This window comes from Arachis ipaensis, chromosome B9 (assembly GCF_059453495.1).
Source record: "Arachis ipaensis isolate K30076 ecotype BB chromosome B9, ASM5945349v1, whole genome shotgun sequence".
Taxonomy (NCBI): domain Eukaryota; kingdom Viridiplantae; phylum Streptophyta; class Magnoliopsida; order Fabales; family Fabaceae; genus Arachis; species Arachis ipaensis.
In genome coordinates this window covers 79,586,394-79,658,482 of record NC_142444.1, presented here as the reverse complement: position 1 = coordinate 79,658,482, position 72,089 = coordinate 79,586,394, and positions in this window count along the sequence as shown.

Sequence of the window (72,089 nt, the reverse complement as noted above, 5' to 3'; positions counted from 1 at the left end):
GTCAGTGAAACTGGCCAAGATGCCCTAGCATCAGACCTTTTTTTGAAGCAAGTCAGAATGGGTCTGTATTGGTATTTCCATGCAGCTTCAGGAGAACGTAGCATTCTCAAAGAGAGCACAGCGTTCATTCATCGACGCGTACGTGTCTCTCACGCGTGTACGTCGTTCTTTATTTTGGCTCTAGCGACGCGTACGCATCACCTATGCGTGCACGTCGTTTCTCTCTGCAAACCTTGTCACGTGTACGCGTGATACACGCTTTCGCATCCCTTGGTAGCGTTCTCTTTGAGAAGCCAAGAACGCTACCCCACACGTACGCGTCTTTCATGCGTACGCGTTGAAGTCAAATTATCAACTCCCCACTTCCGCGCCATCCACGCGTATGCGTGCTTCTTCAAAGATTCTACACCCACGCGTACGCGTCCCTTATTCATAGATGTCGATGGCCAAAGTTGAGTTTCAGATTTTGAAATTGTTGCAGGCATTCTTTGAAAGCGAACGTAGCATTCTTTTGTAACGAATGTTAATCACACCCACGTGTACGCGTGGATCTTCCAAAATCCATGTTCTACGTGTGCGCGTCTTGTACACGTATGCGTCGCAGCTCAGAAGCTAGAGAACGTAACGTTCTCCAAATGAACGTAGCATTCCTCTGCCCTGCTTCTCTCTCTGTTTCTTCCTTGCATCTTTTCATCTGTCATCAATCAAACATGCAATCAAGGCCTTGCTAAAATCATAAAATTTTGCATCATTCATAATAATCACATAATTCTTGCATAAATTTTGTGATAATGCACAAAAGTCATAATGTTTGATTGAATCCATACAAGCATAAAATTCCAATCCAATCACTTACTTATTGCCTAAGAAATGCATGAAACCTAATGAAAACAAGTAAAAATTGCTAAGAAAATATGCACAACATGACTTGTCATCACAACACCAAACTTAAATCTTGCTTGTCCCCAAGCAAGTAGTAGAAAGATGTAAGAAAACAGAAAAACATATTTGTTCTTATTTGAGAGCACTCAGTCTAGGTGCATGGGGTTTCATGCAGACTGTAATTGAAGCTCTACTTTTATTAGTTTTCAGGTTTGAGATATCCTTTAAGTGCTAACTAAGGTGCTACTGTGAAAACCTTTATTTATTGATCCTTGATGTTCAATTTTTTTTGTTTTTCTTCTGTTGAGAGGCTTACACTTTTATTTGCAGCTAAGTGTTATGTGTTGTAGTAGCTTTTTAGCTTTGTTTTTCAATCAACACATACCCACCACAGACACTTGGCTTACAATTTGTTCTTAAGACCATTGGTGCCCAGCACCTCTTTGGATTGCTAAATACCTTGTAGCTAGGCTGCTCTTGATAGTAGACTTTCGGTTGGTAATCCCGGATTAGTTAATCAAAGTTACCAAGTTTTAAAATACTCATCAGAACCTACTTGTCCAAGCAGATCCCAGTACAATAGCACCACAGGCATATATCTTAAGGTCCAAGCCGTTGGGGTCTAGCTTTATTATTTGTTTCTTTCATTTTTGTTGCCAATTCTTGGATTTTCTTCCTTTCCTTCTTACTCTTTCTTTCTCCAAGAGTCTTTTACCAAGATTTCACAGATAGTTCTAAGTTCAGACTTAAAAAGAATACTCTACCCTTCTTCTTTATTAGTGAGCTTACTTGAACAATCTAGCATATACCACCACTGAACTTTATTCTCATTCCTATCAAATTGGACAATTTCATTTTCTGTTTTAACACTTTATTTTATTTATGCAAAAGGAAACAAGACATAAATTCAAGCAAATGCAAATGAGGAAGACATTCCAGCTTGACCACTTAATTGTAGAATAAAAGGACAGTAAACAAAACAGATTGCAAACAACTTAGACTAATCAGCAGGGGTACATTTAGACTTCCAACTAAAGCATTTCAAATCAGAGGGAATTAAGTAACAATACAACTGATGAGTGGATAATTTATACGCTTTTTGGTATTATTTTTACATAGTTTTTAGTATGATTTAGTTAGTTTTTAGTATATTTTTATTAGCTTTTAAATAAAATTCACATTTCTGGACTTTACTATGAGTTTGTGTGTTTTTCTGTGATTTCAGGTAATTTCTGGCTGAAATTGAGGGACTTGAGCAAAAATCAGATTCAGAGGTTGAAGAAGGACTGCAGATGCTGTTGGATTCTGACCTCCCTGCACTCAAGTGGATTTTCTGGAGCTACAGAAGTCCAAATGGTGCGCTCTCAATTGCGTTGAAAGGTAGACATCCAGGGCTTTCCAGCAATATATAATAGTCCATACTTTGCTCGAGTTTAGATGATGCAAACTGGCGTTCAACGCCAGCTCTCTGCCCTATTCTGGAGTTAAACGCCAGAAACAGGTTGCAAAGCAGAGTTAAACGCCAAAAACAGGTTACAAACTGGCGTTTAACTCCAAGAAAGACCTCTACACGTGTAAGCTTCAATTTTCAGCCCAAGCACACACCAAGTGAGCCCCGAAAGTAGATTTCTGCATCATTTACTCATTTCTGTAACCCTAGTAACTAGTTTAGTATAGATAGAACTTTTTACTATTGTATTCAGAGTCTTTGGGGGCTGATCTTTGATTAGTCTTATGCGATCTTAGACATTTATGGGGGCTGGCCATTCGGCCATGCCTAGACCTTGTTCTTATGTATTTTCAATGGTAAAGTTTCTACACACCATAGATTAAGGTGTGGAGCTCTGCTGTTCCTTATGAATTAATGCAAAATACTACTATTTTTCTATTCAATTCAAGCCTATTTCTTCTCTAAGATATCCATTCGCACACAAGAACATGATGAATGTGATGATTATGTGACGCTCATCATCATTCTCACTTATGAACGCGTGCCTGATGAACACTTCCGTTCTACATGCAAACAAGCTTGAATGTGTATCTCTTAGCCTTCTGATCGTGAGGTCAGAGTCTTCGTGGTATAGGCTAGAATTATTGGCGGCCATTCTTGAGATCTGGAAAGTCTAAACCTTGTCTGTGGTATTCCGAGTAGGATCCAGGAAGGGATGGCTGTGACGAGCTTCAAACTCGCGAGTGCTGCGCGTAGTGACAGACGCAAAAGGATTACTGAATCCTATTCAAGTATGATCGAGAACCGAAAGATGAATAGCCGTGCGGTGACAGTGCATCTTGGACCATTTTCACTGAGAGGATGGAAAGTAGCCATTGACAATGGTGATGCCCTACACAAAGCTTGCCATGGAAAGGAGTATGAAGGATTGGATGAAGACAGCAGGAAAGCAGAGGTTCAGGGGGAACGAAAGCATCTCTATACACTTATCTGAAATTCTCACCAATGAATTACATAAGTATCTCTATCTTTATTTTACGTTTTATTTGTCTTTTAATTATTAAAACTCTATAACCATTTGAATCCGCCTGACTGAGATATACAAGGTGACCATAGCTTGCTTTAAGCTGACAATCTCCGTGGGATCGACCCTTACTCACGTAAGGTTTATTACTTGGACGACCCAGTGCACTTGCTGGTTAGTTGTGCGAAGTTGTGACAAAGTGTGTGAATTACGTTCCGAGCACCAAATTTTTGGCGCCATTGTTAAGGATCACAATTTCGTGCACCAACAACCTCTTGGTGATGTCTCCTAGCTCTCCCTTTATCATCATCATCCATAGCTTTGTCTTCTTCTTTGTGTCCTTGGATGATGGTGCCTAGTTATTCCAAGAGATTGATTGAATTCTTGCAAAGTTGTTAGAAGCTGCTTGTTCCCCAAGCACTTGAAAGATGGTTAGCATGCATGATTGATTGTAGGCTTTTGAACTTACTTTGGTGTGTGAACACCAAACTTAGTTCCTTGCCAATGTCTCTTATGCAGCAGATTAACACACACATGAAACCTTGTGCATTTATTAAATAAAACAACTATGAACTAGAAAGCAAACAATGGTTATGTAGCTTCCCTGATTGTTTGGAGCCAGTGACCATTTATCCAGAGGGTTGAAATGTGTTTTTAATGAAATTTTTTGTGGAACACTAAACTTACCATCCTACATTCACCCTTAAATTGTTTTGGTGTGTAACACCAAACTTAGCTCCTTGCAATACAGATAAACTTACTTAACTCTTCTATTGAAATAGCTAGAAAAAGAAAACTACCCCTAGTTGGGTTGCCTCTCAACAAGCGCTCTTTTATTGTCACTAGCTTGACATCCTTCATTCTTGTTCATCCCAGCTCATGGATGCTCTCTTCTTTGTTCCAAGATCCTCCCAGATAATGTTAACTCTGTGACCATTTGCTATGAATGTGTCCTTTGTAGCTTTATTTAGAAGTTCAAGGCTTCCATATGGAGAAACTTTGGTCACCAGATAAGGGCCAGTCCATTTAGACTTGAGTTTCCCATGAAAAATTTTGAGCCTAGAGTTGTACAATAACACATGTTGCCCTCGCTCAAATTCTTTTCTTGTGATCTTCTTGTCATGCCATCTTTTAGCTCTCTCCTTGTATATCTTAGCATTCTCATAAGCTTCCAATCTAAACTCATCCTGCTCATTGAGTTACAAGAGCCTTTTCTCTCCTGCTGTTTGAGAGTCAATATTGAGAAGCTTAGTGGCCCATAAAGCTTCATGTTCGAGCTCAATAGGAAGGTGATTTGCCATAGATTAGCTGAAAGGGTGACTTTCTAATTAGAGTTTTGAATTCTGTTCTATATGCCCATAGAGCATCATCCAATTTTCTTGCCCAGTCTTTTCTAGTGATTCCTACTGTCTTCTCCAAGATTCTCTTTGGCTCCCTATTTTCCAATTTAGCTTGCCCATTAGTTTGAGGGTGGTATGGTGTGGCCACTTATGAATTACCCCATAGTTATGGAGCAACTTTCTCATGTGTTTATTACAAAAGTGGCTACCATCATCACTAATAAGACCCTTAGGCACCCCATATCTAGTGAAGATGTGTCTCTTAAGAAATTGAAGGACTATTGGTGCATCACAAGCAGTTGTTGCTATGGCTTCTACCCACTTGGAGACATATTCCACTGCTACCAGAATGTATTTAAAGGAATAGGAAGGGGAAAAGGGCCCCATGAAATCTATACCCCAGAGATTAAATAGTTCCACTTCCAAAAAGAAGCTTTGAGGCATTTTATTCCTCTTTGTTAGCCCTCCAGCTCTTTGACATTCATTTCATTGGTGCAAAAATTCTCTGGCATCTTTGAATATAGTTGGCCAATAAAATCCACTTTGAAGTACTTTAGCAGTTGTTCTTTCTGGCTTAAAGTGTCTACCATACGCTGAACCATGATAATGCTACAGTATGCCTCTCATCTCATTTTCAGGAATACGCCTTTTGATCATTCCATCTGGAAATCTCTTGAATAGGAAGGGCTCATCCCACAAAAATTTCTTGGCTTCATTAAGCAGCTTTCTCAGTTGTTGCCTGGTGAATTCTTGGGGAATCTTCCTTCCAACCTTGTAGTTTCCGATATCAGCAAACCAAGGTGCTTGTTGGACTTGAAGAAGATGTTCATCTGGGAACTTCTCATTCACTAGTTGTGGTGTATCTTGGCTGATCTCTTGTGGTAATCTTGATAAATGGTCTGTAACTTGGTTTTCACTTCCTTTCCTATCTCTCACTTCAATGTCAAATTCTTGTAGCAACAGCACCCACCTGATAGGTCTTGGCTTGGAATCCTGTTTAGACATGAGATACTTGAGAGCAGCATGATCAGTATACATTACAACTTTTGAACTAGTCATGTATTGTCTAAATTTGTCAAATGCATATACAATTTCCAAGAGTTCTTTCTCTATGGTGGTATAATTCGTTTGTGCCTCATTTTTAATCATGAGAGTTATTCTTTTTCTTGTCATCTAAGCAATTATGGCACAAAACTCATGAAAATGCATCAATTCATCCATGGTTGATTGAATTTAAGGAAACATGAAATTCCACCCAAATGGCTTACTTGTGACCCAAGAAAGTGCATAAAACCTATTGAAAATCAAAGAAAAAGACTAGTAAAATTAGGCTAAGATGACTTGTCATCACAACACCAAACTTAAAACTTGCTTGTCCTCAAGCAAGAAGATAATTATGCTCAAAAGTTATTTCCATCAGGATGGATTGAAGAATAACTTGTAATTTCCTGTGAGTGAAGTGATTAAGTGACAGTGGGGTGAACTCTAAATTATATGCTCATGCAAGGGCTTCAGTGCTTACTAGTCCCTATATCTTGGAAGTCTTAGGTCTTAGGACTTTCATCCAAATGATATCATGGAGATCTCTCTATAGGTAATCACCTTGAAGCAGCTTATGATTTCTATATCTTGGCCTTGACTCTAAGTGTCATGTCTCAAAGCGGCTTTTTAGATAAGCTTTCAATCAATACTCCTAAACCAGTTGGTTTTAAGGTATTAGGTGTTAAAGCACCCCTAAGGATTTACTTGCTCAAGCCTCTCTCTTTGACACAATTCGACCACAAGCATTTACTAGGATAACAACTCTTTGAGTTTTTGTTTCTTCCTTCTTTTCTGCCTAGTAATTGATGCTCAGAGCCTTGGGCCATGTTCTTTCATTTTTGTGTTTTCTTTCTTTTGTTTGCTGCTTCTTGGATCAATAAATGTTTGAGAATCTCCACAATACTTCTTTGAACTCTATGTCCTGCCTATGAGCTCCCAGGCAAGTTTTCATAAGCATGCAACCTCAATACATAATTATACAACTAGAACCACCACTTCTCCTAATCTTTTGCTTGCCTCAAAATGGTTTAATTCCTCAATCCTTCTTTTCAAAGAACTATCATGTGGTGCCTTTTTTTTTTTTGAAATCTTGAGTGCACGCCAGTTTGAAAAGTGTAGTGTTGTGAATAATCAAGCATCTTAGTTATTGAATTACAGAAAAACTATACTATGCAGACAGGCAGGGGTATTATATCACTTTCAATCATAGCAGTATCTGATATAAAATAGTCACTGAACAATACAACCTTTTGAAATTTACTTGCTGTCCTCCTCCTCATCATCATCATTGCTGGTCTTCACATTCCTCTTTCATCTCTTTGATTGATGATGCTTAATCTTTCCAAAAGTTTGTATGGTGCTCTGCAGTGATATTGAAAGTTGCTTGTTCTCCAAGCACTTAAAAAAAATGGTTAGCATGCATGATTTATTTGTGGGACTTTGAACTTACTTTGGTGTGGGAACACCAAACTTAGTACCTTGCCAATGGTTCTCATGCATCAGATTAACCATGTGTGAAACTCTTTTTTCTTTTTCAAAAGCAATAAAACTGAAAACTTAGGAAATAACAGAATAGTTAACTAGTTTATCTAAATGCTTGAAGCTAGCATTATGCAGAAAGTGAGAATGCGTTTTATGATAAAATTTTGGTGGAACACCAAACTTAGAATCCTTCGTTCTCCCTTACATTGTTTTGGTGTGTAACACCAAACTTAGCTCGTTGCAGTATAGACAAAACTAATTGACCCTTTTTTATTAAACTCGCTATGAAAAGATAACTACCTCACGTTGGGTTGCCTCCCAACAAGCGCTCTTTTATTCTCATTAGCTTGACATCCTTCATCCTCTGATCATGGAAGTTGAGGCTTCTGTTGCCTTTGGTTTCCTCCTCTTACTGTGGGCTTTTCCTTGATGATTGTTTCTTTTCCTGTAGCCCTCTCACCTTCCTCCATGACTGCTTTCCCTTTTTTCAACCTAGCAGCTTTTTCGCTGTTCTTTGGGTCGTCTTCGGTGGCCCTGAGAGACATATTTGCCATCCGCTCGCTTGTTTCTGCAAGGTTCTTAGCCAGTTGTTCCATTTGCCTCTCAATTTTTTTGAGTGAGGCTTCTTGGTTTCTGCTTATCATTTTTTGTTTTTTTCTTGCTTCTTCCTGTTCTATTATTGCCATCTCTTGAGCTTTCACGAATCTCTCCATCATCATTTCTAGAACATAGATTCTTTGAAAGTTTAGAGTTGGTTGTGGTTGTGTCAACTGTGATGGTTGATGAGAGTCGTTTTGGGCGAGTTGTGAGGTATGATGGGGTTGGGATTGTGTGCATTGGGGTGGTGCGTGATGGTTGTTGTTGTGAAAGTGGTTTTTATGCTGGTTTTTGAAGTTGGGGTAGTTGCAGTTAAAGTCCCTTGGTCTTTGATTTTGGTGTTTGATAAACAACTATTTCATGGTTTATCTTGTGCTCAATTGAGTGGTTTTTATTAACTCTTTACCCACTTATTCATACTATTTGCATGGTTTTATATTTCCTTCCTAATTATGTGCTTTAATTGAAAACATGCTTCTTTGGACTAATATTTGCTTATTATTAATCCTCTATTATTACCATTAGATGCCTTGATATGTGTGTTAAGTGTTTTCAGATATTATAAGGCAGGAATGGCTTGGAGAATGGGAAGAAAGCATGCAAAAGTGGAAGGAATGCAAGAAGTTGGAGAAATTGCTAAGCTGTCCAGCCTGACCTCTCTGCACTCAAAGGGCTATAACTTTGGCTACAGAGGTCCAAACGACGCGGTTCTAGTTGTGTTGGAAAGCTAACGTCTGGGGCTTCGATTTGATATATAATATGCTATAGTTCCCCTGACGCTAGGTGACGCGACCGCATGATCCATGCGGCCACGTCGCAGTGACGGAAATCAGCGCATTTAAATTCGAGACCAGCGATTTCTGGGCTGTTTCTGACCCAGTTCTCGGCCCAAAAAACACATATTAGAGTCTATAAAGTGGAGGAATGCATCTATTCATAAGAAGGCTTTCATATTCACAATTTTAGGAGTAGATGTAGTTTTTTAGAGAGAGAGGTTATCTCCTCTCTCTTAGGATTAGGATTTAGGATTTCTCTTAGTTTTAGATTGACTTTCAATCCCAAGTTCAATGTTCTTCAGTTATTATTTCTCTTCTACTTTTAGATACTCTAATACTTTTATTTGTTAATTACTTATGTTGCCCATTTGATTCATAAATCTTTCATGTTAGATTGGATTGCTTTTATTAATATAATTTGAGGAATTTTCAGATTTAATTTTGCTTTGCTTTATTTATATTGATGCTATTTAATTTAGATATTTTCTTCCTTTTGGCTTTGGTTAAGTAATTGGTAACGCTTGAGCTGTCAAATAAAGGAGTGGTTGAAATTGGAAGTTGCTCCAATAACTCTAGTCTTTCCATCGGAATTGACTAGGACCTGAGGATTAAGCTGATTAATCCACTTGATCTACCTTCATAGTTAGAGGTTAACAAAGTGAGATTAAAATCCAAATTTCATCACAATTGATAAGGATAGGACCTCCAGTTCTTATACCTTGCCAAGAGATTTTATTTTATTATTATTATTTTATTTTATTTGTCATATAACATATTCCCACCTTACTTCCTAAACCCCAATTTACAAACTCATAACCAATAATAAGAACATACTTCCCTGCAATTCCTTGAGAAGACGACCCGAGGTTTGAATACTCGGTTATCAATTTCAAAGGGGTTTGTTACTTGTGACAACCAAAACGTTTGTACGAAGGGATTTTTGTCGGTTTAGAGACTATATCTACAACGCGACTGTTTTTATGACATTCTTTACTGGCAAAAATCTTAACGTCAAAATGGCACCGTTGCCGGGGAATTGCAAATGTGTGCCTTATTATTGGTTATTGTAAATATTTTTTTGATTTTTGCTTGTTTATTTGTTTTTATTTTTGTTTTTATTTTTGCTTTTTCATAAATTAAGAGGTTATTTGTTTTTATTTAGTTATAAAAATTTTTTTTTTTAAATTTGTTCTTAGTGTTCATCTTGATCTTCAAGTTGTTCTTCGCGTTCATCTTGACCTTCAAGCTGTTCTTATTTGTTTTCTTCATTTTGATCTAAAAATTTGAAATTTGGTGTCATTTTATTGTTTTTCTCTTTCTTCATTAAATTCAAAAATATTTTTAATTAATTTTTTCGAAAAAAAAAATTTCAGATTTTTATTTTTAAAATTTTTATCTTATCTTATCTTATTTCAAAAATCAAATTTCAAAATTTAATTTTCAAATTCAAAATTTAAATAACCTTTTAATTTAAATTTGTTTTTATTTTTTTATTTGTTACATGAACTCTCACCCCTTTGGCTATGAGCGTGGTTACAATAATGTTGCAGGAAGAAGAAATTACAATGAGAACAGGCATCAAGGTTGGAACAATCAAAGATGGGAGGAGCCACAAGGATTTGATCAACCCTCATGGCAACAACCACCTCCAATGGACTATCAACAACCACCACCATATGCCTATGAACCCTTTCCTCAACATGACTTTGGACCACCATACTCACAAGCCCCTTTTCCGCCATTCACCTCCATAAGACCCTAACCCTCAACCACCATACCAACCACCTTATGAGCCATATGAACCATATATAGAACCACCCCAATTCCAATCCAATCACTCCCAACCACCACCACTTTCTTTTGTATCATGTCCAAGTCCGGCAACCTGAGAAGCAGAGGATCGCCTAAGGGAAACAGTAATTAAATTTCAGGCAACCGTTCAACAACTGGGGCAAGTATTAATTCAATGGGCTTCTAGATGCTTAAATACACAAGGATCAGCCACAGCCCCATGTGGACAGTCTAGTGAAGAGCATAGCGTGAAGGAGATACCAGAAACCCCAGTGGACAAGACAGAGAATGAATTCGTACTAGAACAAGTAGAAGAAGCTGTCATTGTTCAAGAAGAAGAAGAAGTGGTTGAAGACTTAGGAGATGCAGAACCTCCATGGGAAAGTCCAGTCATAGAGCCTCCTTCCGAGACTGAAATTGATGCTGAGGAGGGTGTACAACCTCCAAAGCATATCATAGTTGAAGACTTAGAAGAGGTTGATCAAGAGATGGAGATTCAAGAAGAAGAAGCACAACCTCCCATGCCCTTGGAAAGCAATGAAGAGGAGATTGAATTGATAGAGAGCTACCAAGAGGAAGAGGTTGAAATTGAAGAAGCTTGCAAAGAAGTGGTAGTTATCAGAAAAGAGCACAAGGGAGTGGAGCTTGCAATTTCATTAAAAATACCTCCCCCTAAGTTGCCATCATCCTTCACAACATTCAAGTGGGTAAAATTCATATCCCATAGCTTTCTAATCCCACCTGAATATGGGCTACTGGAGACGGATGGTCAACTTAGAGCTCTTTGTGGCATTAAGAGTAAGAGGAAGATAGCCAGTGACAAGAATTGTCAAGCAAGGTTCAACATGGTTGTGTGCTCAAAGTTTAAATGCAAAGGTTGGTGTAAAGCTCAACTGAATGGGTCTAGGACGCTGTTTGGTAGCTACAGTGAGAATTCAAATCACTTATCACCGAGTTGGAAAAATACAGATCCCGACATGGATGGGTATAAAAGCAAGATTTGGGATCCTGGAATCTGCTTTGACACTTGTTATCCCGGGAGCCTAAGAATCTGTTTGAAGCTTCTTAAGGGCTTTACATGCTTAGTTTGGGACCCCGGAGGTTACTGGAATCACAAACACTGGTGGGGATTCCTGGATGAATTCAAGCATAAGCCACCATAATAGGAAGCTCATCAAATGTCCAACTTAAGGACTTTAACTAAAAGTGCTAGGTGGGAGACAACCCACCATGGTATGATCGTCCTTTTTCATTTTTATTTAGTTTTATTTGTTTTTGAATTTTATTTTATTTTGTTATATTGAACCTGGAGTTTTGCATCACATTCATATTAACACTGCATTCTGCATTTTTTAGATTACAAAAAAAAAAAAAAAGAGAGCGAGCACGCGACGCAGCTGCATCAGCGACGCGTCCGCGTCGCAAGGAGATGGGAGACAATATTAATATAAACAGAGAGTTTCGCAGGAGAAGCGCTGGAGGTGTGCCAATGGCACAAATCACCCCACGCGACCGTGTCGCTGACGCGACCGCGTCATATGGGAATAATGGCCTCCCACGCAACCGCATCACCCACGTAGCTGCGTTACCTGAAATCGGCGAAAAAAGGGTGTATGGCAGAAAGTTGAGATGGAATTGGGCTGGACCCGTGCTAGTAGCACAAGCCCTGCCACGCGAACGCGTCACCCACGCGTCCGCGTCACATTGGAAATAAGGCCACCCGCGCGATCGCGTCGACCACACGATCGCATCACCCTGGATTTTGGCAATACTGAGAGTTGAACAGAAAGTTGTGCGACCGCGAGGCTGCACTCGCGCTACTAACACAAATCAAGTCACGCGATCGCGTGCCCCACGCGTCCGCGTCACCCAACCTTATCGCGCACCATGCGACTGCGTCACCCACGCGACCGCGTCGCCAGCGTGCACAACCTATCCAGATTGGTGCCAATTTTCTTATCTTCTCTTTTCTAATCCTAATTTCTTCCTTCTCTCTCCTTTCTCACTTTCTTTTTCTTCTTCTCATCCCTTTTCCCTCTCATTTTATTTTACTTCATTTATTTGCATATTTCATTCATTGCATTATTCTCATTGGTGTTGGAGTTTTATTTGGATAAGTGCCTTATTTTATTTGAGCACGTGGCTACTCGGAGAAGAGATTTGACAATTAACATTTACTTATGGCTCTCATATACATTTGGATTACATTATTTTCATCCCTATTTTAACTTGCACACCCAATGTATTTGGGATTATCATTCACAATTGTCATCATTACACATGCTCTTTAATTTGGCACATTTATTACTTGATGCTTGAGCTATGCTTCTCATGCCTATTATTTGCATGTTTTACCCTCTTGCATCTAATTATTTTGAATTGCCCTTTTTAATCTTTATTTTTGTCTTACCTACATGTTGTAGCTACCATGTAGATGGACTATCATCTTTCCTTTGGCATTCCTTATCACTTGGAATTTCCTCCCTTCCGGTCTTAGTTTTCTATATTTCACACTCTTTCTTTTTCTTCTTCCTTAGGCATGGGTACCAAGAAAGGAAAAGAGAAGGCCACTGACAAGACACCAGCAAGGAAAGGAACTAAGAGATCTCCAACTAAGGCGCCTCCATCTACAAGGGTCAATTGGAGCAACCCGTCCACCTGCACATCTCAGCATGCACCAAGGACGGTGCAATCTTTAAGTGTGGGGAGGTCGATACCGATCTCCATGGGTTAGTACTTTCTTGTCTCAAACACCAATGTTTAAATTTTCTTTGTAGATTAGTTGTTGCATTTGCATGTTTGTTTGATTTTTGCATATTTTACCACTTGGTTGAAGTAATATTTTCTTTTTCAAGAAACCTTTTAGAGCATTTCACTAATTTGAATAAAATTTAATATTACACTTGTTTGAAGAAATATTATACTGGAACATGGTTTAGAGCTCGAACACACAAAACCTGCGAGATTTTTGAGCCTATTTGAATTGGTTGCATTTTACCAACCAATATTTTATTTTTTGATGTGTGTTTTTCTCTCTAAAATTGTGATCTTTTCTTGCTTAATTCTATATTTCCATGGTTTAATGTATGCATGCACTTACATGATTGAGGTCTTTGTTTCACTAAGCTTACATACCCATATGGCCTTACCTTTCATTATCCCTTGCAAACCAATGTTGAGCCTATTTTATCCCTTTGTTCTTTACTTTAGCTCATCACTAACTCTAAGCGAAAAAATAATAATGTCCTTAATTTGAATCCTTAGTTAGCTTAGACTAATGAAAATAATTATGATTTAAGTGTGGAAAAAGTGGGTTTGAAAATGTTAGGTTTAAGAATTGGGTGTTATATATCTTTATGAAAATGTGAAAGAAATAGGACATGTTCATGCATTCAATAAATTAATCATATGCATTGAGAAAAACAAAAGAAAAAATAATAATAATAATAATAAAAAGAAGAAAAAGAAGAAAAAGAGAGAGAAAAAGAAAAGAAAAAGAGCAATTAATAAAAGGGGACAAAATGCCCCAAAGTAAGTAGTGAAAGCAATGCATATGAGTTGTACTTGAAATTAGAATGCATGAATATGTGGAAAACATGGTTAATGGATGGTTAGATGTTGTATTATGATTACATGAATTGTTTAAGTTAGGTGGGAAAAGTTTAAGTTAATTAAGGATTCAGATTTTAGTCCACTTGACCAAATACAATCCTACCTTGACCCTAACCCCATTACAACCCTTAAAAGACCTCATGATTTGTGTATTTATGCATTAAATTTATGTTGATTGTTAGATGAAGAGCAAGCCTTAGAAAGTAAGGTTAGTAGAGAATTGAGAGAATCGAACCTAAAACACTTGAGTGATTAGAGTGTATACACTACCAGTGAGGGTTCGATGCTCAATTCCTTGTTCCCTACTTTCATGAGCTATTTTCTTCTTGAAAGTCTATTTGTACTTCATTTTTTTTATTTGAATTAGTGAAATCCAGTTCATATTTATTCTTGGAGAACTTATTTACTCTTAACCAAGTAAGTAAAAGCATTTAGCATGTAGTTGCATTCATAGGTTGCATTTCATACATTCTACCATTCCTCTTCATTTCTTTATAGCTTCTCTTGAGCTTAGCATGAGGACATGCTAGTGTTTAAGTGTGGGGAGGTTGATAACCCACTATTTCATGGTTTATCTTGTGCTCAATTGAGTGGTTTTTATTAACTCTTTACCCACTTATTCATACTATTTGCATGGTTTTATATTTCCTTCCTAATTATGTGCTTTGATTGAAAACATGCTTCTTTGGACTTATATTTGCTTATTATTAATCCTCTCTTATTACCATTAGATGCCTTGATATGTGTGTTAAGTGTTTTCAGATATTATAAGGCAGGAATGGCTTGGAGGATGGGAAGAAAGCATGCAAAAGTGGAAGGAATGCAAGAAGTTGGAGAAATTGCTAAGCTGTCCAGCCTGACCTCTCTGCACGCAAACGGCTAGAACTTTAGCTACAGAGGTCCAAACGTCCGGGGCTTCGATTTGATATATAATATGTTATAGTTCTCCTGACGCTAGGAGACGCGACCGCGTGATCCATGCGGCCGCGTCGCAGTGACGGAAATCAGCGCACTAAAATTCGAACCCAGCAAATTCTGGACTGTTTCTGACCCAGTTTGCGGCCCAGAAAACACAGATTAGAGGCTATAAAGTGGGGGAATGCATCCATTCATGAGGAAGGCTCTCACAATTCACAATATTTAGGAGTAGATGTAGTTTTTAGAGAGAGGTTCTCTCCTCTCTCTTAGGATTAAGATTTAGGATTTCTCTTAGTTTTAGAGTGACTCTCAATCCCAGGTTCAATGTTCTTCAGTTATTATTTCTCTTCTACTTTTAGATACTCTAATACTTTTATTTGTTAATTACTTATGTTGCCCATTTGATTCATAAATCTTTCATGTTAGATTGGATTGCTTTTATTAATATAATTTGAGGAATTTTCAGATTTAATTTTGCTTTACTTTATTTATATTGATGCTATTTAATTTAGATATTTTCTTCCTTTTGGCTTTGGTTAAGTAATTGGTAACGCTTGAGCTGTCAAATAAAGGAGTGGTTGAAATTGGGAGTTGCTCCAATAACTCTAGTCTTTCCATCGTAATTGACTAGGACCTGAGGATTAAGCTGATTAATCCACTTGATCTACCTTCATAGTTAGAGGTTAACAAAGTGAGATTAAAATCTAAATTTCATCACAATTGATAAGGATAGGACCTCCAGTTCTTATACCTTGCCAAGAGATTTTATTTTATTATTATTATTTTATTTTATTTGTCATATAACATATTCCCACCTTACTTCCTAAACCCCAATTTACAAACTCATAACCAATAATAAGAACATACTTCCCTGCAATTCCTTGAGAAGATGACCCGAGGTTTGAATACTCGGTTATCATTTCAAAGGGGTTTGTTACTTGTGACAACCAAAACATTTGTACGAAGGGATTTTTGTCAGTTTAGAGACTATATCTACAACGCGACTGTTTCTATGACATTCTTTACTAGCAAAAATCTTAACGTCAGTGTTCGACCCCACTCCAATTAGAATGAGTTCTCCAGGGTGGGCTGTACACATCATTCTGAGACTTATGTTGGAACATGCTAGAGGAACTATTTGGAGAGTGTGATTGCTCATAACTTTGTTGCTCATGGTTAATTGCTCCAAAACTTTGTTCAGATTGATTCCAACCGTATGAGTTTTGAGTTAGGTTGTATGCATGTACTACAGCAGTTCGCAGCTCATTGATTTTTATGACCATCATATCTTGGTGTTGTAGAGTCTGCTGATGCATCTACTTGTTTTGGTTCATGACTGCACGGACACCTTCAATTTCCTTCTCTTGTGTGAATGGTTGCACTTCTGCCTCTGGTTTAACAATTCCCTGACGTGGTTTCAACCTGGCCAGGAGTTCACTCATTAGTTCTTCCCATCCGATGATGCTTCCTTGTGGGAAAGCTTCAAACCATTGAGCAACATCGTTCATGGTGATGAGTGGGTGCTTCAAGTTATGGGTTGCATTATCATCTAAGGTGGGGACATTACTCCCATGATTACTGGAATTCGTTGAGTTCCCCTCCATGATCTGCACAATCACAAACGGTCCAGATGAAGATAGAGTATATTCATGCCAGAATATGATTGGAGAATTAGTTGACACAATGTGTCAAACAGTTGATAAACTTGAAAAATAAATAGAAGAAAATTGCTTCTCTCGTATATTCAATAAGCACAAGCATGAAAATCACACAAAGCCAGAGAATACCAAGAAAACTTCACTCTATTGCTAAAGTAAAGTTTCAGTTAGCTCAAGCAAAAATTCAAACAGTTAGTGGGTTAGTAAATAAAAATAAAGAAACAAAAAAGAAAAAGTGCTTGATCTAGATCTCCACTTCACTTAATCATTGTCAATCTATTTCAATCCCCGGCAACGGCACCAAAAACTTGATGTGTGGAAAATGATCCAACACAAAACTCAGCGGAAAGTGTACCAGGTCGCATCAAGTAATAATAACTCACGTGAGTGAGGTCGATCCCATAGAGATTGAAGGATTGAGCAATTTTAGTTTAGTGGTTGATTTAGTCAAGCAAATCAAGTATTGGTTGAGTGATTTGTAATTGACAGAAGCTAAATTGCATGAATTGTAAAGGGGAAGGGGAAATTGCAGTAAATTAAAGAGAAAAGCAAATAAAAGTGCTAAATCTTAAAGAGCAAGAAATTAAATTGCAGAAACTTAGATTGCAAGAAATGTAAATGACTGAAACTTAAAGTGCAAAAAATGTAAATTGCTTGAATTATAAAGGGAATTGGGAATTGGATTTGCAGAAATTAAACAAGGATAAGTAAATTGCAACAATCAGGGAAGTAAAAGATGAATTTAATTGCAGTAGATCTCAAACAGAAAATGTAAATTGACTTGAAGAAACGTTCAACAGAAGAATTAAAAGGAAGTTTTAGATCTCAGGGGTCAAGAGACTAGAAAACTAAGTCTAGATCTCACTACCTTCTTTGATCCAATTCATAAATCAATTGCAACAAATTAAAGATCAAAACAGTAAGAAAACTTGAATTCAAATCTCAATTCTGCAATAGTGCAGTGAAAGAAACAAAAAGAGATCTCAAGGTGAGATTGAAACAGAATTTCCTCAATTCTCCACACCCAAGACTCAAGTAAGATTTGCGGTAAAGAAAACAAGAAAATCAAAGAGGAAGAGAATTCAATTCTCCTCCCAGATCCAGGTAAGAAAAATCCTCCAAAAGGTGTAAATTCAAAAGTAAAAGTTGATGTGTTTTCCTAAATCAAACTAACTTCTATTTATACACTTTCTTCTAATGGTCTTAGAGCCTTGAGTTTAGGCCTTGGCCTTGATGAAATTGGATTGAAGATAGCCTCCATTGATTGCTCTTGGTGTTGGGAAGAAATCCACTTGTGAACCGGACCATGAACCATTCACGTTTGAGTCAATGTTTGAGGAAAACGTTGACTCAAACGTCTTCGTGTGTGACATTATGCAGCTCGGCCAAGTTGCTGTCATCCATGTTTGAGCCAACGTTTGAGGTCAAACGTGAGCTCAAACATGGCTTCTCCCATGCTACTCCTTTGGCCAACGTTTGGCCTAACGTTTGAGGCAAACGTTGGTGCAAACGTGGCTCACTCAATGCATCAAACAGAAGTGCTCTTCTTTGCTTTTATGGCGCCAACATTTGACCTCAAGTTTGATGCAAACGTTGGCGCAAACGTTGCTTCTTATGGGTGAAGAATCTTCAAGCCAACGTTTGACCTCAAGTTTGAGGCAAACGTTGGCGCAAACATGGTGTGCCTCCAGGGTGTGGTTGCTCTCTTCCTCACGTTTGAGTCCAAGTTTAAGGCAAACTTGAGTCCAAGTATGGTCACTGATTATACCATATGCATTTCCCAAATCAAGTGTTGAGAGGATTATAGTCACATATCCATCCAAACTCAATTTGGTCCAGCATGAGAAAGCATTTCTAGCATGATCTCTTCATTCCTCTTTCAAGGTTCAGAAGAGATCCAAGTATGAATAGCTTCTTTTCCAAGATAACTACCCAATTGGATGAAGATCAAAAGCTTTCAAGTAAAATCAAGAGAAAAGATAGAAGAAGAATAATGAAAACTAGTACTGATCCATCAAATTACAACAGAGCTTCCTAACCCAATGAAAGGGGTTTAGTTGTTCATAGCTCTGGAAAATGAAAACAAAGATGGAGAATACATGATGAAACTAGAAGTGCAGAGAAAGTAAATACAGAGAGTAATTCTATGCCCAGAGGCTCCCTATAATTTCCAACTCCTTTTTTAATTCAAAGCTACAACTATATATACTACTCTTCTGTTCTTCTACTTGGCTCTTCAAGTCTTGGGTATGGGCCTTTGGATCTTGAGTTTGAAGCAGTTCTCTTCTTCATTAGGCTTGGCTTTACTTGCAGAGAGAAAGTGTGAAGTTGGCAGATACTTTAGCTCCGGGCGTTAGTGGTGTTAACGTTCAGTGAAAATATGGGTTCGAGAACGTTAGTGACAATCACCTTTTTCACTAACGTTACTCACCCAAGTAAGAGCCACGTTAACTTCAACGTTAGTGGCACAAACATTGCCACTAATGTCGTCTCTATGCCCTTCGCACACGTTACTGGGACTTACCTTTCCCAGTAACGTTCAGAAGTCCCCCCCTTCCCTATGTTAGAGTCCACGTTAACTTAGTTAACGTGGCTCTTTTAACGTAGGCTTGCCAATCTTTGAGAGCGTTAGTGACCCTTACCATTGTCACTAACGTTCCAATGTGCCCCTATTTCTCACGTTAGAGTCCACGTTAACTAGGTTAACGTGGCTTCTAACGTGGCCATGCTAGCCATCTCCAACATTAGTGACAAATTTGAGTGTCACTAACGTTGGCTCATCATTCCCTTATCCACGTTAGCTTCCACGTTAACTAAGTTAACGTGGGAGTTAACGTGGCTCATGGTGGCTTGTGTGGGCTCCTTCCAACGTTAGTGACAATGTTGGGTGTCACTAACGTTGGCGTCACCTCCCTTCTTCATGTTAACTTCCACGTTAACTAAGTTAACGTGGGAGTTAACGTGGCTTATTAGGGCTTGTGTGGGGTCCTTCCAACGTTAGTGACAATGTTTGGTGTCACTAACGTTGTCGAACACTTTGTCTTCTCACGTTAGCTTCCACGTTAACTAGGTTAACATGGGAGTTAACGTGGCTCAATGTGACTTGGCCAACGTTAGTGATAATGTTGAATGTCACTAACGTTGGCTTCCCCCCTTTCTTCTTAACGTTAGAGGCCACGTTAACTAAGTTTACATGGTGACTAACGTGGCCACTTATGAGCTTGGTCCAACGTTAGTGATAATGTTTAGTGACACTAACGTTGGCTCGATTTCCTTTCTTCCACGTTAGAGTTCACGTTAACTTAGTTAACGTGACTCTTAACGTGGGCAATGATGGCTTCGAGAGCGTTATTGGCAATCACTTTTTCTCATTAACTTTGCAAGTTACTCCCATTCCACGTTAGTGTTAACGTTAGTGTAACTAACGTAGCCACTAATGTGGTTCTTCTTTGCTTCCTTTGTCCTGAAATCAAGCAATAAAGTGCATCAAAGTTCTAGTCCAAGTCATGAGAAATGCAACATCCAATTTGTCCTTAAATTCATGCAAAATCCTCATAAAATCATGTAAAGTGCACAATGTATCCTTGAATCAAGATGTAAGTGAATATCTACCCAAAACTAGCTTATTTCTTAAGGAAATACATTAAACTACCCTAAAAACAGTAAAAAAAAAGGTCAGTGAAACTGGCCAAAATGCCCTGGCATCACAACACCAAACTTAAAGCTTGCTTATCCCTAAGCAAGTACTGGAACAAGAGAATGATGAATGGAATGCCAAGAGAAATGAGTCATTCTTGTGGAAGTCATGTCCCTGGTTTTATGGTGGTTTCATGCATAGCAACTTAGGTTCATTCCTGGCTTTCAGACCTTTATCATGTCCTAGAATACTCACTGTGATTGCATCCCATGAGACTTTTATTCATTGATCCTTTTGTTGTCATTTCAGGGCTTATTTTTGTTCTTAAGCTAGGTGCTCTGTAAGGGGGCAACTCTTTAAAATAAGCTTTCAGCCAACACTCCCGAACCAGTTGGTTCAAGGTGCTAGGTGTTGAAGCACCCCTAAGGACTTACTTGCTCAAGTCTCTCCCCCATACATACACACCACAGGAATAAAGTTTATTTATTTTCTTTTCTTGAGACCTTGGTGTCCAGCACCTCTTTGGGTTACTAAATGCTCTGTATTGAGGGTTACTCTTGATAGTGGACTTTCAGCTGATAATCCGAAGTTAGTTAACCCAAGTTACCAAGTGATAAGGCACCCCTAAGAGCTTATTCATCCAAGTAGATCCCTCACACAGGAGCACCACAGACACATGCCTCAAGATTAAAAACCATTGGTGCCTAGCCTTATTGCTTGTTCTTTTTCTTTTATTCCTCAACTTTGATTGTTCTTTCCCTTTTTCTTATTAGGATCTTCTTAGGGTAAAGTATACTTTTTGTCCCTGAAGTTTGACAAAAATTTAAAAAATATCCCTAAGTTTTATTTTGTTTCAATTTTGTCCCAAAAATTTTCGATTTGTATCAAATATACCCTTGGCGGCTAATTTTTCAAAAAATTTAAGACCAATTCAACAACAATTTCATAAGAACAACCCTACAACATAAGCAAATCAAGCATCATTTTCATACATTATTGTTAGATTGGTCTTAAATTTTTTGAAAATTTAGCCGTCGGGGGTATATTTGATGCAAATCGAAAACTTCTAGGACAAAATTGAAACAAAATAAAACTTAAGGGTATTTTTGAAACTTTTGCCAAACTTCAGGGACAAAAAATATACTTTACCCGATCTTCTTATTTAGCTAGTCTCATGGGGTGTGTCTCAAGCATAGTATTCATGACAGATAGTTGTCCTCCCACCTTATGGTTGAACCAACTTAGCTAACTTATGACTATACCATAAACTCATGAACTTATTCCATAGTATGAACTCCTCTCTGGTCTTTAAAAATACTCATTCTCTTTTCATTTAATTTAAAGGGACAAGCATACAAGTAAGCAAAGTAAGGATGCGGTGACATAAAGACCAGCACACAGAGACCTCTTCAACACAAAAACTTAAGAGACAGAATTGAAAAAGGTTCCAACTACGAGTAACTATTAATCAAAAGTGCATTCGGACTTCCAATTTTCAACAATTCTGAGTATAATGGAATTAAGTAACAATGCAACCTTCGGGTGATGATTTCTAGTTGCCCTCTTTCTTTGTCATCATCCTAGTCCTTGCTACTTCACTTCCTTGGGTGAAGGTGCACCATTTCCTCATAAGATTCCTGCAAAGTTATTGAAAGTTGCTTGTTCCCAAAGCACTTGAGACATAGTTAGCTTGCATGTATGCTTCTGGCTTTTGAACTTAATTTGGTGTGTGAACACCAAACTTAGTTCCTTACCCAGTACAAACATTGCATATATGCAGAGAACCTCATATCTTGTTGTTAACAAAACAATTATTACTAAAGTCTAACTACATCTAAGTGGTTTCCCTTGATTGGTTGGAGCTAGCAATGTGTTTTGGGAGTGGGGTGTAATTCTAACTAATGTCTTTGGTGGAACACCAAACTTAGAATCACACTTTCACTCTTAAATTGTTTTGGTGTGGAACACCAAACTTAGCTCCTCGCAATACAGGGGAAACAACTTGTGATCCTTATTGAAATAAAGATGAAAAGGAAACTACCTGAGGTTGGGTTGCCTCCCAACAGAGCGCTCTTTTATTGTCGCTAGCTCGACGGTTCCTCCTTTACTTGAGATGGTGATTTACTCTGGGGTTTTCCCCCATGTTGCCTAGATAATGCTTGAGTCTTTGTCTTTTCACTGTAAAAGTCCTCTCTGAACCTTCATCCATGATTTCGATGTGTCCATATGGCGAAACTTTTGTGACAAGAAAAGGTCCGGATCACCTTGATTTGAGTTTTCCTGGGAATAGTCTCAATTTGGAATTGTAAAGGAGTACTTGCTGCCCCTTTTCAAAACTCCTGGTGCAAGATGCAGGTCATGTCTTCTCTTTGCTTTCTCTTTATACATCTTGGTATTTTCATAGGCTTGTGACCTGAATTCCTCCATCCCTTGCAGCTGCAAGATCCTCTTTGCACCAGCAGCAATACTGTCAAAATTTAGTATCTTGATAGCCCAGAGAGCTTTGTGTTCCAGCTCCAATGGTAAATGACAAGCTTTCCCATACACTAGTTGATATGGGGACATTCCAAGTGGTGTTTTGAATGCTGCTCTGTATGCCCAAAGAGCATCATCCAGCTTCTTCGACCAATCCTTTCTTGATGCACCCACAGTCTTTTCCAGAATCCTCTTTAGCTCTCTGTTGGATATCTCAGTTTGTCCACTTGTTTGGGGATGGTAAGGTGTGGCTACCTTGTGTTTTACCCCATATCGTAGGAGAAGAGCTTCTAGTGGTCTGTTACAAAAATGGCTCCCTCCATCACTGATGGTGCTCGTGGGACTCCAAACTGGCTAAAGATATTCTTCCTGAGGAAGTTCATGACTACCTTGTTATCATTCGTTGGGGTTGCAATAGCCTCTACCCACTTGGAAACATAATCCACTGCTACCAAGATGTACTTGTTTGCATATGAGGTTGGGAATGGTCCCATGAAATCGATTCCCCACACATCAAATAATTCCAGTTCCAAGATGAAATTTTGTGGCATCTCATTTCTTTTGGGCAAGTTTCCAGATCTTTGGCATTCATTGCAGCTCTTTATTAGTTCTTTGGCATCCTTGAAAAGGGTGGGCCAAAAGAATCCACTTTGTAACACCTTATCTGCAGTTCTATCCCCTCCAAAGTGGCCTCCATAGCATGAGCCGTGACAATTCCATAGGACCTCTCGTCCTTCTTCTTCCGAAACACATCTTCTAAGGATTCCATCTGAATACTTCTTGAATAGATATGGCTCATCCCAGACAAAGTACTTTGCATCATTCATGAGCTTCCTTTTTTGATGTTTATTGGTCTCTGGAGGCAATGCCCCAGTTGCCTTGAAGTTGGCAATGTCTGCGAACCATAGTGCTTTGTGAACTATCATCAACTGCTCATCAGGGAAGAACTCGTTCACACTTGTATCTGGTGTTCCATCTTTATCATGCGGAATCCTGGATAGGTGATCTGCTACCTTGTTCTCCACTCCTTTCTTGTCTTTGACTTCAATATTGAATTCCTACAGCAATAAGATCCATCTTATTAGTCTTGGTTTTGATTCTTGCTTGGCAAACAAATATTTAAGTGCTGTGTGATCTGTAAAAACAATCACTTTAGCACTAATGAGGTATGATCTAAATTTGTCAAAAGCAAAAACTATTGCTAGTAACTCCTTTTCGATAGTGGTATAATTTCTTTGAGTATCATTAAGGACTTTGCTAGCATAGTATATCACATGGACTAAGTTGTCTTTCCTCTATCCTAACACTGCCCCAACTGCAAAATCAGATGCATCAGACGTCAATTCAAACGGTAAATTCCAATCAGGTGGGGAAATGATAGGAGCAGAAGACAACCTCATTTTTAAATTTTCAAAGGCTAACATGCATGTTTCATCAAAGATAAATGGTGTATCATATACAAGGAGATTGCTTAAGGGCTTGGCTATCTTTGAAAAATCTTTAATAAACCTTCTGTAAAAACCAGCATGCCCCAAAAAGCTCCTAATTGCCCTGACATCACTGGGTGGAGGTAGTTTTTCAATAAGTTCTACTTTAGCTCTGTCAACCTCAATGCCTTGGTTAGAAACTTTGTGACCAAGGACTATTCCTCCTGTCACCATAAAGTGACATTTCTCCCAGTTCGAGACCAAATTGGTTTCTTGGCATCTTTTCAATACCAAGGCGAGGTGATGTAGGCAACTAGAGAAGGAATCTCCGAATACCGAGAAATCATCCATAAAAACTTCAATGAATTTTTCTATCATATCTGAAAAGATAGAAAGCATGCAGCGTTGGAAAGTCACAGGTGCATTACATAGCCCAAATGGCATGTGCCTGTAAGCAAACACTCCATATGGGCAAGTGAATGAGGTTTTCTCTTGATCTCTGGGATCAACCACTATTTGGTTATATCTTGAATAACCGTCGAGAAAACAATAATATGCGTGCCCTGCAAGTCTTTCCAACATCTGATCCATGAATGGAAGGGGGAAATGATCTTTTCGTGTAGCTTCGTTGAGCTTCTTGTAGTCTATGCACATCCGCCATCCTGTGACTGTCCTTGTAGGAATTAGTTCGTTTTTCTCATTGGGAACCACGGTAATTCCTCCCTTTTTTGGGACGACATACACTGGGCTAACCCAGGGGCTGTCTGAGATTGGGTAAATTACCCCCCTTGCCATAACTTCATAACTTCCTTCTGTACCACTTCCTTCATGATTGGGTTCAGCCTCCTTTGGGATTGAATGGATGGGTTGGCATCATCTTCCAACAGTATCTTGTGCATGCATATGGCCGAACTTATCCCCTTCAGGTCAGCAAGTGTCCAACCAATGGCATCCTTGTGTTGTCGCAGTACTTTGATCAGTTTATCCTCTTGATCTTTGCTGAGGTATGAGCTTATGATCACTGGGTAATTTTCATTTTCTCCTCAGTATGCATAATTGAGAGTGGGTGGCAGTGCTTTGAGTTCAAGTTTAGGTGCTTCTGACTTTTCGTTCTCTTCCTTTGGTGCACCTGGTGTGCCAATTTCTATTGTTGCAACCTCTTCACTTGATGTACATTGTTCTTTTATTACTCTTTCGGGTTCTTCACACTCTTCTTCTTCAAAACTTTCTTGCACCTCCTCTTCAAGTGAGTCCAACCTCATACATTCCCCCAGTTGTTCTTGTGGGTAACTCATGGCTTTGAACACATTGATCGTCATCTTTTCATTGTGTAATCTCAGGGTGAGATCTCCTTTTTGTACATCAATGACAGCTCCACCAGTGGCCAAGAATGGCCTTCCCAGGATGATGGAAGCCTTGGCTTCCTCCTGCATGTCCAGCACTACAAAGTCTGCTGGGAAGATAAAATCTCCCACTTTCACCAGCAAATCTTCTACGACGCCATGCGGGAACTTGAACTATCGGTCTGCCAATTGTAAGGCCATCTTTGTTGGTTTAGCTTCCTCAATCTTCATCTTTCTCATCATAGCTACCGACATCAAATTGATGCTGGCTCCTAAGTCACAAAGAGCCTTTTCCACTGTGATTTCCCCTATAATACAAAGGATCTGAAAACTCCCGGGATCCTTCAATTTCTGGGGTAGTTTGTGCTGAATGATAGCACTACATTCTTCGGTTAATATCACAGTCTCGTTGTCCTTCCAGCTTCTTTTCTTAGTCATTAGCTCCTTTAAAAACTTGGCGTAGAGTGGCATTTGTTCTATTGCTTCAGCAAAGGGTATGTTGATTTGTAGTTTCTTGAAGATTTCCAAAAATCTCGAAAACTGGTTGTCATCCCCCTTCTTCTTTAATTGCTGAGGATATGGGACTCTTGGTATGTCTGGCTTCAGTACTCCTTTCCCTTTTTGTGAACTCAGATTAGGAACTTGAGTTCCATCCTGCTCTTCTTCCTCTTTATCTGAGTCCTTTTCTTGTGGTTTCTGGGGGGTTTCCTTCAGTTCCTTCCCACTCCGAAGGGTGATAGCCTGACACTCCTCCCTTTGTGTTGAGCTAGTCTTGTTGTGAAGGTTGTGGCTTGGAATTTGCTTGAATAAGTAGCCAATTTGTGTCTCCAGTTTTTTGATGGCAGCATCCTGATTCTGTATATTGGACATTATTTCTTCTCGGAACGCTTTACTATCTTGAATCTCCTTGCCTATGCCTTCAAGTAGATTCTCAATCTTTGAGAGTCTGTCATCCAAAGATTTTAGATTGGGATCAGAGGTGGAAGAATGAGGTAAGTTATTTTGGTTTTGATGTGGATGTGGAGAGGTGTTGTTATGGGAGTGTTGATATGGCCTAGATGTGAAATGTTGGTGAGCTGCATTGTTGGGATTTGGGCGTCTTTGATCAAGGCTTTGGTCTTGTTGATTTTCCTACCCAAAGTTTGGGTGATTCCTCCATCCAGGGTTGTAGGTCTTGGAGTATGGATCATGGTTTTGCCTAGGTGAATTCCCAATGTAGTTGACTTGCTCCTGACTTCCCTCTGCTTCTTCATTCACTCCTTCTTGGGTTGTTGATGAAGTGGTGATTGCTGCTACTTGGTTCCTCTCCATCTTCTTGGTGAGGTCAGCCAACTGCTGGGTAATGAGCTTGTTCTGAGCCAGCAGAGCATCTACATTGTTTAGCTCCATCACTCCTCTTGTGTTCCCTCTTTCGGAAGCATAGAAGTAGTTGTTCTCTACTACTGTTTCAATGACATCTATGGCCTCCTCAATGGTCTTCTTCTTGTTCAAAGATCTTTCGGATGAATGGTCTACGGCCTTCTTTGACTCATAAGAGAGCCCTTCATAGAAAATGTGCAGCTGCACCCATTCATTGAACATATCTGGTGGACACCTCCTTGTTAGGTCCTTAAACCTCTCCCATGCTTCATATAGAGTCTCACCATCTTGTTGCCTGAAAGTTTGGACCTCAGCTTTCAGCCTATTGATTCGTTGAGGGGGTAAAATCTTGCTAAGAATTTGTTCACCACATATTCCCAAGTTGTCAAGCTCTCCTTCGGGAAAGACTCCAGCCACTTGGCTGCCTTATCCTTGGGTGAGAATGGAAATAAGAGCAGTCTATAGGCGTTAGGATGAACACCATTAGACTTCACTGTGTCACATATTCTCAGGAAGGTGGTTAAATATTGATTGGGGTCTTCTTGGACACTTCCTCCGAACGAACAGTTGTTCTGAACAAGGGTGATGAGCTGTGGTTTTAGTTCAAAATTGTTGGCATGGATGGTTGGCTTTTGAATGCTACTTCCACAGTTTCCTGGGTTTGGATTGATGTAAGAGCCTAAAACTGTTCTATCCTCCCCAGCATGATTTGCTCGTCCTCTTCCGCCATGGTTGTGAGCTTCTTCTTCACGATGGTTTTCCATGTTTTCTTCCATGTTTGGTTCAAAGTATTCCTCAAGGTGTTCCTCCACTTCTTCAGCACCAACTACACATTCTTGTCTTACCTCCCTCCTTAGTCTAAGGAAGGTTCTCTCAGGTTCAGAATCAAAGGAAGTTGAAGCCCCACTTCTTCTCCCTGTCATACAACCAACAAGTACAAGCAAAGAGAATAGGTGCAGAAAGTATATCTGTTAGAATTACTATTAGTGTGAGTGATGCAATATATCAAACAGTTAGTGGGTTAGTGAAATGAATGGTAAGTAACAAAGAAAAAGTAGGGGGAAGGGAAGAAATTAACTAAAACAGAAAGTAAATGACTCAAACAGAAAATTAAATAAAACAAAAAATAAAATGCTCAATCTAGTTATCCTTCAATTTAATCATTGTTGATGCACAATCAATCTCCGGCAACGGCGCCATAAACTTGATGCAAGAAAAACTTGTCTCATAATAAATTTCCTTCGGCAAGTGTACCGAATTTGTCGTCAAGTAAGAACTCACAATAGAGTGAGGTCGAATCCCACAAGGATTGATTGATCAAGCCACTTTAATTAGAGGAATGTTCTAGTTGAGCGAATCAGAATTTGAGTTGAGAATTGCAAAAAATTAAATGGCGGGAAAGTAAATAACAGAAAAGTAAATGCTAGAAATTGAGCTGAACGTAAATGACGGAAAGTAAATTGCAGAATCTTAAATGGGGATGGGTAATTGCTCATAAAAGTAAATGACAGATATTAAAGAGAATGGGTAAGATCAGAAATGGGGAGTTCATTGGGCTTAGGAGTTGTTGCATTCTCCGGATCAATTTCATTTTCATCTCTTCCTTAATCAATGCACTCATTGATCTCCTTGGCAATCTTAAGTAATTGAATTACAATTTCTTGTAATTCAATCTCTCAAATCTTGATCAATAGCCAATTCCTTGGTCAATTGCTCATGAGAAGAGATGAAGTATGGTCACTGATTATACCACATGCATTTCCCAAATCAAGTGTTGAGAGGATTATAGTCACATATCCATCCAAACCCAATTTGGTCCAGCATGAGAAAGCATTTCTAGCATTATCTCTTCATTCCTCTTTCAAGGTTCAGAAGAGATCCAAGTATGAATAGCTTTTTTTCCAAGATAACTACCCAATTGGATGAAGATCGAAAGCTTTCAAGTAAAATCAAGAGAAAAGATAGAAGAAGAATAATGAAAACTAGTATTGATCTATCAAATTACAACAGAGCTCCCTAACCCAACGAAAGGGGTTTAGTTGTTCATAGTTCTAGAAAATGAAAACAAAGATGGAGAATACATGATGAAACTAGAAGTGCAGAGAAAGTAAATACAGAGAGTAATTCTATGCTCAGAGGCTCCCTATAATTTCCAACTCCCTTTTTAATTCAAAGCTACTCCTATATATACTATTCTTCTATTCTTCTAGTTGGCTCTTCAAGTCTTGGGTATGGGCCGTTGGATCTTGAGTTTGAAGCAGTTCTTTTCTTCATTAGGCTTGGCTTTACTTGCAGAGAGAAAGTGTGAAGTGGGCAGAGACTTTAGCTCCGGGCGTTAGTGGTGTTAAAGTTCAGTGAAAATATAGGTTCGAGAACGTTAGTGACAATCACCTTTTTCACTAACGTTCCTCACCCAAGTAAGAGCCACGTTAACTTCAACGTTAGTGGCACAAACGTTGCCACTAACATTGCCTCTATACCCTTCGCACACGTTACTGGGACTTACCTTTCCCAGTAATGTTGAGAAGTCTCCCCCCTTCCCTACGTTAGAGTCCACGTTAACTTAGTTAACGTGGCTCTTTTAACATAGGCTTGCCAATCTTCGAGAGCGTTAGTGACACTTACCATTGTCACTAACGTTCCAATGTGCCCCTATTTCTTACGTTAGAGTCCACGTTAACTAGGTTAACGTGGCTTCTAACGTGGCCATGCTAGCCATCTCCAACGTTAGTGACAAAGTTGAGTGTCACTAACGTTGGCTCATCATTCCCTTATCCATGTTAGCTTCCACGTTAACTAAGTTAACGTGGGAGTTAACGTGGCTCATGGTGGCATGTGTGGGCTCCTTCCAACGTTAGTGACAATGTTGGGTGTCACTAACATTGGCGTCACCTCCCTTCTTCACGTTAACTTCCACGTTAACTAAGTTAACGTGGGAGTTAACGTGGCTTATTGGGGCTTGTGTGGGTTCCTTCCAACGTTAGTGACAATGTTTGGTGTCACTAACGTTGTCAAACACTTTGTCTTCCCACGTTAGCTTCCACGTTAACTAGGTTAACGTAGGAGTTAACGTGGCTTAATGTGACTTGGCCAACGTTAGTGATAATGTTGAATGTCACTAACGTTGGCTTCCCCCCTTTCTTCTTAACATTAGAGGCCACGCTAACTAAGTTAACGTGGTGACTAACGTGGCCACTTATGAGCTTGGTCCAACGTTAGTGATAATGTTAAGTGTCACTAACGTTGGCTCCATTTCCTTTCTTCCACGCTAGAGTTCACGTTAACTTAGTTAACGTGACTCTTAACGTGAGCAATGATGGCTTCGAGAGCGTTATTGGCAATCACTTTTTCGCATTAAGTTTGCAAGTTACTCCCATTCCACGTTAGTTTTAACGTTAGTGTAACTAACATAGCCACTAACGTGGTTCTTCTTTGCTTCCTTTGTCCTGAAATCAAGCAATAAAGTGCATCAAAGTTCTAGTCCAAGTCATGGGAAATGCAACATCCAATTTGTCTTTAAATTTATGCGAAATTCTCATGAAATCATGTAAAATACACAATGTATGCTTGAATCAAGATGTAAGTGAATATCTACCCAAAACTAGCTTATTTCCTAAGGAAATGCATTAAACTACCCTAAAAATAGTAAAGAAAAGGTCAGTGAAACTGGCCAAAATGCCCTGGCATCACTTCTCTCTTGAAATTGAAACTAAAACCCATTAGTAATGACAAAAGAACCCCTTCACATTTCTTCTCATCAAGAGTAGTTTAGATTGCAACTGATGGGTGTCCCTTGGACACCAAACTTAATCATTTGGCATCTTAATAAATTGGTTCCATCATTGTGTATTTAACGTGTTCATAAGAATGGAATAACACCAATCTTTTCATTTTCTTTTGATTCCAATTCCTCTGAACTCATTAGACCACGTTCATGTTCTTACCCAAAACATTAAGTGCTTTCAAATTGAGTAACTTGGGCTTGCTAGGTGATCTTTGGTGGTGGCCACACCAAACTTAACCTCTGGACTTACTCTTCAAAATCATGCTACTAATTGGTTGTAAGCCTAGATTAAGTGGGTGAATGGCCACACCAAACTTAGCAATTTAGCTAGTTCTCATCCCATTTACTCATCATTGGTCATGCCTTCATCAAGTTGCAATTCCAGAATAGAGAGAAATAGAAGAGTGTAAGAATATTCTAACTACCAAAGCTAATATCAAACTTTCTAACCTACTATTGCAATCTAATCCTAATTTGGTAATGTAACACAAATGTGAGACTGAAAATTAAACTATCTAAAGCAATAGATTTTAAACTACTTCTAAGAAAAGCAATAATTCAAAAAGGATAAGGTGTTGGGGTGCCTCCCAACTAACGCTTCTTTATTGTCACTAGCTTGACATTCCTTCATCTTTAGTTGAGCTTGTAGCTTACTCTCTGCTCCTCTAAGGAGCCTCCCAAGTAGTGTTTGAGTCTATAGCCATTGATAGTAAAAATTCTCTGAGTCTTGTCCTCCATGAGCTCTACATGACCATAGGAAAACACCTTGAGTATGGTGAAAGGTCCTGACCATCGAGACTTAAGTTTCCCCGGGAAGAACTTGAGTCTTGAGTTATAGAGTAGCACCTTCTGTCCTTCAGAGAACTCCCTTCTTGATATCTTTTGGTCATCCCACCTTTTTGTGTTCTCTTTGTAGATTTTTGCATTCTCATATGCTTGATTTCTACACTCCTCCAGCTCATTGAGTTGCATTAATCTCTTTTCTGTAGCAGCTTGCTCATCATAGTTTAACATTTTTAGAGCCCAAAATGCTCTATGCTCAAGTTCAACTGGTAAGTGATAAGCCTTGCCATATACCTGTTGGTATGGAGACATCCCAATGGGAGTCTTATAGGCTATCCTGTAGGCCCATAGTGCATCATCTATCTTCTTAGACCAATCTTTTCTTGAGCTTCCAACAGTTTTTTCAAGGGTTCGTTTTAGCTCTCTGTTAGAAATTTCAGCTTGCCCGTTGGTCTATAGGTGGTATGGAGTTACCACTTTGTGCTTGACTCCATATCTGAGAAGGAGTGTCTCAAGTTGTTTGTTACAGAAGTGTATCCCTCCATCACTAATGAGAGCTCTGGAAACTCCAAATCTGCTGAAGTTGTTCCTTCTCAAGAAGCTTATCACAATTTTGTTGTCATTTGTTGCAGTGGCTATGGCTTCTACCCACCTTGAGACATAATCAACAGCCACCAATATGTAGCTATTTGAGTAGGAGGTTGGGAAGGATCCCATGAACTCAATCCCCCATACATCAAATAATTTCAGCTCTAGTATGAATTGCTGTGGCATTTCATTTCTCTTGGTTAGATTACCAGCTCTTTGGCATTCATCATACCTTGACACCAATTCCTTAGCATCCTTAAACATTGTTGGCCAGTAAAATCCAGATTGAAGCACTTTTGTTGCTGTTCTTTCTCTACTGAAATGACCTCCATATGCAGATCCATGGCACTGCCATAATACTTCCTGCCCTTCTTCATAGGATATACACCTTCTTAGGATTCTATCAACACACTTCTTGAACAAATAGGGGTCATCCCAGATGTAGTGTTTGGCATCCTTGATTAGCTTCCTCCTCATGTGCTTATTGATGTTAGTTGGTAGTTCTCCAATAGCCTTGAAGTTAGCTATGTCTGCAAACCAAGGGGCTACTCGAATCATCATCAATTGTTCATCAGGAAAGCTCTCATTTACTGCTACTTGATGTATTTCTTCTTCTTGTGGGATCCTTGAGAGGTGGTCAGCTACCTTGTTCTCTGCTCCGCTTCTATCTTTAATCTCAATGTCAAATTCTTGGAGCAGCAGAATCCATCTTATTAGTCTGGGCTTAGATTCTTGTTTGGTAAGCAAGTTTTTGAGTGCTGCATGATCAGTGAACACAATTACTTTTGAGCCAATAAGATATGATCTAAACTTATCAAAAACAAAAACTATGGCTAAAAGTTCTTTCTCCGTGGTGGTATAGTTCCTTTGATTCTCATTAAGGACCTTGCTAGCATAGTAAATAACATGTACTAGCTTGTCTTTCCTCTGTCCTAGAACAGCACCAACAACAAAATCAGATGCATCACACATTAGTTCAAAGGGAAGATCCCAGTTTTGTGGTGCTATAATAGGTGCAGAGGAGAGTTTCTTCTTAAGTTCAGCAAAGGCTACCTTGCATTCTCTATCAAAAACAAAGGGAGTATTTGAGACAAGTAGGTTACTAAGGGGTTTTGCAATCCTTGAAAAATCTTTGATAAACCTCCTATAGAACCCAGCGTGTCCCAAAAAACTTCTGATTGCTTTGACATTGCAAAGTGGAGGTAATTTCTCAATTACTTCCACTTTTTCCTTGTCCACTTCTATGCCATCTTTTGAGATCTTGTGACCAAGAACCACCCCTTCAGTTACCATAAAATGGCACTTCTCCCAGTTCAAAACCGGGTTGATTTCTTGGCACCTTTTTAGCACAAGAGCAAGATGGAATAGGCAATCAAAATATGAGTTCCCAAATACAGAAAAGTCGTCCATGAATATTTCTATGAACTTCTCAATCATGTCTGAAAAAATGGAGAGCATGCACCTTTGGAATGTTGCAGGTGCATTGCACAATCCAAAGGGCATTCTCCTATAAGCAAAGACACCATATGCACAAATAAATGAAGTTTTTTCTTGATCCTTGGTGTCTACAACAATTTGATTGTAGCCCGAATACCCATCCAGGAAGCAATAATACTCATGTCCTGCCAATCTTTCAAGCATCTGGTCCATGAAAGGTAGGGGAAAGTGATCTTTCCGGGTGGCTTCATTGAGTTTCCGGTAGTTGATGCACATACACCATCCAGTCACTATCCTTGTGGGTATCAATTCATTCTTCTCATTTACCACAACAATGATCCCTCCCTTCTTTGGGACTACTTACACCGGGCTTACCCAAGGGCTGTCTGAGATGGGGTAGATCACCCCTGCTTGCCACAATTTCAACACTTCTTTCTGAACCACTTCATTCATAGTTGGGTTCAGCCTCCTTTTTTACTACCTTGAAGGTTTGGCATCTTCTTCAAGTAGGATTTTGTGCATGCACATTAAAGGGTTGATCATTTTTAAATCTGCAAGTGTCTAGCCTATGGCATCCTTGTGTTGTCTCAGCACTTGGATAAGCTCCTCTTCCTGTTCCTTACTCAAACTTGAATTTATGATCACTGGGTGAGTGTTGTTGGCACCCAAATATGCATATTTCAAGCTGGGTGGTAAGGGTTTCAGCTCTAGTTTTGGTGCCTCTGCATCTTTGTTGTCTATGGTAGTTGGCATGATTGAATATCTCATGGTTTCTTGTGGTGGTTCTCCATCTGGTGCTTGTTCCATCTCAATGGTTCCTTCACATTGTTCTTCTTCCAAGACTTCTTGAACTATCTGTTCCATGGTGTCTACCAGCATGCATTCTCCTATGGATTCTTTGGGGTAACTCATTGCTTTAAAGACGTTGAAGACCATTTTCTCTTCATGCAATTTCAAGACTAGTTCTCCTTTTTGCACATCAATGATGGCTTCAGCAGTAGCTAGAAATGGCCTTCCTAGGATGATTGACGTGTTGGCCTCTTCTTCCATGTCCAGCACAACGAAATCAGCAGGGAAAATGAAATTCCCCACTTTCACTAGCAAGTCTTCCACCACCCCATGTGGAAACTTAAATGTTCTGTCAGCCAATTGAAGTGCCATTCTTGTTGGCTTAACTTCCTCAATCTTCATCCTTCTCATCATGGTTAGGGACATGAGATTTATACTAGCTCCCAAGTCACACAAAGCTTTCTCAGTAGTGATATCCACTATGATGTAGGGGATTTGAAAGCTCCCTGGGTCTTTCAGCTTTTGAGGCAGCTTCTTCTGTATGATGGCGCTGCATTTCTCAGTCAATACTATGGTCTCTTTTGCCTCCCAGTTCCTCTTTCTTGTTATAAGCTCCTTCAAAAATTTTGCACAAAGTGGTATTTGTTCTAATGCCTCAGCAAATGGTATGTTGATTTGGAGCTTCTTGAAGATCTCTAGGAACTTAGAGAATTGGCCATCCTTCCCACCTTTTCCCAGTCTTTGTGGGTATGGTGCTTTTGGCACATAAGGCTTCAAGACTAGTTTTGGTGGAGGTGGAGCAGGGATCTCTTCTTCATCCTTATTCCCATGCTTTTTTGCAACTTCTTCTTCATGGTTGTCTTTGTTTGGGGTTCCTTCCTCCACAACCTTTCCACTTCTTAGTGTAATGGCCTTGCATTCCCCTCTTGGATTAGCCATGGTGTCACTGGGAAATGTGTGTGTGGAAAGTGGGATTTGCTTGGATAAAATCCCACTTGTGCTTCCAACTTTGAGATTGCTACGCCTTGATTTTTCAGATTTGACCTGTATTCTTCTAGATTAGCGTCTATCGTTCTTTCAGTTTGTGCTTGTCTGTCCATGAGGGTGGAGACTACCCCTGTAATCTATAATGATAGTTGTGCTATTGCGGCCTCCATCCTTTCAAAGTTGCTCTTGATTTCACAAGGTTGCATAGTTGAGGGTGGTGTGTCTTGATTGAGGTTGTTGTGTATGGGTTGGTTGCTATGGTATGATGTGTTTTGTGAGTTAGTAGGGTTTATGGTTCCCTGTTTGATGGTTGGGGTTATGGGTGGAATCCTAATTTGATGGATAAGTTTTGTTGTGGTCCTGGTTGTGGTTTTGTTGGTTTTCCCACCCAAAATTTTGGTGGTTCTTCCAACCTGGGTTGTATGTCTTAGAGTGTGGGTCATATGGTGGTCTGGATGAGTTATTCACATAATTAGCTTGTTCCCAGTCACCTTTAGATTCTGGTGCATTCCCTTCTTGTTGAGGAGTTTGGTCTTGAATGACTGAGGCTTGATTGGCCTCCATCCTCTTGGTTAAGGCTGCTATTTGAGCTGCAATTGCCTTGTTCTGAGCTAACAAGGAATCTACAGAGTTTAGTTCTAGCACTCCTTTCTTCTGAGTCCTTTCTGAAGCATAGAAATACTCATATTCAGCTATAGTCTCAATGACATCTATGGCTTCTTCAATGGTTTTCTTTTTGTTGAGTGAGCCTCCTGAAGAATGATCCACGGCCTTCTTTGATTCATAGGATAGCCCCTCATAGAAGATATGTAGTTGTACCCACTCATTGAACATTTCTGGTGGGCATCTTCTTGTCAGATCTTTGAATCTCTCCCATGCCTCATAGAGTGTTTCTCCATCTTGTTGTTTGAAGGTTTACACCTCAGCTCTCAGCCTGTTGATTCTTTGTAGAGGGTAAAATCTTGCAAGGAATTTGTTCACGACCTCCTCCCATGTAGTTAGGCTATCCTTGAGAAATGATTTCAACCACTTTGCTACCTTATCTCTGAGTGAGAAAGGGAACAAGAGTAGTTTGTAGATGTCAGGGGGTACCCCATTGGACTTTACAGTATCACATATCCTCAAGAATGTGTTGAGATGTTGATTAGGGTCTTCTTGGGCACTTTCTCCATATGAGCAATTATTCTGAACAAGTGTGATGAGTTGAGGCTTCAGGTCAAAATTATTAGCATGAATTGTTGGTTTTAAGATGCTGCTGCCACAATTTCCTAGGTTTGGGTTGATGTAGGAGCCTAAGACTCTCCTTTCTTACCCAGCATGATTTCCAGCTTCCTCTTCAACATGGTTATGTGCTTCTTCTTCCATGGTGGTTTCTAGATTTTTCTCCACTAGTTCCTCTCCAATTATGCCTTTGTCTCTTGCTTCTCTCCTTCGCCTAAGGAGGGTCATCTCAATTTCACTATCAAAGGGAGATGAAGTCTCTCCTCTTCTATCTGTCATACAATTGGCAAATAACCAGCAGAGAATAAGTGCAGTATGAAAAATCTTGTTGAGATTAGTGATTAGCTTTGTTGATGCAATTAATCGAACAGTTAGAAGATTGAAAATATGGATGATGAATAACTAAAATAATCAAAGAAGAAAGAAATAAAACTCTGAGTAGAGATAGAAGAAAAGAATAAAAGATGCTAAATAAAAGAAAATAAAATAACAAGAAATTTAAATTGCTTAATCTAGTTCTCCAATCAATTTAATCACTGTCAAATTTAAGCCAATCCCCGGCAACGGCGCCATAAAACTTGAGGAGTCGACTTCACACCCCATTCAAAAAATTGGTAAATCCGTTCTTTGGCAAGCGCACCAAATATTATCTTCAAGTAATAACCCACAGTGGAGTGGGATCGTATCCACAGAGATTGGTAAATTCAAGCAGTTTTAATTGATTGATGAATTAGTCAAGCGGAACAAATAGATTGTGAATTTATCGAATTATAAATGACATAAACGTAAATGGCTAGAATATAAAGAAAAGCAATAAAGTCCAGAAATGGAAATGGCAGAATGTAAAGTGCAGAATCATAATTGACTTGAATGTAAATGGGAATGGAGAATTGCTGAATGTAAAATTAAGCTATAAAGAAAAGGGATAGATAAGAATGGGGAAATTCATTGAGATCAGGAGATGTTGTCTCTTTGGATCAAATCTAGCCTATATCCTCTTCAATCATGCAACTCATTGACCTCTTGGCAATCATGATTGATTGAGCCCCAATCCCTTGGTGACCTAATCTCTCAGATCTTGATCAACAGCCAATTCCTTGGTCTAATTGCTCATGAAGAGAGATATGCTTGGTCCCTGATTATACCACACACCATCATAGGTCCAAGTAGAAGGAGGATTATATGTCACATATCCAAACACCAAAACCCAGATTCTACTCAAGTGTGAGAAGGGATTTCAAGCATGGTTTCATGTTTCCTTTCCCAAGGTTCCCATGAAACCCATTTTGCATTCAATCTCTTTTCAAAGATAATTGAACACTAAGCATTAAGAACAAAATTCCTTCTAGCAAATCAAAGAGAAGATGAAGAGAAGAAGAATTTCACTATTATCAATCCATCAAGTACAACAGAGATCCCTCTCTCAATGAGAGGGAAGTTAGCTACTCATAGCTCAAAGAAAAGTACTCAAAAGTGAAGTGTAAAAGTAGATCTAAAACTAACTGCTTAACCCCCTCTTCAGTACTCCTTGGGGGTATTTATACTACTCCTAATAAAAATAAAAGAATTAAAAAAGTGAAAAAGGAAAATTACATTTTGGAGGGAAAAGAAGCTCAATAAGCGTGACTTCCCAGTTGGCGTGTGGTTGGCGCTCCAGTGGTGTGTCACGTGCTCTTCAATTCTAGCTTGGCATGCCACGCCCAGCCCTTCAAGTGGCACGCTCGTCTTCACTAACAACCTTGGCGTGCCACGCCTTCGAGCTCAAGTGGCACACCCTAGCCTTTTTTCATTTCTCTTTGCCTCTGGAAACTTGAACTAGCGTGGCATGCCCAGGGTCTGGCGTGCCACGCCCTTGCTGTATGCTTGGCCAAGCTTCTTTGGAAAGTTGAACTAGCGTGGTGCGCCCAGGGTCTGGCGTGCCACGCCCCTTTGTGAATAAATGGTCCTCTGTTTGGCGTGCCACGCCACGAACTCAAGTGGCAGGCCCCAATGCTTCTTTGCTCTCTGAATGACACTGGCGTGCCACGCCTGCGATCCAAGTGGCACGCCCAAGTGAGGAATAGTGGATGGCGTGCCATGCATTCGACACCAAGTAGCACGCCTCATGTATTTGGCCTTCTTCACCCTCTCTGGAAATTTATACCAGCGTGCCACGCCTAGAGGCTGGCATGCCACGCCCGTGATTTTGCCTTGGTTCCAGCAGCTGGCGTGCTACGCCTCAGCCTTCAAGTGGCACGCCATAGTGAGATGCTTGGGTTGGTGTGCCACGCATTCGACACCAAGTAGCACACCCAGCCCTTGCTTTGGTCTCTTTGTTCACTGGCGTGCCACGCCTGGTTGCTCAGGTGGCACACCTAAGTGAGATTGAGAGGTTATCGTGCCACGCCTTCGACCTCAGGTGGCACGCCCAGTCCTCAATTGCCTTCAGCCCCTTCTCTGGATTATTGTACTAGCGTGCCACGCCATGCTGCTCAAGTGGCACGCCCATACATTTGTGAACTCCTCAAGCATGGCATGCAACGCCTGGGTTCTTGAGTGGCACGCCTAAGTGACTTCTTGGAGCTAGCGTGCCACGCCTTCGATACCAAGTGGCATGCCATAGTGAAGGTTCTTCCTGGAGTGGTCAGTTGGCGTGCCACGCCCCTTTACTCAAGTGGCACGCCCATAGTGGCTGATGGGTTAGGCGTGCCACGCCCAACCTGGCGTGCCATGCCCAATCCCTGGCGTGCCACGCCCACATGCATGCTTAGAGTTTTCCCCTGAATTCAATACTGGCATGCCACGCCTAGCTCCTGGCGTACCACGCCAGTGCATTTTTGTGGCGTTTTCTCCCAAGTGGCATGCCAGTTTCACACGCCCAGCTTCTGGTTGTCTTCTACCCATTTTTGATGCCTTTTTCACCTGAAATTCAGCACAACTCATCTCAAAGTAATGTATCATAATATCCATCGAATAATGCATGAATTGTACTGAGCAAATGAGATTTATGCTCTTTTATGGTCTTTTTTATGCAAGAAAGAAGGGTAGATGATGCAAGTCATCAAAGACCTGGCGTTAAACGCCACCAGGGAGGTACCCTGGGGGTTCAATGCCGAATGAGGAATAGAGTCCTGGCATTGAACGCCACCAAGGGAGCACCCTGAGTGTTCAACGCCCAATGAAGGGCAAGGAGCTGGCGTTGAACACCACCAAGGGGGTTCCTGATTAGGGAAAATTGATTCCACACAAAATAACAGAAAGTGAGGTCGATCCCACAAGTAGTAAAACTCACGAAAGTGAGGTCGATCCCACCGGGATTGATGGATTAAGAAACTTTAGTATGGTGATGAATTTAGTTAAGCTAATATTGATGAATTGACTGAAATTTGGCTTAACAGAAAGTAAATTACAAGAAATCTAAATGCCGATTGTAAAGAACTTGGAAGGTAATTGGCAGGAAGCTTAAATAACTGAAACTTAAAGTGCAAGAAATTTAAAAGGACTAAATCTTAAATTGCAAGGAATGTAAATAGCTGAATCTTAAAGTACAGAAAAGTAAAAGTGCAGAAACTTAAATGGCAAGGAAGCTTAAACTTCGTGAATTATAAAGGGAATTGGGTGTTGGGACTCAAAACAGAAATGAACAACGTAAATTGCAGTGAAATTAGAGAGATCTAAGTTGAAGAAATTCAAAGAAAGTGATTCATCAGGGATTGGAGATATCATAATCCTTCATAAATCAAATAGATCTCAACTCCTTTCTCAATCATATGGGTAGATCTATAGCAGATTGAAATTGATTGGATCCCAATTCCTTGGTAATCCAATCTCTCTAATCACAATCAATCTTGCCAATTTCTTGATCTAATTGTCATGAGAAGAGGTTGAGTGCATGTCTCTCATCCATAAGCCACACTAACTCTCAGGATCTCAATTCCTCCCGAATGGTGTTGATCAAGAGAGTAGTGAAGGATAGAGCTCCAATTCTAATACAAGTGATTCCTCTTGCAAGGCTCACACAAGTATTCAATGGAATTTAACCCCCTTCCAGAGTGAGAAATTCACAATCAAAATAGAAGTTATCCTATAGCTACACAAATAAATTGAGAAGAAGAAGAATTTCATTGATTCATTGGAATTATAATAGAGCTCCTCCTCCTAATGAAGTTGGGGTTTAGTTCATCATTGCTCTAGTACAAAACAGAAATGAAAAAAAATGCAGAACATGAAGAACAGAAGGAAAATGAAAATGAAATTCAGTGCAGAGTTTCCCGATCTGCTAGCTAACCCGCTAATTAAAATCAAATTCTCCTCTATCTATACACTTTCCAATTCAGTCTTCAAGTGCTTGGATTAGGCTTTTTGACCTTGATGCACGGAAAACTTGTCTCTCAACAAATCTCCTTTTGGCAAGTGAACCGAATTTGTCGTCAAGTAAAAACTCACAATAGAGTGATGTCGAATCCCACAGGGATTGATTGATCAAGCAACTTTAATTAGAAGAATGTTCTAGTTGAACGAATCCAGAATTTGGTTTGAGAGTTACAGAAAATAAAATGGCGGGAATGTAAATAACAGAAAAGTAAATGCTAGAATTAAAGGACTGGAAGTAAATGACTGAAAATAAATTGCAGAATTGTAAATGGGAATGGGGGATTTGCTCATAAAAGTAAATGGAAGAAATTAAAGAGAATGGGTAAGATCAGAGATGGGGAGTTCATTGGGCTTAGGAGATGTTGCAATTCTCCGGATCAAGTTCATTTTCATCTCTTCCTCAATCAATGCACTCATTGATCTCCTTGGCAATCTTAAGTGATTGAATTACAATTTCTTGCAATTCAATCTCTCAAATCTTGATCAATAGCCAATTCCTTGGTCAATTGCTCATGAGAAGAGATGAAGTATGGTCACTGATTATACCACATGCATTTCCCAAATCAAGTATTGAGAGGGTTATAGTCAAATACCCATCCAAACCCAATTTGGTCCAGCATGAGAAAGCATTTCTAGCTTGATCTCTTCATTCCTCTTTCAAGGTTCAAAAGAGATCCAAGTTTGAATAGCTTCTCTTCCAAGATAACTACTCAATGGGATGAAGATCGAAAGCTTTCAAGTAAAATCAAGAGAAAAGATAGAAGAAGAATCATGAAAATTAGTATTGATCCATCAAATTACAACAAAGCTCCCTAACCCAATGAAAGGGGTTTAGTTGTTCATAGCTCTTGAAAATGAAAATAAAGATGGAGAATACATCATAGAACTAGAAATTGCAGAGAAAGTAAAATACAGAGAGTAATTCTCTTTTTCCAACTTTCCGAACTCCCTTTAACAATTCAAAGCTACTCCTATATATACTACTCTTCTCAGCTTCTAGTTTGCTTTTCAAGTCTTGGGCCTTTGGATCTTGAGTTTGAAGCAGTTCTTTTCTTCATTTGGGCTTGGCTTTACTTGCAGAGAGAAAGTACTAAGTGGGTAGAGACTTTAGCTCAGGGCATTAGGGGTGTTAATATTTAGTGAAAGTATAAGTTCGAGAACGTTAGTGACACTTAACATTTTCACTAACGTTCCAATGTACCCCTTTGCCTCACGTTAGAGCCCACGTTAACTAGGTTAACGTGGCTTCTAACGTTGCCTTGCCAAACTTCGAGAACGTTAGTGACACTCAACATTGTCACTAACGTTCCAGTGTGCCCCTATTTGCTTCACGTTAAAGCTCGCGTTAACTAGGTTAACGTGGCTTCTAACGTGGCCTTGCCAAACTTCGAAAACATTAGTGACACTCAACATTGTCACTAACGTTCCAATGTGCCCCTAGATCTCACGTTAGAGTCTACGTTAACTAGGTTAACATGGCTTCTAACGTGGCCATTCTTAGCCATCCCAACGTTAGTGACAATGTTGAGTGTCACTAACGTTGGCTCATCATTCATTCCTCATCGTTAGCTTCCACGTTAACTATGTTAACGTGGAAGTTAACGTGGCTCCTTGGGGGGTTGTGTGGTTGCTTCCAACGTTAGTGACAATGTTGAGTGTCACTAATGTTGTCGACAACTCTCACTTCTCACGTTAGCTCCCACGTTAACCAAGTTAACGTGGGAGTTAACGTGGTGTGTTGCATCCTTAGGCCAACGTTAGTGACAATGTTGAATGTCACTAACGTTGGCTTCTCTTCCCCCTTTAACGTTAGAGGCCACGTTAACTAGGTTAACTAGTTAACGTGGGCTCTAACGTGGCCACTCATGAGTGTTTGCCAACGTTAGTGACAATGTTAAGTGTCACTAACGTTGGCTCAACTTCCCTTCTCCACGTTAGAGTGCATGTTAACTTAGTTAACGTGACTCTTAACGTGGGAAATGATGGCTTTGAGAGTGTTATTGGCAATCACTTTTCTCATTAACCTTGCAAGTTACCTCCCTTTCCTTGCTTCCTTTGGTCCTGAAATCAAGCAACAGAGTGCATCAAAGTTCTAGTCCAAGTCATGGGTAATGCAGCATACAATTTGTCACTAAATTCATGCAAAATTCTCATGAAATAATGTAAAATGCACAATGTATGCTTGAATCAAGGTGTAGGTGAATATCTACCCAAAACTAGCTTATTTCCTAAAGAAATGCATGAAACTACCCTAAAAACAGTAAAAAAAAGGTCAGTAAAACTGGCCAAGATGCCCTAGCATCAGACCTTTTTTTGAAGCAAGTCAGAATGGGTCTGTATTGGTATTTCCATGCAGCTTCAGAAGAACGTAGCGTTCTCAAAGAGAGCACAGCGTTCATTCATCGACGCGTACGTGTCTCTCACGCGTGTGTGTCGTTCTTTATTTTGGCTCTAGCGACGCGTACGCATCACCTATGCGTGCAGGTCGTTTCTCTCTGCAAACCTTGTCACGTGTACGCGTGATACACGCTTGCGCATCCCTTGGTAGCGTTCTCTTTGAGAAGCCAAGAACGCTACCCCACACGTACGCGTCTTTCATGCGTACGCGTTGAAGTCAAATTATCAACTCCCCACTTCCGCGCCATCCACGCGTATGCGTGCTTCTTCAAAGATTCTACACCCACGCGTACGCGTCCCTTATTCATAGATGTCGATGGCCAAAGTTGAGTTTCAGATTTTGAAATTGTTGCAGGCATTCTTTGAAAGTGAACGTAGCGTTCTTTTGTAACGAACGTTAATCACACCCACGTGTACGCGTGGATCTTCCAAAATCCATGTTCTACGTGTGCGCGTCCTGTACGCGTATGCGTCGCAGCTCAAAAGCTAGAGAACGTAACGTTCTCCAAATGAACGTAGCGTTCCTCTGCCCTGCTTCTCTCTCTGTTTCTTCCTTGCATCTTTTCATCTGTCATCAATCAAACATGCAATCAAAGCCTTGCTAAAATCATAAAATTTTGCATCATTCATAATAATCACATAATTCTTGCATAAATTTTGTGATAATGCACAAAAGTCATAATGTTTGATTGAATCCATACAAGCATAAAATTCCAATCCAATCACTTACTTATTGCCTAAGAAATGCATGAAACCTAATGAAAACAAGTAAAAATTGCTAAGAAAATATGCACAACATGACTTGTCATCACAACACCAAACTTAAATCTTGCTTGTCCCCAAGCAAGCAGTAGAAAGATGTAAGAAAACAGAAAAATATATTTGTTCTTATTTGAGAGCACTCAGTCTAGGTGCATGGGGTTTCATGCAGACTGTAATTGAAGCTCTACTTTTATTAGTTTTCAGGTTTGAGATATCCTTTAAGTGCTAACTAAGGTGCTACTGTGAAAACCTTTATTTATTGATCCTTGATGTTCAATTTTTTTTGTTTTTCTTCTGTTGAGAGGCTTACACTTTTATTTGCAGCTAAGTGTTATGTGTTGTAGTAGCTTTTTAGCTTTGTTTTTCAATCAACACATACCCACCACAGACACTTGGCTTACAATTTGTTCTTAAGACCATTGGTGCCCAGCACCTCTTTGGGTTGCTAAATGCCTTGTAGCTAGGCTGCTCTTGATAGTAGACTTTCGGTTGGTAATCCCGGATTAGTTAATCAAAGTTACCAAGTTTTAAAATACTCATCAGAACCTACTTGTCCAAGCAGATCCCAGTACAATAGCACCACAGGCATATATCTTAAGGTCGAAGCCGTTGGGGTCTAGCTTTATTATTTGTTTCTTTCATTTTTGTTGCCAATTCTTGGCTTTTCTTCCTTTCCTTCTTACTCTTTCTTTCTCCAAGAGTCTTTTACCAAGATTTCACAGATAGTTCTAAGTTCAGACTTAAAAAGAATACTCTACCCTTCTTCTTTATTAGTGAGCTTACTTGAACAATCTAGCATATACCACCACTGAACTTTATTCTCATTCCTATCAAATTGGACAATTTCATTTTCTGTTTTAACACTTTCTTTTATTTATGCAAAAGGAAACAAGACATAAATTCAAGCAAATGCAAATGAGGAAGACATTCCAGCTTGACCAATTAATTGTAGAATAAAAGGACAGTAAACAAAACAGATTGCAAACAACTTAGACTAATCAGCAGGGGTACATTTAGACTTCCAACTAAAGCATTTCAAATCAGAGGGAATTAAGTAACAATACAACTGATGAGCGGATAATTTATACGCTTTTTGGTATTGTTTTTACATAGTTTTTAGTATGATTTAGTTAGTTTTTAGTATATTTTTATTAGCTTTTAAATAAAATTCACATTTCTGGACTTTACTATGAGTGATGAGTATTTTAGTGGAAAAATAAATTTCTCCCAAAACACACAAATCTAACCGGCAAGTGTACCGGGTCGCATCAAGTAATAAAAACTCACGGGAGTGAGGTCGATCCCACAGGGATTGAAGGATTGAGCAATTTTAGTTTGGTGGTTGATTTGGTCAAGCGAATCAAGATTTGGTTGGGTGATTTGTGATTTGCAGAATTTAAATTGCATGAAATTAAAGAGAGCAGGAAATTAAATTGCTGAATCTTAAAGAACAAGAAATTAAATGGCAGAAACTTAGAGCGCAAGAAATGTAAATTGCGGAATCTTAAAGTGCAAGAAATGTAAATGGCTCGAAATGTAAAGGGTATTGGGAGTTGGATTTGTGGAAATTAAACAAAGAAAAGTAACTTGCATCAAACAGAAAAGTAAAAGAGTGTTTGGGTTGAATCGGATCTTGAAGCAGTAAAGTAAATGAACATTAAAAGCAAGAAACAAAATGTAAATTGGGAAATCAGATCTCAGGATCTAGAGACTAGAAAACCAAGTCTAGATCTCAATTCCTTCCTAGATCCAACAAGAACAATCACAAGGGAATTGTAAATTGCAAGGAAAGTAGACGAAGAGCAATTAACAGAAATTAAATTCAATCAAGCAGTAAATAAAACAGAGAGATCCAAGGATGAGATTGAAACAGAATTTCTTCAATTCTCCAACCCAAGATCCAAGACAATTGTAATTGAAATTGAAAGCAATAAAACTAAGAGGAAGAGAAGTGAATTCTCCTTCCCCCAGACTAAGAAATTAAAGATCACTCAATATCCAAAGCTCTCCGAAAACTATTATGAAAATTCAAAAAGAAAGCTCCCTGAAGAACTTGAATTCTATCCTATTTATACACTTTCTTCAAATGATCTTCAAGCCTTGAGTTGGGCCTTTGCTCTTGGTGGAATTGGGTTGAAAGAGGCCTTGGTTGATTGCTCTTGAAGTTTGGAGAAGAACCAAAGTGAACCAATTGAACCGGGTTGGAGTTTTGCAAAAGTTGGACCAAAAGTTGGAGCAAAAGTTAGGGTCTAACTTTTGGTCCAACTTTTCATATCAGCCAACATAACTTGCTGATACTCACGTTGGTGCAAAAGTTAGGGGTCTAACTTTTGCACCAACGTTGGCCTTCCTTGGTGCACTTGTGGCGCCAACGTTAGCCCAAAAGTTAGGGGCTAACGTTGGCGCAAACTTTTGCTCCTCCCCTTGTAGTTTTCATGTGCCAACGTTAGCCTCAAAGTTAGGGGCTAACGTTGGCGCAAACTTTTGGTGCCCAGGGAGTGTTTTTCTCATGCCAACGTTAGCCTCAAAGTTAGGGGCTAACGTTGGCGCAAACTTTTGGTGCCCAGGGGTGATTTTCATGTGCCAACGTTAGCCTCAAAGTTAGGGGCTAACGTTGGCGCAAACTTTTGGTACCCAGGGAGTGATTTTCAAGTTCCAACGTTAGCCCAAAAGTTAGGGGCTAACATTGGGGCTAACTTTTCACCCAAAAGTTTGTGCAAAAGTTTGAGGCTAACTTTAGGTCCAGCTTTTTGCTTCCTGGTTCAATTTCACTTATTCCATTGTCCTCTCTTTACTCCTAGCTATTCCTTCTTGCTTCAACCTTTCTCCAAGCTTTCTTCACCTATCATTAATCAACCAAACACATCAAAGCTATGCTTAAAATCATGAGATATTCATTCTTTCATAATATGTGACAATTATAGTATAAAACCTCATGAAATAGCATGAATTCATACATGGTTGATTAAATCAAAGGAAACATGAAAATCTACCTAATTGGCTTGCTTGTAGCTCAAGAAAGTGCATAATTCTAATGAAAACAAAAGAAAAAGACTAGTTAAAATAGGCTAAGATGACTTGTCATCACAACACCAAACTTAAAGCTTGCTTGTCCCTAAGCAAGAAAAGTTTTATTGAGAAGAAAGAATGAAATGGAAGAGGATGTTCATGCTAGCAGAGTATTATTGATAGTTCATGGGATTTTGTGTGGATATGTAAATACTCACTTCTTATTGACTCCTAGGCCTAGAAAGTCTCCTTCAAGCTTCAAGTAACATACTGCTGTGACCTCTCATTATTCCTTTATCCTTGGCAATTACTTTGTTTATAAGCTTTATTTGAGTGTCATGTGTAGCAAGTTCATTTCCTTTTCTTTATACTTGACACATTATTCACCATAGACACTTGGCTCACATTCCTTCTTAAAACATTGATGCCCAGCACCTCTTTGGGTTACTAAATGCCTTGTAGTTAGGTTTCTCTTGATAGTGGACTTTCAGCTGATGATCCCGGATTAGTTAACCCAAGTCACCGAGTGTTGATGCACTCCTAAGAGCTTACTAATCCAAGCAGATCCTAGTACAAAGACACCACAGGCATATATTTTAAAGTTCAAGCTATTGGTGTCCAGCTTTGTTTCTTTTTGTTTCCTTTTGTTCTGCCACTTTTTGGCTATCTCTTTTCTTTCTTTCTTTTTGTTTTTCTTTCTAACCAAGGAATTTTTTTTTATTTAATTGAGATTCATAGACAGTAGGCCACTCTTTACTTAGAATGAGATATCCTAGCTCTTTATTCACTAAAAGTGAGCTATTATACAACCACACACATACCACCATTTACTTTTATTCTACTTCTATCTAACAGAGACTATCTTGCTTCACATTCAAACATTTCTTTTATTGAACTTAAAGATGCAGGGGACAAAACATGCTTCTTGTCAAGTGAAAGTAAACACACAAGCACACACATAAACTAGCCTACTTATTTTAAAAGAAACAAACATAATGCAAAGACTATTAATTAAAAAGAACTACTTAAAGATGCAAAGACAACTTAGAACAGACAGAATGCATGCTTTTTTCTTTGTAGTGATGAACAAGGAGCAAGTCCACCTTTCATTTGTCATGCTTTTTCTTTCTCCTTTCATACACTTGGTTGCTAGTGTTCCCACCATCCGTGTTTGTTGCCTGTTGACCTCGCCAAAATCCAGCCTTATTCGTAGCCTCCTCTACTCTATCTTCAAGTCTCATAGCATTGCTTACCTCTACCTCACTTCTCTTTTTAAAGAATTCATCAAAAGTTGGGAAAACCGGATCCATGTTGTGCAAATGTTCTCCAATATAGTTCAGTTTGATTTAGCTATTGATGTTGTAATCGGCTTGTACTTCATACCTTGCATCTTGGAGTGTTGTGAACTCTTTGAGAGCCCTCAAATTTTCAGCTTGCATTTGTTCCAACTTTCCAAAAGATTCATGAGATTGAAAAGCATGTTCTTCTTGCATCACAAGGAATCTTGACTCGAATTCACTTTGTTTGTTCATTATTCTTAGCTCCCTTTCTTCTTGTGCTTGTTGGTTTTTCATGTATAGAGAATGGTATTCCTCTTGCCTTTCTTGAATTCTCATGTACTGTTGTGACAATCTTCCTATTGCTTCTTGCATTTGAGTCATATCTATATTGCCATGTGGGAAAAAGTGTGGCTGTTCCTCCTCCTCTTGTGGCTCTTCTTCTATGTGTGGCTCATCTTCTTCCATTGGTTCTTCTCTTTCCCTTCTTCCATGTGGTCTTCGGCCTTGATGTGCTTCAAGGGGCATCATCATTCGTTCAATGGTTATGGGCATGCCTTGGCTTAACCACATTGGATTCTCCTCTTCCATTGGAACTTTGGCCTTTGCACACAACCTCCAAATGGTACTCGGATAGTACAACCAAGATCCGGCCGAATTCTTCTCAGCCAGCTTTTGAATGTCTTTTGCAAGGATTTCATGAACTCTTATCTCTCCTCCCACAATGATGCAATGCAGCATCACGGCTCTCTCCTTGTTAACTTCTGAGGTGTTCAGTGTGCCCAGAATTGATCTTTTCATCAACTCATACCATCCTTTTGCTTCCGGGGTGAGGTTACATCTCTTCAGATACTTATATTTGTTCTTGTCATCTCCTTCCCACTCTGAGTTCTCCATACAAATGTCTCTTGCAATCTCATCATAATCCTGATCCTCATTCAATCTTTGTTGGTATCCCGGTTCACTAAAGCGGACTGACTTTAGTTTCAAGACTTTCTTGATTGCATCCGGGCTAAAGTCTACTTCCACCCCCCGCACATAGCTCTTGTACGTTGGGGGCTCACGCATGTCAAGCCTTGAGACATTTGCATAGAACTCTCTTATGATATTGGCATTGATTCGGGTGGCTGGTGATGCAAGTTCCTCCCACCTCCTCTTTCGAATTTTGTCCTTCATTTCTTGGCATCCATCATCCGGCAACAAGAGTGGAATTTCAGGATAGATCCTTTTCTCGTTCATCCATTCAATTTGCATTTGATGGTACCGAGAGTTGAATCTCCATTGGTCATATCCATGTGTGTCTTCCTCCACCATGGGGTCTTTCCCTTTTCTTCGTTTGGTTCTTGAGGAAGAGGCCATGATTACTTGATTGGTTGAGTTTTGTGAGGTTAGAGAGAGTGTGAAGAATGTTGGAGAATTTGATGTGTGTTTGGAGCAAGAATAAATTGAGACCGAACTTGTTATGACAAGAAATGATGAAGGGAAGTTTAAATGGTTGGAGTTTAAAGCAAGAGAAATGTTGAACAGAGCTTGTTATGTTGAGGAGTGATGAAGGGAATGAAGTTTCCAAGGTTGGAGTGATTCGGTCATGTGCATGGCTTTAGGTGGTACGTTTGAGTAATGAAAGGCTAAGATGCAACTAGACACTATGGGGATCAAATGTGTGCATGTAAGGATGAATGAAGACAAGGCTTGCTTCTTCACTTGCCTTTGCCGTGATCATTCTCAAGGAGTGGCAGATTTCTTTTTCGAAGCATGTGATGAGATTTTGTCCTCATGCTATGCTTTCCTTTGTCTTGTCTCTCTCATTGAAGATTCTTTGACCACCTAGTCATCACAACATACATTAGTTTTGTCCAACTATGGCAAGAGTATTCCTTTTATATGAATCATCAATTCTTATATCCAAATGAACCGTGACTCATCTTTGGAGGACACCAAACTTAATGTTTGGTCATGCATGAAGAAATTGTGTCTCTTCCTCCAATTAGTAAAATCCCAATGTCACTCTTAGTTAAATGTTTATAAGAATTGCTTTCATCCTAATTTTCTTTTTCTCTCTTTTTTTCATGAAGGGTCAATTGTGTCCCTAAATCGGTTCATCAAGTTTTGATGAACACCAAACTTGTTTCTTGTCAAAGGGTACATCACAATTGATGCCTTCATTACCGAATAAGAATTTTTCCATTTATAAGATTTTGGAAAACAACAATTGTATGATTATTGATGCATGAATTTCAAATTTTCATGAAGCTATGTGGACACCAAACTTTAGTGTTTGGCCATATGCTTTTAAGCTTGCAAAACGGAATTATTTGTAACGTTGGTTTAGTGTGCTTGAAAGCACACCAAACTTAGAATTCTCAGCATATGTTTCAAAACAGTGCATGCAGGCAATGGACATGTTCATGAAAAGAGAAAAGAATTCATGCTCAAATGATCATAACTTATTGAATTTAAAATGACATGAATCTTAAAGCATGGGTTGCCTCCCATGGAGCGCTCTTTTATTGTCATTAGCTTGACATTGAGGCTTTCTTTTATGGTGGTTGGTGCTTGTAGAGTCTCAATTTGTCTCCTCTGACCGTGATCTTCATCTTTGTTCTCTGGTGTTCAATTTCAGCATGCTCTAATGAGAGTATGTTGCTGACAGTGTAGTAGTCCTCAGTTTGTTGATTTGCCCCCAGCTGTTGATATATCAGTTGCACTTTGTCACCTTTGGAAAGCCCCTCTGTTGGAATCTTTCTGTTCTTCCAACCCCTTTTTGCTTTGTTTCTTCGTTTCATCTTTCCTTTTGTTGATCCTTCTTTTCTGGCCGTAGGCTTTCCTTGGGGACCTCTCTTTTCAGTGGCTAGTACTCTAATATCCTCTTGGGCTTCTTCATCAGTCTGCACAATCCTTAGCATTGGGATGTTACTGTGACCTTCCTGGTCATTTTTCATATAGTCTTTCTTCTCCTTGCTAAATTGTGCCTCTGGTAGTACCTTCAGAGTGACACTCTGGTCATGCATCCTGAGAGTTAATTCCCCTTCCTCTACGTCTATGATAGCTCTAGCAGTGGCCAAGAATGGCCTTCCCAGTATAACAGAGTCACCATCATCATCGTTTAATTCTAGAACCACAAAATCAGCAGGGTATATAAAACTGTCCACCTTGACCAAAAGATTTTCAATTACGTCCCTGGGGTATACCATTGACTTATCTACCAGCTCCAGAGACATTTGTACTGGTTTGACCTCCTCTATATGCAGCTTTTTCACCAGGGAGGATGGTATTAAGTTAATACTTGCTCCGAGATCGCACATTGCTTTAGTGATGGTCAATTCCCCAATGGTGCAAGGCAACAGGAAGCTCCCTGGGTCCTCAAGCTTGGGAGGAAGCCCCTTTTGAATCAAGGCCCTGCATTCCTCAATAATCATTATGGTTTCTTTCTCATCCCAGCTTCTTTTCTTGTTGACAAGCTCCTTCAAGAATTTGGCATACAGAGGCATTTGCTCAAGTGCTTCAGCCAAGGGAATATTGATTTCCAGCTTCTTAAAAATCTCAAGGAATTTGTGAAAATGCTGGTTTTTAACCTCTTTGTTGAACCTCTGGGGATATGGCAGTGGAGGTGTGATGCTCTTTCCTATCTGCTGCTGTCCCTGAGCCACTTTCTTTGAGCTATGTAACTGGTTGTCCTTCTCTTTAAGTTTCTCAGTGCTTTTGTTTGGCATCACAACTTGCTCCTTAGCTTCATCGTCCTTTGCTTGCTTCTCATCCTCTGTTGGTTCTTTGCTGTTCTCTGCTTGTTTCTTTGTAGTGTCATTGTTGCTTATCAATGTTCTCCCACTCCTTAATTGTATTGCCTTGCATTCCTCCTTGGGATTTGGGATTGTGTCACTGGGCAGTGAGTTTGAAGGTCTCTCAACAGATACTTGCTTGGAGAGTTGCCCAATCTGCCTCTCTAGGCTCTTTAATGATGCTTCATGGTTTTTGTTTGTTATTTCCTGGTGTTTCATCATTTTTTCTATCAAGGTCTCTAAATTGGTGAGTCTTTGAGGTTCAGGTGGTGCTTGTGGTGGGTTGTGAGATGTGGGTGGTGGATGATAGGCATTTTGGTTGGTGGGTTGGTTATTGGATTGGTACTGGTTGAGATTAGGGTAGTTGTTTTGATGTTTTCTGTATGTGTTTTGGTTAGTCTGCTGCTGGTTGTAGTTTTGGTTGTTTCTTGGGTTGTTTTGGTTTGAGTTCCTCTGCCATGGGTGTTGGTTCTGGTTGTGAGTGTCTCCCCATCTGAGGTTGGGGTGATTTTTCCATGAGGGGTTGTAGGTATCACCATAGAATTCATTTGGGCTTGAATGCATGTACTGGACTTGTTCCTGCTGTTGCTCCTCTTGGATTTCTTCATTTTGCCCCCATGTGGCTGATGGTTGGCTGGTGTTAACTGCTGCAACTTGGAGGCCATCAATCCTCTTGGTCATTTGCTCAAATTGTTGTTGAATTTGCTGCTGCATTAATTTGTTTTGAGCCAGGATTGAATCCACTCCTTCTAGTTCCATTACTCCTCTCCTTTGTGATGGTTGGCGGCCTCTTTGATGAGCAAAGAAATATTGGTTGTTGGCCACCATATCAATGAGTTCTTGAGCCTCCTCTGCAGTTTTCATGAGTTGCAAGGAACCTCCAGCTGAATGATCCAAAGCTTCCTGGGATTTCAGTGTTAAGCCTTCATAGAAGTTCTGCAGCTTCTCCCACTCATTAAACATGGTAGGGGGACATTTCCTGATTAGAGCCTTGTACCTCTCCCATGCCTCATAGATGGGTTCAGCCTCCATTTGTGTAAATGTTTGTACCTCAGCCTTCAACCTTATAATCCTCTGAGGTGGGTAAAACTTGGCAAGAAACTTGGTTACCAAATCATCCCAGTTATTGATGCTGTCCCTTGGAAAAGATTCCAACCATTGAGTGGCCTTGTCCCTGAGAGAAAATGGGAATAGCATCAGCTTGTAACTGTCAGGAGACACACCATTAGTTTTGACAGTGTTGCATATCCTCAAGAAAGTGGATAAGTGTTGGTGTGGGTCTTCAAGTGGTCCTCCACCAAAAGGGCAATTGTTCTGAACCAAAGTGATGAGTTGTGGCTTGAGTTCAAAATTATTTGCATTGACATTTGGAGCCAAGATGCTGCTCGCACAATGTCTAGGATTTGCAAAGGTATAGGAAGCCAAAACTCTCCTCTAGGGTGGGTTGTCATTGTTGTTGTCTGCTCCACCTGGTGGATTGGTTGAATGTTCCTCCATCTCTTGGAATTCTTCGTCTGATTCCTCTTCTCCAACAATATTTTTCCCTCTTTCAGCTCTTCTTAACCTCCTGAGAGTTCTTTCGTCTTGTTCATGAAAATTGGGTGTGGTTCTTCTTGTACCTGACATACAAGCAGAGCATGAGAAATGCACAAAACCAGTGACACTTCAATCTACTGCTAGATTGAAGTGTTAGTTAGTTTAAGAAAAAAATCAAACAGTTAGTGGGTTAATCAAAATTAAAGAAAAAGTGCTTGATCTATATTACCACCTCACTTAATCATTGTCAATCTAATCAATCCCCGGCAACGGCGCCAAAAACTTGATGAGTATTTTGGTGGAAAAATAAATTTCTCCCAAAACACACAAATCTAACCGGCAAGTGCACCGGGTCGCATCAAGTAATAAAAACTCACGGGAGTGAGGTCGATCCCACAGGGATTGAAGGATTGAGCAATTTTAGTTTGGTGGTTGATTTAGTCAAGCGAATCAAGATTTGGTTGGGTGATTTGTGATTTGCAGAATTTAAATTGCATGAAATTAAAGAGAGCAGGAAATTAAATTGCTGAATCTTAAAGAACAAGAAATTAAATGGCAGAAACTTAGAGCGCAAGAAATGTAAATTGCGGAATCTTAAAGTGCAAGAAATGTAAATGGCTCGAAATGTAAAGGGGATTGGGAGTTGGATTTGCGGAAATTAAACAAAGAAAAGTAACTTGCATCAAACAGAAAAGTAAAAGAGTGTTTGGGTTGAATCGGATCTTGAAGCAGTAAAGTAAATGAACATTAAAAGCAAGAAACAAAATGTAAATTGGGAAATCAGATCTCAGGATCTAGAGACTAGAAAACCAAGTCTAGATCTCAATGCCTTCCTAGATCCAACAAGAACAATCGCAAGGGAATTGTAAATTGCAAGGAAAGTAGACGAAGAGCAATTAACAGAAATTAAATTCAATCAAGCAGTAAATAAAACAGAGAGATCCAAGGATGAGATTGAAACAAAATTTCTTCAATTCTCCAACCCAAGATCCAAGACAATTGTAATTGAAATTGAAAGCAATAAAACTAAGAGGAAGAGAAGTGAATTCTCCTTCCCCCAGACTAAGAAATTAAAGATCACTCAATATCCAAAGCTCTCCGAAAACTATTATGAAAATTCAAAAAGAAAGCTCCCTGAAGAACTTGAATTCTATCCTATTTATACACTTTCTTCAAATGATCTTCAAGCCTTGAGTTGGGCCTTTGCTCTTGGTGGAATTGGGTTGAAAGAGGCCTTGGTTGATTGCTCTTGAAGTTTGGAGAAGAACCAAAGTGAACCAATTGAACCGGGTTGGAGTTTGCAAAAGTTGGACCAAAAGTTGGAGCAAAAGTTAGGGTCTAACTTTTGGTCCAACTTTTCATATCAGCCAACATAACTTGCTGATACTCACGTTGGTGCAAAAGTTAGGGGTCTAACTTTTGCACCAACGTTGGCCATCCTTGGTGCACTTGTGGCGCCAACGTTAGCCCAAAAGTTAGGGGCTAACGTTGGCGCAAACTTTTGCTCCTCCCCTTGTAGTTTTCATGTGCCAACGTTAGCCTCAAAGTTAGGGGCTAACGTTGGCGCAAACTTTTGGTGCCCAGGGAGTGTTTTTCTCATGCCAACGTTAGCCTCAAAGTTAGGGGCTAACGTTGGCGCAAACTTTTGGTGCCCAGGGGTGATTTTCATGTGCCAACGTTAGCCTCAAAGTTAGGGGCTAACGTTGGCGCAAACTTTTGGTACCCAGGGAGTGATTTTCAAGTTCCAACGTTAGCCCAAAAGTTAGGGGCTAACGTTGGGGCTAACTTTTAACCCAAAAGTTTGTGCAAAAGTTTGAGGCTAACTTTAGGTCCAGCTTTTTGCTTCCTGGCTCAATTTCACTTATTCCGTTGTCCTCTCTTTACTCTTAGCTATTCCTTCTTGCTTCAACCTTTCTCCAAACTTTCTTCACCTATCATTAATCAACCAAACACATCAAAGCTATGCTTAAAATCATGAGATATTCATTCTTTCATAATATGTGACAATTATAGTATAAAACCTCATGAAATAGCATGAATTCATACATGGTTGATTAAATCAAAGGAAACATGAAAATCTACCTAATTGGCTTGCTTGTAGCTCAAGAAAGTGCATAATTCTAATGAAAACAAAAGAAAAAGACTAGTTAAAATAGGCTAAGATGACTTGTCATCAATGAGTTTGTGTGTTTTTCTGTGAGTTCAGGTAATTTCTGGCTGAAATTGAGGGACTTGAGCAAAAATCAGATTCAGAGGTTGAAGAAGGACTGCAGATGCTATTGGATTCTGACCTCCCTGCACTTAAGTGGATTTTCTGGAGCTACAGGAGTCCAAATGGTGCGCTCTCAATTGTGTTGAAAAGTAGACATCCAGGGCTTTCCAGCAATATATAATAGTCCATACTTTGCTCGAGTTTAGATGATGCAAACTGGCGTTCAACGCCAGCTCTCTGCCCTATTCTAGAGTTAAATGCCAGAAACAGGTTGCAAAGCAGAGTTAAACGCCAGAAACAGGTTACAAACTGGCGTTTAACTCCAAGGAAGACCTCTGCACGTGAAAGCTTCAATTTTCAGCCCAAGCACACACCAAGTGAGCCCCAGAAGTAGATTTCTGCATCATTTACTCATTTCTGTAACCCTAGTAACTATTTTAGTATAAATAGAACTTTTTACTATTGTATTCAGAGTCTTTGGGGGCTGATCTTTGATTAGTCTTATGCGATCTTAGACATTTATGGGGGCTGGCCATTCGGCCATGCCTGGACCTTGTTCTTATGTATTTTCAATGGTAGAGTTTCTACACACCATAGATTAAGGTGTGGAGCTCTGCTGTTCCTTATGAATTAATGCAAAATACTACTATTTTTCTATTCAATTTAAGCCTATTTCTTCTCTAAGATATCCATTCGCACACAAGAACATGATGAATGTGATGATTATGTGACGCTCATCATCATTCTCACTTATGAACGCGTGCTTGACAAACACTTCCGTTCCACATGCAAACAAGCTTGAATGCGTATCTCTTAGCCTTCTGATCGTGAGGTCAGAGTCTTCGTGGTATAGGCTAGAATTATTGGCGGCCATTCTTGAGATCCGGAAAGTCTAAACCTTGTCTGTGGTATTCCGAGTAGGATCCAGGAAGGGATGGCTGTGACGAGCTTCAAACTTGCGAGTGCTGCGCGTAGTGACAGACGCAAAAGGATTACTGAATCCTATTCAAGTATGATCGAGAACCGACAGATGAATAGCCGTGCGGTGACAGTGCATCTTGGACCATTTTCACTGAGAGGATGGAAAGTAGCCATTGACAATGGTGATGCCCTACACAAAGCTTGCCATGGAAAGGAGTATGAAGGATTGGATGAAGACAGCAGGAAAGTAGAGGTTCAGGGGGAACGAAAGCATCTCTATACACTTATCTGAAATTCTCACCAATGAATTACATAAGTATCTCTATCTTTATTTTACGTTTTATTTGTCTTTTAATTATTAAAACTCTATAACCATTTGAATCCGCCTGACTGAGATATACAAGGTGACCATAGCTTGCTTCAAGCCGACAATCTCCGTGGGATCGACCCTTACTCACGTAAGGTTTATTACTTGGACGACCCAGTGCACTTGCTGGTTAGTTGTGCGAAGTTGTGACAAAGTGTGTGAATTACGTTCCGAGCACCAAATTTTTGGCGCCATTGTTAAGGATCACAATTTCGTGCACCAACAACCTCTTGGTGATGTCTCCTAGCTCTCCCTTTATCATCATCATCCATAGCTTTGTCTTCTTCTTTGTGTCCTTGGATGATGGTGCCTAGTTATTCCAAGAGATTGATTGAATTCTTGCAAAGTTGTTAGAAGTTGCTTGTTCCCCAAGCACTTGAAAGATGGTTAGCATGCATGATTGATTGTAGGCTTTTGAACTTACTTTGGTGTGTGAACACCAAACTTAGTTCCTTGCCAATTTCTCTTATGCAGCAGATTAACACACACATGAAACCTTGTGCATTTATTAAATAAAACAACTATGAACTAGAAAGCAAACAATGGTTATGTAGCTTCCCTGATTGTTTGGAGCCAGTGACCATTTATCCAGAAGGTTGAAATGTGTTTTTAATGAAATTTTTGGTGGAACACTAAACTTACCATCCTACATTCACCCTTAAATTGTTTTGGTGTGTAACACCAAACTTAGCTCCTTGCAATACAGATAAACTTACTTAACTCTTCTATTGAAATAGCTAGAAAAAGAAAACTACCTCTAGTTGGGTTGCCTCTCAACAAGCGCTCTTTTATTGTCACTAGCTTGACATCCTTCATTCTTGTTCATCCCAGCTCATGGATGCTCTCTTCTTTGTTCCAAGATCCTCCCAGATAATGTTAGCTCTGTGACCATTTGCTATGAATGTGTCCTTTGTAGCTTTATTTAGAAGTTCAAGGCTTCCATATGGAGAAACTTTGGTCACCAGATAAAGGCCAGTCCATTTAGACTTGAGTTTCCCATGAAAAATTTTGAGCCTAGAGTTGTACAATAACACATGTTGCCCTCGCTCAAATTCTTTTCTTGTGATCTTCTTGTCATGCCATCTTTTAGCTCTCTCCTTGTATATCTTAGCATTCTCATAAGCTTCCAATCTAAACTCATCCAGCTCATTGAGTTACAAGAGCCTTTTCTCTCCTGCTGTTTGTGAGTCAATATTGAGAAGCTTAGTAGCCCATAAAGCTTTATGTTCGAGCTCTATAGGAAGGTGATTTGCCATAGATTAGCTGAAAGGGTGACTTTCTAATTAGAGTTTTGAATTCTGTTCTATATGCCCATAGAGCATCATCCAATTTTCTTGCCCAGTCTTTTCTAGTGATTCCTACTGTCTTCTCTAAGATTCTCTTTGGCTCCCTATTTTCCAATTTAGCTTGCCCATTAGTTTGAGGGTGGTATGGTGTGGCCACTTATGAATTACCCCATAGTTATGGATAACTTTCTCATGTGTTTATTACAAAAGTGGCTACCATCATCACTAATAAGACCCTTAGGCACCCCATATCTAGTGAAGATGTGTCTCTTAAGAAATTGAAAGACTATTGCTGCATCACAAGCAGTTGTTGCTATGGCTTCTACCCACTTGGAGACATATTCCACTGCTACCAGAATGTATTTAAAGGAATAGGAAGGGGAAAAGGGCCCCATGAAATCTATACCCCAGAGATCAAATAGTTCCACTTCCAAAAAGAAGCTTTGAGGCATTTTATTCCTCTTTGTTAGCCCTCCAGCTCTTTGACATTCATTTCATTAGTGCAAAAATTCTCTGGCATCTTTGAATATAGTTGGCTAATAAAATCCACTTTGAAGTACTTTAGCAGTTGTTCTTTCTGGCTTAAAGTGTCTACCATACGCTGAACCATGATAATGCTACAGTATGCCTCTCATCTCATTTTCAGGAATACGCCTTTTGATCATTCCATCTGGAAATCTCTTGAATAGGAAGGGCTCATCCCACAAAAATTTCTTGGCTTCATTAAGCAGCTTTCTCAGTTGTTGCCTGGTGAATTCTTGGGGAATCTTCCTTCCAACCTTGTAGTTTCCGATATCAGCAAACCAAGGTGCTTGTTGGACTTGAAGAAGATGTTCATCTGGGAACTTCTCATTCACTAGTTGTGGTGTATCTTGGCTGATCTCTTGTGGTAATCTTGATAAATGGTCTGTAACTTGGTTTTCACTTCCTTTCCTATCTCTCACTTCAATGTCAAATTCTTGTAGCAACAGCACCCACCTGATAGGTCTTGGCTTGGAATCCTGTTTAGACATGAGATACTTGAGAGCAACATGATCAGTATACATTACAACTTTTGAACTAGTCAAGTATTGTCTAAATTTGTCAAATGCGTATACAATTTCCAAGAGTTCTTTCTCTATGGTGGTATAATTTGTTTGTGCCTCATTTAACACTTTACTTGTATAGTATATAACATGATGCAGCTTGTCTTTCTTTTGCCATAACACAGCACTAATTGCAACATCACTTGCATGACACATAAGTTCAAAAGGAAGTCCCCATTATGGGGATGTGATGATTGGTGCTGTAGTGGGTTTCTTTTTCAAGGTTTCAAAGGCATGCTTGCAATTATCATCAAAGATGAAAGGATTGCTAACCACTAGCAAATTGCTCAGTGGTTTGGCTATTTTTGAAAAGTCTTTGATGAATCTCCTATAAAAACCAACATGCCCAAGAAAACTTCTTACTACTTTTACATTGACTGGTATAGGAAGCTTTTCTATGATCTCTATCTTTGCTTTATCAACTTCTATACCTTTGCCTTAAACCTTATGCCCAAGAACTATCCTTTCAGGAACCATGAAATGGCATTTTTCCCAATTTAAGACCAGATTAGTTTCTTGGCATCTTTTCAAGACAAGAGTTAAATGATGCAAGAAAGTATCAAAGGAATTGCCAAAGACAGAAAAATCATCCATAAAAACTTCTAAAAGTTTTTCTACCATGTTAGAAAATATAGAAAGCATACATCTTTGAAAGGTAGCAGGGGCATTGCGTAGCCCAAAGGGCATCCTTCTGTAGGCAAAGACTCCAAATGGACATGTGATGGAGGTCATCTCTTGATTCTTGGGGTCCACCACTATCTGATTGTATCCAGAGTAACCGTCCAAGAAGTAGTAGTAAGCATGGCCAACCAATCTTTCCAGCATCTAATCAATGAAAGGAAGAGGGAAGTGATCCTTCCTTTTGGCATCATTTAGTCTTCTATAGTCAATACACATTCTCCACCCTGTCACTGTCCTTGTGGGAACGAGTTCATTCTTCTCATTAAAAATGACAGTCATGCCACATTTCTTTGGCACCACTTGAGCTGGGCTCACCCAAGGACTGTCAGAGATTGGGTATATAATTCCAGCATTCCACAGCTTCATTACCTCTTTTTGAGCCACTTCCTTCATGGTTGGGTTAATCCTTCTTTGGGGTTGTACCACAGGTCTTGAGTCCTCTTCCAGCAGGATCTTATGCATGCAAATAGTAGGGCTTATGCCCTTGATGTCATCAATTGTCCATCCTAAAGCTGTCTTGTGAGCCTTCAATACCTCAATCAGTTTGGTTTCATCTTGTGTGCTCAGGGATGAATTGATGATTACTAGAACACTATCCTCTTCACCGAGGTATGCATATTTGAGATGAAGACGGAGGGGTTTCAACTCTTGCTTTTGCACTTCCTCTATCTTGCCATCAAAAGAGATTTCAGTCACTGTTCTTCTGAGACACCTCGTTCTGTTTCTATTTCTTCTTCTTGTTCCTCAAGTTTACTTGTTTCAAGCACTTCCTCCACCAGATCTTCAATCATCTCCACTCTCATGTGCTTTTTTTTTTCAGGGGGTAATGCATTGCTTTAAAGACATCGATGATCATTTGCTCATTGTGCACCCTGAGGATCATCTCCCCTTTCTCCACATCAATGATAGCTCTTGCTGTTGCTAAGAAAGGTCTACCCAAGATAATTAAGTTATGTCTTTCTTCTTCCATGACTAAAATGACAAAATTGGCAGGGAAAATGAATTGCCCAACCTTCACCAGTAAGTTCTCCACAACCCCATTGGGTATTTTGAGTAATCTATCCGCCATTTGAGGTGACATTCTAGTGGGTTTGACTTCCTCTATCGCCAGCTTTTTCATCATTGAGAGAGGCATCAAGTTAATGCTGGCACCTAAATTACAGAGAGCTCTTTCCAAAGTTATGTTACCTATGGTGCATGATATGACGAAGCTCCCTGGGTCCTTGAGTTTTGGTAGAATGTCTCTTTGAATTACTGTACTACACTCTTGGGTCAAGACTATAGTCTCCTTCTTGTTAATGAGATCTTTAAGGAATTTTGCATATAAAGGCATCTGCTCCAATGCTTTAGCAAGGGGGAGGTGGATTTCCAGCTTCTTAAAAACCTCCAGAAACTTGGGAAATTGCTGGACCTTGAGCTCTCTTTGACACCATTGGGGTTGTTCTGAGGGTTACCTGAAACTGCGGGTCGATCTCAGACGAGATCTTCTGTGCTGGTCGGCGCTGATGTGACCGACTTCTTGGACTTGAGGGTGCTGCTGATCCTTCGTCACTGGAGGGTGGTGGTACCTGCAAGGGACTCCGATGCTTAAGTTAGCAAGAGTATTAAGCAGGTTTTTTGTAGAATCAGAGTATGAGTTATACCTGGGTGCTCCAGTATATTTATAATGGTGTGGAGTGACCTTTCTGGAGATAAGATAGTTATCTTATCTTATCTTTGAGTGAAGTCATCTTATCTTTAAGGGAATCACCCTTATCTCTCTAGGCTTGGGCTGTCTTTGGATTGGAGTCGTGTTCCTCTGTTTAGGCCCTTTTTGGGTTTCTCCTTGGTGATTGGGCTGAACTCTTTAAGAAGAGATCGGGTAATCCTGTCCTGAAGAGGTCGGTCAACTTGTCGTTTATCAGCCCGGGTCATACAGCTCGACCCAAGGCATGAACAGTTTCCCTGCTCGAGCGTTGTCTTCTTTTTGAGATCGAATCTTTTTTTAGGACTTCGATCCTTCTTTGGAGAAGCCGAGCTCGAGCACTTTGGTTGATTCCTCTGAGGCTTCTTAAATGTGAAGCGTTTTCCTTCACATCTTTTAGTTTAAAACGCGCACTTTTGCATTTATGCTCTTGCTTTGGGAACGTGCGAGGGTTTTTAAAGCCCATTAACTCCTCTTTTAGCCGTTTCCCTCTTTTCATTTTGAATTGCCAAAAGATTTTGCTTTCAATTTTTTCTCTTGCTTCCTGAAAACTCCATCTTTTACCCTTCTGTTCTTGCATTTTCTGGCTTGCCTGGGACTTCTTCATTTTCGCTTGCTCCCAAGTTTTCACGTCTTCGCGCTTTTCCTTATTTTCGGAGGTGACTGTTGGCGCTTCGTTCTTTTGTTCGAAAGGTGATCGTTTGGTGTAGCCTCGTTGTAATCTCTCAGTGTTTATCGTCTCTTCCCTGCTATAGGTTGGTCTTTCTTCCTCTCTCTTTTCTTTTCCACGTCGTTCTTTTCATGCCTAATTTTTTAGAAAGTTTTGATCTTTGCTTGGGAAAAGTTTTAATCTTTCTTTGCTTGCTGTGTCTGATCGTTTCTGCCATGTGTGCTATTTTTAGGGCTTCTTCAATTTGTAGGAGCCTTCGTTGTTTCTTGCTAGTTGATGTATTTAGGGTTTTGAAATGTTTGTTTACTGTTTTTGATTGTATCTTTTGATTTTGAGGCTTATGAAGTGCTCGATTCTGAAAAAAGATTACGCCTTCGATGTTTTCCACTTGACTTGTTTGATGTTGATAGTTTCCTTTGCTGATAGATTTGTAAAAAGATGGCTATTTTTTATTACTTTTTTATTCGTGACTTTGTAGTTGCTTTTTTCTTAGCAACTTTATTTAGAAAACAAATGCCTTTGAACTCATGAGGTCGACCTTCGGGTGGCCTTCTGAGTGTTGATTATAGTAGATTTGCTTTTCTTCTTGATGTATTTTGTTTGCAATCTTTTTTGGGGCTTCCAGGAATCTTAAGAGTGTTGGAGCTTTTTGCTGTCTGACCTCTTTTTTTTATTTCCTTTGTGTTGGTTTATTTCCTGGTTTAGTCAAAGTGACCTTTTAAGGCTAGCCTTGTTTGACTGTTCTTTTTAGTATTCTCATATAACACTTGTGAATCAATTTTGGGAGAGGTCGTGGCTTTCTTTGGGTCGAGCTGTGTCCCTTTTAGCGCACGCCATCTACCAGTCGACTTCTTTTGTTGAGTCTTTTGAGTTATTTTTAGTAATCCATTTTTAGTTGGACCTTGCGGGTCTCTTATGGATTTTCTTTTTATAACTCTGTTACTTTCGATCGGCCTGGGCCGACTTCTTCATGTCGGTCCCTTCTAAGTTATTTCTAGTAATCCACTTTTGATAAGGGCTGATCAGGCCTCTTTATGTGGATTACTTTTTATAACTTTTTGTCATTTTGATCAGTCTGGTCTGACTTCTTCATGTCGGTCCATCCCAGGTTATAGCAATCCATTTTTTCTCAAACCTCGTCAGGCCTCTTTCTATGGATTGCTTTTTATAACTTTTTGTTGCTTTGGTCGATTGGTCTGACTTCTTCATGTCGGTTCGTTCTTAAGTTATTAGTAATCCATTTTTTAGTCAGGGCTGGCCAGGCCTCAACTTATGGATTACTTTTTTATAACTTTGTCGATTTTATCATGGTCGAACAATGAATTTGATCATCACCTTGCTGACCTGTAGCTTTGTCTTGATTGAGCAGTGAATTTGGTTTTCACTTTGTCGACCCTTATCAAAATCAAACGATGAATTCGATTTTCATCGTGGTCGGGCGATGAATTTATTTTTCATCTTGCTGACCTGTAGAGAGGCTTTGTAGAAGAAATCTGAAAGGTTTTATTCCAAATAGAAAGTAGACAAATAGGAAAAATATATACATGTGGGTGTTTACCCTTCTAAGTCAGGTAGTTTATAGATCTTGGCTTGGTGCCTCGTTAAAAACCCTTCTTAGGAAAAAGAGTGCACATTGACCTAAGATCTTTATTACCTCTTAACTATAATACCTTCTTAGGTTGCAGGCATGCCATGACCATGGTAGCTCTCACCCCTCGAGTTCGGACAGCCTATAGTAGCCTTTTCCGAGTACCTCTATGACTCGGTAGGGTCCTTTCCAGTTAGTTGCTAGCTTCCCCTCTCGTGGTTGACTTGTTCCGATATCATTTTGGATTAGGATGAGGTTGTTGTTCGCAAAATTTTGCTATACTACCTTCTGGTTGTATCTTGATTCCATTCGACGTTTTAACGCTTCCTCCCTGATCTGAGCTTTTTCTAGGATTTTTAGAAGTAGGTCGAGCTCTTCCTTTTGAAGTTGGGAGTTGGCCTCTTCACTGTAGTGGATTGTTCTGAGGGATCCTTCTTCGACCTCCACTGGGATCATTGCCTCCATTTCGTAAGCCAATCAGAAGGGTGACTTGTGGTGGAGTGTGGAGTTGTCCGATATGCTCATAGGACTTGTGGGAGTTCTTCAGCCTAGGCTTCCTTTGCATCCTGTAATCTCCATTTTAGTCTAGCTAATATGACTTTATTGGCGGCTTCTGCCTGTCTATTAGCCTGGGTGTGTTCTACGGAAGTGAATTGGTGCTTTATTTTCAAGTCAGCCACCAATTTTCTAAAGCATGCGTCTGTGAATTGAGTGCCATTGTCTGTGGTAATGGAGTAAGGAGCCCTAAACCTTGTGACAATGTTCCTATATAGGAATTTTTGACTTCTTTGAGCAGTGGCGTTAGCTAGGGGCTCTGCCTCAATCCATTTTGTGAAATAGTCTACCTTACGATGAGGAACTTTACCTGTCCTGATCCTTGAGGGAAGGGCCCAAGGAGGTCGAGTCCCCATTTTGCCAATGGCCAGAGTGAGGTTAAGCTGATGATTTCCTCTGGTGGGGCAATGTGGAAATTAGCATGTTTCTGACATGGTGGACATGTCTTTACGAACTCTGTTGCTTTCTTTTGCATAGTTGGCCAATAGAATCCAACCCGGAGTACTTTTTTGGCGAGAGCCCATGCTCCGAGATTGATGGGTTCTGCAGTATTTCCTGGATGAGGCTTCTATTATTTCCCCATAGTTTGGTGCTGGCTAGTTTTGAGAGTGCGTCAGCTCGAGCATTCTGTTCCCGAGGTATGTGGCGAACCTCATATTCCTCGAGTTGTCCGAGCTGTTCCCTGGTTTTGTCCAAGTACTTTTTCATGGTGGGATCCTTGGCATGGTAGCTCCCTGCTATTTGTGAGGTGACTATTTGTGAGTCGCTGAAGATGATAAGCTTTTGAGCTCCAACCTCCTTAGCCAGCTTCAAATCAACTAGTAGTGCCTCATATTCGGCCTGATTGTTTGAAGTAGGGAACCCAAATTTGAGGGAGAGCTCGATTTGGGTTCCCTGATCACTTTCTATTATCACGCCCGCACCACTTCTGGTTTTATTTGAGGAACCGTCCACGTAAAGATTCCATTATGTGGGAATTCCCGGAGTGTCAGTGTACTCAGCAATGAAATCAGCCAAATATTGGGACTTGATGGTCGTTCGAGCTTCATATTGAAGGTCGAACTCAGATAGCTCGACTTTCCACTGTAAAATTCTTCCCGCTAAATCTGTTTTCTATAGAATTCCTTTTATGGGCTGGTTAGTTCGGACTTTGATCGTGTGAGTTTGAAAATATGGTCGAAGTCGTCGAGAAGTTAGTATAAGAGCGTAGGCGAACTTTTCTATCTTTTGATAGTTTATTTCGGCCCCTTGCAGGGTTTTGTTGATGAAGTAGATGGGTTGTTGTCCACTCTCATCTTCTCTTACTAGCGCTGAGGCCATTGCTCGATTTCCTGCTACGAGGTACAATACGAGTGGTTCTCCTTCCCGTGGTCGAGTTAGAATGGGTGGTCATCCCAGGAACCTTTTGAAATCCTGGAAAGCCTGTTCGCACTCCGATGTCCATTCAAACTTCTTTCCTTTCCTTAGAGTGGCATAGAATGGGAGGCATCTTATAGCTGATCCAGCTAAAAATCTGGACAAGGCTGCCAGTCTTCCCTTGAGTTGTTGTACCTCTTTGACACAGGTTGGACTTTTCATGTCGAGTATAGCCCGGCATTTTTCCGGATTCGCCTCAATTCCTCGTTGTGTTAGCATAAAACCCAGGAATTTGCCAGCTTCTACTGCAAAGGTGCACTTTGCAGGGTTAAGTCGCATGTCATGCTTTCTGAGGGTATCGAACACTTGGGCAAGGTTAGACAGTAATGTATCCTCGCCTCGTGTTTTCACCAACATTTTGTCCACGTATACCTCCATGAGTTTCCCGATATGGTTTGTGAAGACTTTGTTCTTCAATCTCTGGTAGGTAGCTCCTGCATTTTTTAGTCTGAATGGCATGACAACATAACAGTAGTTTGCTTTAGGAGTTAGGAATGACGTTTTTTCCTGATCAGGTGGATACATTAGGATTTGATTGTATCCTGAATAAGCGTCCATGAATGAGAGGTATTTGTACCCGGAGGAGGCATCTACTAGAGTGTCGATATTTGGGAGTGGATAGGAATCTTTTGGGCAAGCTTTATTGAGGTCGGTGTAATCAGTGCACATCCGTCATTTTCCATTTGACTTTTTCACCAAGACAATATTGGCTAGCCATAGGAGGTACTTGACTTCTCTTATGAACCCTGCCTCCAGTAGAGCTTGTACCTGTTATTCCACAGCTTGGGATCTTTCCGGTCCGACCTTCCTATGCTTCTGTTGCACTGGCCGAGATCCTGGGTATACTGTCAGTTTATGGCACATTAGTTTGGGGTCTATGCCCCGCATGTCTGGAGCCCTCCATGCGAATAGGTCAACATTATCCCTTAGGAATTATATGAAGGGCTTCTTTACGTCCTCATTTAAGGTTGCCCCGATGTTTGTTATTTTGTCTTGGTCATCTCCGATTTGGACTTCTTCGATCTCGCCTTCAGGTTGTGGACGGAGTTCTTTCCGACCTCGAACTCCCCCGAGTTCGATGGTGTGGATCTCTTCCCCTTTGCCTCTGAGGTTCAGACTTTCATTGTAACAGCGTCGCGCTATCTTCTAGTCTCCTTTTATCGTAGCAATCCCTTATGGATTTAGGAATTTCATGCATAGATGCGGAATTGACACTACTGCTGCGAGCTGATTCAATGTTGCCTGACCTATCAGGGCATTGTAGGCTGAACTTACGTCGACTACAATGTAATCTATGTTGAGTGTCCTTGATCGGGTTTCTTTTTTGAAGGTTGTGTGTAGTGAGATGTATCCAAGTGGTTGTATTGGAGTGTCTCCTAGTCCAAACAAGCTGTTCGGATATGTTCTAGGTTCTTTCTTCTGCAGGTTGAGTTTATCGAAGGCGGGTTTAAACAAGATATCCGTCGAGCTTCCCTGGTCTACCAGTGTGCGGTGGAGATTTGTATTGACCAATATGATAGTAATGACCATAGGATTGTCATGTCCTGGGATGATTCCTGTTGCGTCTTCTTGGGTGAAAGTAATTGTAGGGAGGTTGGGTGATTCTTGTCCTCCCTCGACATGATATATCTCTTTGAGGTGCCTTTTGTGAGATGATTTTGAGATTCCCCCTCCTGCGGATCCTCCGTTTATCATGTGAACGTGTCTCTCTGGGGTGTGAGGTGGTCGTTCTCTTTATCCGACCTCTTCGTCTCTTCTTCTTTTTTGAGGCTCATCCGATTTGTTGGCTAAATACCGATCTAGTCGTCCTTCTCTTACCAATTTCTCAATAACATTTTTCAAGTCAAAGCACTCATTGGTAGGATGTCTGTAGATTCGGTGATATTCACAGTATTCTGTCCGATTTCCTCTTCCTTTCTTGCTTTTGAGTGTGCGAGGTGGTGGGATCTTTTCAGTATGGCATACTTCTCGGTAGACATCCACAAGAGACACCCGAAGAGGGGTATAGTTGTTGTATTTTTTAGGATTTTTGCCGTATTGATCTTCTTTTTTCTTGGACTCTTTCTCCTTGTCCCGGGAGGAGTAAGAGAATCCAGATTTTTAGGTTTCTCCTAGCCGAGAGTTTTCCTCCATGTTGATGTACTTCTCAGCTCGTTCTTGCAATTTATTCATAGATGTTGGATGTTTCTTTGATATGGAGTGACTAAAAGGTCCTTCTTGCAGGCCATTGACGAGACCCATAATGGCTGCTTCCGTTGTTAGGCTTTGTATGTCCAGGCATGCTTTGTTGAACCTCTCCATAGTAGGCTTGGGCATGTTTGGCTTTGTCCTTCTGGATGGAAAATCTGGCAAGAAATTTCTTGGCCAGGTCGTCGAAACTTGTGATGGATCTAGGGAGAAGAGTATCAAACCATTTAATTTCTGTCTTTGTTAGGGTTGTTGGGAAGGCTTTGCATCAAATATCGTCCGAGGCATCCGTGAGATACATTTTACTTCTGAAATTGCTGAGATGATGGCTGGGATCCAATGTGCCGTCGTATGGAGTCATGTCGGGAGCTTTGAAGTCTTTTGGGACTTTGGCCTTCATGATCTCTTTGGTGAATGGATCTTAATCTTTGTGAGAGCTGACTTCAGGATCAGGTTGGATGGTTTTTATTTTAAAGTCGGCTTTGAGCTTCAAGAGCTTGTCCTCTAACTCTCGACGTCGCATAGTTTCTCTCTGAAAGTCCCTCTCGGCTTCTCATTGATGTTCAGCCTCTTTTTCGAGCTGTTTGAGGCGATCTTGTTGAGCTTGAAGTGCCTCCATGAATTACGAACTTGGCGAATTCTTGTCTTTGTTTGGTTGAGAAGTATCCTTTGGTGTGGTGTCCGCGTTGTTGTGCGGCGTCCTGTTTTCTAGATCAGAGTTATGTTCGTTGTCAAGGTTGTCCGCCATGATGGTGGGATGACTTCCAGGTTCCCCGGCAACAACGCAAATGTTCCTAGGGTTACATGAAACTACGGGTCAATCTCGGACGAGATCTTCTGTGCTGGTCGTCGCTGATGTGTCCGAGTTGTTGGACTTGAGGGTGCTGCTGATCCTTCATCACCGGAGGATGGTGGTACCTGCAAGGGACTCCGATGCTTAAGTTAGCAAGGGTATTAAACAGGTTTTTTGTAGAATCAGAGTAGGAGTTATACCTGGGTGCTCTAGTGTATTTATAATGGTGTGGAATGACCTTTCTGGAGATAAGATAGTTATCTTATCTTATCTTTGAGTTCTTATCTTTAAGGGAACCGCCCTTATCTCTCTAGGCTTGGGCTGCCTTTGGATTTGGGTCATGTTCCTCTGTTTGGCCCCTTTTTGGGCTTCTCCTTGGTGATTTGGCTGAACTCTTTAAGAAGAGGTCGGGTAATCCTGTCCTGAAGAGGTCGGTCGACTTGTCGTCTATTAGCCCGGGTCGAGCATGAACATGGGGTATGGCAGAGGAGGGATATAAGGCTTCACCTCATTTCTCTATTCTTGTGGATGCTCTTCCATGACTTGCTTTCCCTTACTTGGAGCATGTGACTCTTCCGCCTTCTTCTTGAGCTTCTCCTGGTCCTTCTCTTCATTTGCCACTTTACTATCAACCTTGTCATTTTCTAATGTCCTTCCATTTCTGAGTTGAATTGCTTTGCATTCTTCTTTGGGATTTAGAATGGTATCACTTGGAAAAGCATTGTTTGGTTTTTCTGTTGTCTGTTTGGACAATTGTCCAATTTGTCTTTCCAAATTTGTCAGCGAGGCTTCATGATTCTTGTTGTCCAACTCTTGATGCTTCATCATTTTCTCCATCATCATCTTAAGGTTGGAGATTCTTTGGGATTCTTGGGGTGGTTGTGGCTGACTGTGGGATGTAGATGGTGGCTGAAAGTTGTTTTGGTTAGTTGATGGGTTATTTGGTGGATAGAAATTAGATGTGGGGTGATTATTTTGTGATTTTCTGTATGGATTTTGGTTAGTTTATTGATGGTTCTGGTGGTTTGTGTTGCGGGAGTTGCTTGGGTTGGAATTCCTTTACCATGAGTTTTGGTTCTTTCCCCATCTCAGATTGGGGTGGTTCCTCCAAGAGGGGTTATAAGTATCTCCATGGAACTCATTTGTCCCATGACTTTAGTTATGCATATACTGCACTTGCTCAGGCTGCTGTTCTTCATAGCTTTCTTTATTTTGTCCCCACCCGGCTGATGGTTGGTTTGTAGTGCTTACTGCAGCTAGTTGAAGACCATTTATTCTCTTTGCCATCATCTCCATATGCTGCTGGATTTGTTGGTGCATCATCTTGTTCTATGCCAAGAGAGTGTCCACACCTTCAAGCTCTAACACACCTTTCCTTGGAGCTGGTTGGCATTGCCTTTGATGAGCATAAAAGTATTGATTGTTGGTCATAGTGTCTATGTGATTTTGGGCTTCTTCAGCTGTCTTCATTAGATGTACTGAACCTCCTGCTGAATAATCCAGGGCCTCTTGAGCTTTTAGAGTCAAGCCTTCATAGAAATTCTGAAGTCTGTCCCATTCACTAAACATCTCAGGTGGACAGTTCCTGATCAAGGCCTTGTATCTCTCCCATGCCTCATAAAGTGATTTTCCATCCAGTGAATATTTGCACTTCTGTCTTCAGTCTAATGATTCTCTGAGGTGGGTAGAACTTAGCCAGGAAGTTGCTCACTAGATCATCCCAATTATTGATGCTTTCTTTGGGAAATGTCTCCAGCCATTGAGATGCCTTATCCCTCAAATAGAATGGAAAAAGCAGCAGCTTGTAAATATCCGGATGCATACTATTTGTCTTGACTGTTTCACATATCCTCAGGACAATAGATAAGTGTTCATTTGGGTCTTCAAGGGGATCTCCTCCATAGGAACAATTATTCTGCACCAAAGTAATAAGTTGAGGCTTCAACTCAAAGTTATTTGCATGAACATTAGGAGTGAGTATGCTGCTCCCATAGTTTCTTGGATTAGGGAAGGTGTAAGAGGCTAGAACTCTTCTTAGAGGTGGGCCATTATTGTTGGCCACTTCCTCTGGTGGATTGGAGTGGTTACCCTCCATCTCTTGATCTTCTTCTTCTGATTCTTCTTCTCCAATCACCCCCTCCCTCTTGCTTCACTTCTTAATCTCAAGAATGTTCTCTCTGGTTCAAAATCAAAGGAGGTGGATACACCTCTTCTCCCTCCTAACATACAACACAAATAAACCAGAAACAAAAATAAAGCCCTCTATTGCTAGAGTGAAGTTACAGTTAGCAGAAAAAAAATCACAAACAGTTAGTAGGCTTAACAAAAACAATGAAAAAAGCTTAATCTCGATTATCACCTACTTAATCATTGTCAATCTAAATCAACAGGCTAGCAATCTAATTCAAGGACTCTAGATAGTTTGTCCACAACTGTGACAGTTGTCAACAGGCTGGCAATCTCCCTCGTAATTATGAGATGCCTCAACAAGAAATCTTGAAAATTGAGCTATTCGATGTGTGGGGAATAGATTTTATGGGTCCCTTCCCATCCTCATATTTGAATATGTACATCATTGTGGTAGTTGATTACGTATCTAAATGGGTTGAGGCAAATGCCTCACCCACCAATGATACTAAAGTGGTGATGAAATTCCTACAAAAGCACATTTTCAGCAGATTTGGTGTCCCAACGACACTGATTAATGATTGAGGCACTCATTTCTATAACAGACAACTTGACTCAATTATGCACCGTTATGGTGTTCGCCACAGGGTGGCAACTTTATACCATCCGCAGACCAATGGGCAAGCCAAGGTCTTCAATAGAGAACTCAAAAGAATCCTGGAAAGAACAATAAGCACCTCCCAGAGGGACTAGGCAAGAAAGCTGGATGATGCCCTGCGGGCATATAGAATAGCTTTCAAAACCCCTATTGGGATGTCCCCATACCAGCTTGTCTATGGGAAATCATGTCATTTACCAGTGGAACTGGAACACAGAGCATACTGGGCAACCAGATTCCTCAACTTTGAATATAAGGCTGTAGGAGACAAAAGACTGCTCCAATAAAATGAGCTGGATGAATTCCAATAAGCTACATTTGAAAATGCAAAGATTTACAAAGAAA